General features: G+C 33.1%; 2 protein-coding genes, 2 long non-coding RNA genes and 2 pseudogenes across 8 annotated transcripts; 3 read left to right on the forward strand and 3 right to left on the reverse strand.

Moving 5' to 3' along the window:
• Window positions 1-1183: 1183 nt before the first annotated feature.
• On the reverse strand, window positions 1184-5037 carry LOC146914737 (DNA-directed RNA polymerases II and IV subunit 5A-like). Its single transcript, XM_085717491.1, has 4 exons — window positions 4899-5037; window positions 3044-3474; window positions 2190-2303; window positions 1184-1504 (listed from the first exon to the last, which is right to left on the reverse strand). Exons 2-4 carry the CDS (start codon window positions 3419-3421, stop codon window positions 1379-1381), a joined length of 618 nt encoding a protein of 205 aa, XP_085573617.1. The 5' UTR covers window positions 3422-3474; window positions 4899-5037; the 3' UTR covers window positions 1184-1378.
• A 1923-nt stretch (window positions 5038-6960) lies between these two features.
• On the reverse strand, window positions 6961-32213 carry LOC146914738 (type IV inositol polyphosphate 5-phosphatase 3-like). 3 transcript variants are annotated; one of them, XM_085717492.1, is made up of 14 exons: window positions 32118-32213; window positions 30975-31040; window positions 13012-13043; window positions 12745-12874; window positions 11593-11655; window positions 11424-11496; window positions 11208-11312; window positions 10276-11113; window positions 9890-10074; window positions 9559-9667; window positions 8598-8737; window positions 7935-8162; window positions 7137-7547; window positions 6961-7031 (listed from the first exon to the last, which is right to left on the reverse strand). In XM_085717492.1, the coding sequence occupies exons 2-12, from the start codon at window positions 31012-31014 to the stop codon at window positions 7952-7954; spliced, it is 1926 nt and encodes a 641-aa protein (XP_085573618.1). In that variant the 5' UTR covers window positions 31015-31040; window positions 32118-32213; the 3' UTR covers window positions 6961-7031; window positions 7137-7547; window positions 7935-7951. The 3 variants fall into 3 exon arrangements, with proteins under 3 accessions (XP_085573618.1, XP_085573620.1, XP_085573619.1); XM_085717494.1 differs by lacking the exons at window positions 30975-31040; window positions 32118-32213 and having other exon boundaries at window positions 13012-13235; XM_085717493.1 differs by lacking the exons at window positions 30975-31040; window positions 32118-32213 and having other exon boundaries at window positions 12745-12913; window positions 13012-13235.
• Window positions 32214-35130: 2917 nt separating this feature from the next.
• On the reverse strand, window positions 35131-39156 carry LOC146914739 (uncharacterized). Its single transcript, XR_015014378.1, has 3 exons — window positions 38867-39156; window positions 38644-38732; window positions 35131-35313 (listed from the first exon to the last, which is right to left on the reverse strand). It is a non-coding gene; the product is annotated as an uncharacterized LOC146914739 (long non-coding RNA).
• Window positions 39157-53128: 13972 nt separating this feature from the next.
• On the forward strand, window positions 53129-54641 carry LOC146914740 (AAA-ATPase ASD, mitochondrial pseudogene; annotated as a pseudogene).
• Window positions 54642-58597: 3956 nt separating this feature from the next.
• Window positions 58598-59988, forward strand: LOC146914741 (AAA-ATPase At3g28610 pseudogene; annotated as a pseudogene). Its single transcript, XR_015016588.1, has 3 exons — window positions 58598-58651; window positions 58914-59723; window positions 59814-59988. The product of XR_015016588.1 is annotated as an AAA-ATPase At3g28610 pseudogene (transcript).
• Window positions 59989-63847: 3859 nt separating this feature from the next.
• On the forward strand, window positions 63848-68346 carry LOC146914742 (uncharacterized). 2 transcript variants are annotated; one of them, XR_015013151.1, is made up of 5 exons: window positions 63848-64140; window positions 66411-66497; window positions 66576-66653; window positions 67468-67751; window positions 68099-68346. It is a non-coding gene; the product is annotated as an uncharacterized LOC146914742 (long non-coding RNA). The 2 variants fall into 2 exon arrangements; XR_015013153.1 differs by lacking the exon at window positions 66576-66653 and having other exon boundaries at window positions 63852-64140.
• The last annotated feature ends 3743 nt before the right edge of the window (window positions 68347-72089 follow it).

The raw sequence follows: 72089 nt of genomic DNA on the forward strand, positions 1-72089 counted from the left end.
CCGTTAGGTTGACATCTTCATCCATGTTTAAATTTAAAATCTTGCAATTTGTGTGTGCGTTTTAAATTGTGTTTAACCTTTATCGGTAGACACAAAAAAGTTATGTGTACTATTACTCTTGGAAAGTGTTTTTTCTATTTTTTTAGTTTTCTATCTTGAAAACAATTTTAAAAATTCAAACCACCAAACAGATATTTTTAATTTTTTTTCCCCCTTCAAGATAGTTTTTAGTCATGGGCAAATGTTGTTGATCCCTGGCAGCAGATAACTGTCGTTAGGGTATTTTTGTATTTTCCCTATGTGTACCATTATCAAAGCACCAAAATGAACATAAATGATTAAATATATTACCTTCATCTCCTCTCCTCAAACTTTAATTACCAAAGAGGAAAAAAAACAACTCCAGGAAGATAAAAAAGATGTTATCAACTTGGCAATAGAATTTATAGATCTATAATGTCAAGAAACAAAGTTCAATGTAAATAGCTGACATTACCAACCATAACAACATATGTAATGTTGTAGAGTCATTGATTGTTTATGGTTTGAAGCGAACCAAACTGAATTGTCGCAACAATTCCATAAAACCGAACCGCTCATGGTTCGTTCCAAACTTAACTGATATAAAGATTCAGTGAGACGGTTTTATGGTTTCGAATCGAACATAAATACCTTTACAAAACACCAAACTATAATTTCTTGAACCGGCATGATTCTTTGAGAACCAAGCTCTACATAATTGCTATTATTAACTGTTAATTAGGATTGTTAAAAAAACTACAAACTAAACTAAGTGTGTGTTTGGTATGGCTTTTGGAAGCTAGAAACCACTTCCCAATGCACAATTCACGCTACCCAATGCACAAAAAACGTGAAAAAGCAGAAGCTCCAAATTGGAGCTTTAGCCAAAACGTGGTTTTTTTCATTTTCACCGGTATGGCAAACACACACTAAATTGAATATTAGAACTGCTTAAAAAATCAAAAACAGAACCGGATTGTTAAACCAAACTGCACCAGAAACAACTAAACTGAACCAAACTGCTTAGTTCAATTCATAAACTGTCGGCCACAGTTGGGTTTTTTTGGTGCACTTTGATTCAGTTTGGTTTTTTTAACAGCCATAATTACAGTGACAAAAATAAAAGAGGTTGAGGGTTGAATCTTTACTTCTAGCATAATACTAAACATAATATTGACTGTTTCGAATGAAATTAAACAAAAATAAAGGTTATATAGTCAATGTGCAAGCTCTGCTTAAACACTAGTAGGTTACATATTGCAAAAGTAGCATAGCTTATGAGCTCAAGGAAATCATTATACAACAATGCATAAGTATTAGCAGGTAACATGCTGCAAAAATGGGCTCAAGGAAATCCTTAAACAACAATTCGGTATGTAACATATATGCCTGCTGTCTCACTATGCCGGATTATCCGGACAACTTGTCCACGCTTTAGTCCATAATATTTCGCAACAGGATCCGTCAGCAGCATTCTAGGTAGCTGTGAAGCAGCCCATAAATATTAGATTATAATTGACCGCAGCAGAAGTTTGTCATAGAATATTATAATTGCAAATAGGAGACGATATATGCATACAATACCAAAACATCTATAAGATGAAGAATGAAGAATGAAGAAGTTCACACTAACAATTACAAAGCTAAACTTTCACCATGCTTGAATAATAATGTCCAAACTTGGTAGATACCTTGTTTGTTTAATCTAGAAAATGGATCAGGCTTTTCTGTTAATGATGATATTAACAACTGTAATAGAATGCTGTGTTGTTTTAGAAAGATCACACATGCTGAATTACTCTATCCGTTGTGTTCCATCTAACATGAAGAGATCCAATTCAATTGGATTGCAGAATTTGGCATTTCTTTTGATTAATTTTTTGTGCCATTCAATTTTTTTCCATGTCCTTGCATGCATTGTTCAATCCAAGGTGCATGTAAATAGAATTTCAATGAGTTTAATGTGAGCTGAATTTCTGAATGGAAAGATTTTCTTATTATACAGAGGCTAGTTTCCAATTCAGGTATCAAGGCATTACAATGCGGAATTAGTATCTTAACTAACAAGCATATCAAAAGGTCTCATCTATATATTAGAAGTTCTCGTCAATATGAAAATTAGATGTACACAAAAAATTCGTTAAAATAAAAAAGCATAGAACACTGACCTGAGTTTCTTTGACAGTGTATGTTGCGAGCAAGTCTTTCTTCTCAGCAGCGGTGAGCACTTGATGTTCCGGCACTAGCACATGCTCTGTTACGTTCACCAGAAGTTCATCCTCCTACACCACCAGCGCATACATCAAACCGTTAACGACAACCTACCAACACACAAAGAAATATATTCTATATATTTGTTTATCTATCGTCCATCTATTCTAACAAAAAAATTTCCCCAATTAGTAATGAAATGTGGCAGAAATTCACATCTCTATTTCCTGTTGTTTTCCCTTATACTATGCAATCGCGCACGGGATCTCTAGTAATCCACCTATCCGTAGTTTATCCATTCAAAAAAAGTCTTTCGCTAGTCACAGCACAATTTTACACCTCTATTTCCTGTCATTTTCTATACATTCATATAACTTTGCAGGGGATCTCCATGATTAATATTAAATAATGAAAGAACCACTACAAGTGTTACCTTACCTTATAGTTTAGGTTAAATGAATCACAAGTTTGATCGTTAATATTGCAAGGATCAACAATTTACTCTCCGGTTTTACGAAATTGCAAAAATATCTTTTAAAATTGAAAAATTATTTACACTCTACTTCAAAGGATGATTATTTTTGTGACATGAACTAATTGACTATAAATTTCAATTGAAGGATACTTTTCCTATTTGTTAAATTTAAAAGACTAAATTGCTAGATACTTATAATGTCAATTCATAAATTTAGACGACTAAATAGCTCAATAACAATTTAGCTTCCCTCTCAACAATTCTTGAGTACCCTGTTTTAACAACTATCTAGCTAGGTAGTGATTTAGGGGTTAGAAGAAAGGGATAAATGATTACCAGAAAGTCTTCAATGCGAACTTCAGAGAAAATGTTCAGCTCGGATCGTGCTTTGGATTTGAGTTCATTCTGAACAACAATGATAGCTCTATAGACCCCCTCAGTGACAATTAAATCTTTGATAGCTTTAACAGTGCTGACACCGAGTTTGGCTTCATTACGAAAGAACACATAGATTTTGTTGGAAGGATCGTCTTTATTAGATTTTAGAATAGTGAGGTCTTTTCTCTCCATGTTTTCGCCGAACTTTGCTTTGAACTCTTGTTTCGACATGTTTACCTCAGAGTCTAGGACATGGTAGTTTCTGTCTCTTAACATTTGAAAAACTGTTCTACGGATTCTGTAAAGTTTTGTTACCTCTTCCTCCGAAAGCCCCATCGTTGCGTCCGCTGGCACAGCTTAAATAAAAATCTTCGGGGTGCCAAAATTAACTAGAAAGCATAAATCAATAACATATATCATTTTGTGTCTAAAATTAAAGTTGTAATATAAACACAAAGATGATCACGAAATCAATTCAATATGCACAAAAATCAATTAATTTTGCAACGGAAAAGCATAGGATTCTCTGCAGTCGTCAAAATTCTCATTTCACATAGCACCACATCGGTGACTATCGGATCGAGATCGAACCATGTGGATTTCAAGCTCGGGGTTTTAGTTTTTGAAAAATTAAAACATCTTCTTGAAATCGGCATCGTCCAATATCTATCTAATGGTCATCAACACCGACATGGGGACTTCAGGAATAAGGGATTTTGGCGACTGCGGGGATTCCAGCAATTCATACAATGCATCAAAACTAAGTAAGGTGTGTGATTTTCTCCACTGGCTAGTCTATTTCACCCCAAAAAACAATTCAATCAATACAGTCTCTTAGGTAGAACTCGGTTGGTAGCTGCAGGGACACATCTGATGTGTTGTGGATTGAGGGTTTAGGAGGGCAGGAAGTGGAGGTTTACTTATCTTTTTTAAAGTACGAACACTATAAAAAGTTTAATTTTTTTTTTAAATAACATGATAAATAATCATATAATGATACAATCATTATTAATTTATTTTAATATAACATTTTATATTGTCCGTAATTTAAAAAAAATAAAATAAATAAATAAACCCTCCTATCCCTTCCCATCCTAAACCCACAATCCAAACACACCCTTAGAGTATGTTTGAAAGGTGGTTTTGGAAGGCTAAAACTATATAATAAAATAGGTTTAAATATGATTTTAATCCCTGCAATTTTGAATTTGTAGAGACTGAAGCCAAACAAAAAATAATAATACTGTGACAAAAACCAAAAACCGTTATAACTACAGGGACTAAAAGATTATTTTCACATCTAACAAAAAAAAATTGTAAACCAAAGGTATCCCTCCTACAACAAATGCAACTGCAGATACCTATGAAACACGGACACGGATACGAAACTGACACGCCCAACACCTCTAATAATATGAGAAAATCACATAATTCAGTGTGTAATTGTATGTGCCGGTGTCGTGTCTGCGTGTCCGACACCGAAACACGCCTAATCCGAGGAGTATCCGTAATCTCATCTGAAATCAATTTCATGAGCTAACATCTCCCAATGATCATATAATACTTCAATCACGTTAATTGATTTTAAAAAACATGTTATGATATCATCCAAACGTACCCTTATGGTGTGTGATTCTCTCTACTAGATTATTTGACCAGGAAAAAATCAATTCAATTTCAGTGGAGTAAAAGGGAAAAATAAATCGAACAGAAACCTAATATATTGAACAAATGAATTGAATCGAAGTGAAGAAAAATTGGAGTGGAGAAGAAAGAAAACAAGGTCGCAGATTTGTAGTGGAGAAGAACTTACTGTTGCTTGAGAACACGGAAACGGCGGAGCCGAGAGGGCTGGAGATGTGAGAGCGGCGGGAGAGTTGGTGGTGGGATGTTGTTGGAGGCAGCAGGGGTTTGTAACTGAGGGTTTATGTTCGACGGTTTTTACCAAGAAATTGAAATATTATATTTTTGTTAGTTAATTCAATAAATAAATGGTACCATTTTTTTTTGACAAAAAATAAATGGTACTATGAATCCCAGAATAAATGGTACTAGGTACCATTTTTTTTTTTTTGACAAAAAATAAATGGCATTATGAATCCCAAAATAAATGGTACTATGAATCCCAACAAAAAATGGTACCTATGAAATGTTCAAAATTTCGTTTTTTATCCATACAAAATAAAATCGTACTTTTTAGTTTTTGTAAAAAAAATTATCAGCATTTTAAATCCCCGTAAAAAAAATTGTCAACATTTTTAATCTCTGTAAAAAAAAATTGTCAGCACTTTTGGTCTATAAAAAGTTAAAGGAAAAATTTACAAGGACTAAAAAGTGTGATTTTATATTTTTTAGAGACTAAAAACGAAATTGTCAATATTTATTAGGATTAGTTACTTAGTTAACCCTATATTTTTAGTAAATTATGCAAGAGATCATTTAATTTTAGTTAACCCTATAATAAGTTGGTCTTTGAGTTGTTTTCAACTTTTTCTTAAAAAAAAGTTGTTTTCGACTTTTGAACCACTTACATCTTTTTTAAGTAATTTAAGTGTAACAAGTCAGTCATTTGTATTTTTCGTATCAATTAAGTCATTTAACTTATTTAATTGTAACTTTTATACACTGAATTAACATAACTTTCTAAGATCTAAAATCCTCCAAATTGTTACACTTAAATAATTTAAAGACATAAATGATATGAATAAAACTTAATGGAGCACCTTGTTGCAATTAAATAACTTGAAAGACTTAAGAGTGATGAAAAAAATCATAGTTTATTGTTAATAATGTTTTTTTTATTACAAAAATAAAACGATATTCATTCGTTTAAATTAAAGAGTTCAAATACAATAACATGTTCAACATCGCTCAAAATGTAAAAGGTGAATGTGTTAACAAACTCACAACACCTAAGTTAATAGCATACAATAACAAAATGCCTAAAAACAAATAATATGATAAAATTCAAGTCATCAGAATACACATTATTTCAGATATGCAACGTTGACGTCTAAATCATTAATTGAATCTTTAATTGACTGAAACTGATCGTTCAATAAGAACCAAACAAACACTACAACAAGATCGCACTCAGATGACGAAATCACAAAAAAAAAAATTATATAAAAGAAAAAACTTAGATATATGAGTAAATCACCTATTTGGATTGAAAGAAATAGAAAAGAAGGCAGAGAGATGATTATAGGTTAAAAAATAACCTAAAACCATCCATCATCGATGAACGAAGGAGAATGAGAACTTAGAGAGAAGGTATAGTTTCTCTCACTAAGAAAAACTAATTAATTGATGAATATTTGTTGGATTATGTTTCTAAACAAGACCATGATGAGTTGACCCCTTTTTTTTTGTCAAGAGAGTTGACTCATTCTACTAAACCCAATTAGAGATCATGCCCTCAACCGTTTAACTATTTTAATCGCCTCCCGAATAGACAGTTGGAGAAACTTGCCGCAAGGGTAATAGGATTTGTGAAAATTCCAATTAAATTCAAAGGAGAAGCTTGTCGTGACTATATGCTATTACTTGTATATATGATTTTGTTGTCATGTTAAAATTTCAACAAAACAAAAAAAAAGTTCCAACAAAATTAAAGAAGCATCAAATGAAACATTCAAAGTTAGTAAAGTTGTACTTCTCAATCCATGGTTTTGAGATAAAAAAAGCCAAGTTATAATATATATTTTTCAAGGAATTTTATAATATATAGGACCAGGTCAAACTTACTTTTCACCCAATTAAATTAAAAGGAGTCATTCAGCTTATACATCTCTTATGAAAATGCAAAGAAGGATAAATTAATATAGCAATTAGCAAACAAAAGGAATGTCAAAAGCAGGAAGATCACCTTAGTCAAAGGAAAACAAGCCTTTATTTCTATAAACATGTTGAGCACTCATTTAAACATTTTACATATAATACACACCTCAGTCAGTAAGACCGAACTCAAATGACAAATTCACAATGTTGATATTGTTAGGTTGGACACCTTCACCCAGGTTCGCATCTGAAACCTACATATAATACACACCTCAGTCAGTAAGACCGAACTCAAATGACAAATTCACAATGTTGATATTGTTAGGTTGGACACCTTCACCCAGGTTCGCATCTGAAACCTTGCAGTTGTATGTGTAGGTTTCAGATGTTGCTTGTCACTTCGACTCCGGACCAAAAAAACATGCACACCTTAATCACACAAGTACATACATATATATAGGGCACAGCCATTCAAACATTTGAACCTAAATCCTATTGGAAAGACAAAAAAAAATGAAACTATTTCCACTTTAAAAGAAGTGGAAAATAAAATAAAATAAAATAAAGAAAAAAAGAATCTATATTTAGTGGTTGGCAATCTGTGTGTTAGAAGTTGCAGCAGCTATAACTGATGCTCCTTGATATTGATATTCTGGAAACACTCAATCTCCTTTACAAATCCCTGCACATAAGGTAGAATAGGAGTCTACATTAGGACATATTTTTTTTGTTTTTTTTATAAATGATCAATAAACAAAGTAAAATAAATATGAGAAATGAACTCGAGCTGATTCTGAGAAATCAAAAAAAGTGATTTCAATTTATATAAGCTATTGCTTAAAAAACTCAATTATTTCAAGACAAGACGGTGTTAAAATATGTGAGAATAGTTCACTCAGCCTATGGAAACTTTGGTTTTAACGGTGAAAACTCTTGTCCACGAGAATCTAGAGATCATAGTTTCTATAATATCAGTCATAATGCGTTCGAATGCGAGAAAAAGTAGCCCAACTCATATCAAAACATGTGCTCAAGCATGCAAGGTATGCTTGTATATGGTATAACTCACTTGTTCAAACTAAGCAGCTATTTCCAACTTATTAAACTTGTAATGGCTTCTTCATTTTCAATCTCTGCATTAGTGAATGTTAGGGCTCGCTGTAGCTTCCTAGGTGAGAATGCCTCAACTTCAACGATATATGTCGCAGTCACGGGTCTGTGATCCGATATTTTGAGCTCGGTCCGTCTGTAACTCAGTAATCTCATTCCCTTGCCATATGAAAGTACACGATCACACCTGAAACGAAAATTTTCATCAACACCTCTAACTCTTACACCTTGAAGTTAGATTGAAGCACACAATGAAGTTAAAACATTTTCTATAATCCAAAATGGTAATTAAGATATTCAGACAATATTTTGCATCAACCTAATCATGGAATATAATTGCATGTCCATAAAAGCAAACACCGCATGTCACTTTTAGGGACCAAAGTGAGTACTAAATCTAAAACATCTAATTTTGCTTATAGATTTGTATTTTTTTTTTTTAATAGAAATTATTAGATTTGTACAGGAAGCACATAAAGTGCAGGCCACATGATGATTAACTCAGATATTACCGAGAACTTTTAAAACATGAAATGTGGTTCTTTAGAAACCAGATAAATAAAAATAAAAGCATAGGATGCGAAAACATGGAAGAAGAGTCTGAGGTTAAAAAAAAGCATACCATGCTGGTGTACGCTTTGAAGCCTTGGGATCGGCTCCGTAGTACTTGTCTGAATTAATCTCATATTTATACGTTGGTGGGAAGTTTAACGCCCCTTCTGACCATCCTCCAAATGCACCATTTTTTAATTCTCGCATCAGCTGTAAAATATCAATTTACTAATCAGCTAGATGACCTTAAAACTTGAGTTCATTTTATGAAGTTGGAGCTTTTCACATTTCATAGTTCATGGAACAAAGTTGAATAATTACATGTATTACGGAGCATAGTTATCCAACTTGGTCCAGTTAGGAACCATACGATAAACAAATCTAATATTGACATGGATATAGATACCAACGGTTTTCTAAATTACATTATATGTATGTGCAGCAAGGATATATTGTTAAATATAAAATGAAAATGTTCTGCTTTCGAAAGAAAACGCTTGCTGCAAAATGTGTTGATTCATATTTATGGCAGTATAAAATAATATTATTTTCAATGAAACAAAGTTCCTTAACTCGGAACTATTTTCTAAACAGAAACCACCGACTCGGTTTTCATTTTCCACTCCATACATACCACCTAACTTATCCTCATTTATTCATGTTGGCCTGTCTCAGATTATTATTTCAATCTGGAACAACTCAACAATTCTTCAATCCAATGAGTCTAAGGAATGCATTCCAAAATTATATGCTCAAACCAAATCTGCTCCAGAAGCAATAACTACATATCTCAAATTATAATTCAAGTAATGCACATAATTAGAAGTATTAATAGCTTGTTAGATTAAAAGATATCATTTGAATGAAAGCACATGTTTGAAGAAGTTTATACTAGTTGCTCGATATAAACAAGGGATCGAAAAGTTTTCTATGAAGCTTGAACTCAATCAGGTCGAAAACATGAGTTAACATTATAAGCTGTGCTCTAGATGAATGCTCTTGAACAGTACATGCAATAGTTTCTGCGGTACCTGATCCTTTTCAAGCAATTTTGACCACTGCTTTTTCAAGATAAGAGCCTTTGCTTCCACACATGATAAGTTGATACGGTAATTCAAATCACCCAACCAAATTATTCTTCTGCAAATAAATTAAAATTGATTAAGCAATTGTAAAAACAAACATTTAAAGACACAATTATAGTAACATAACAGAAACAAAAGAATTAAGTTATACGGTGAAGAAACAAAGAACAAGTATTTCAGTGCATGAAGCAAACATTCAGTGTGTAAAAATCTACAACAGTTCTAAAGATGTAAAATAACAAGTCAGTTTGCTATGGTTATTAAGGCGTGCACTCACTCGTGATCGAGGATTCCTTTAGGAAGTCCAATAATAGAAGGGGAATGAAAATGCGTTCTGCGAAGGATCTCATGAACATCAGCATTTCGTTTAAGCTCGTCTCCTTCCTTTTCGCCAGAAGTAAGGTGGGTGCATATAAAACAAAAAAGTGTCTGATATATCGACATGCTGACAGATACTGATCCCTGGAAAATTAAAAAAGTTGTTATGAGCTCGTGCAATGATAATATTGGTATTTCCCCGTTTAAAAACTTTTGCTAAAAATATGATAAATTGAAATATAAAGACGAGACCAACTTTATGAATGATGCCAGGAAAACATGGTACGGTAGATGGAAAAATAAATATCGAGGGGAAAAGTAATGGTCTAAAGAGAGGGAAAATACTTTGTTACCGATGTAGCCCATAATGCCGACGCCTACAGTTGAAACCTTCAAATTATGAATATGTTTACGTAAGCTCCGACGAACCCATACAGTCATGAAAATACCAACCATTTGCTTGCTAACAATCCTTACATACGGAGATCTTCTTTTCCGCTTCATTAAGGCTTCAAGGTCAATTTCAGGAAGCAAACCCATTCCCGGCATGTCATCCATGAATGACTTGAAAGAATTATATGTTTTGAATGATTTTAACGACTTAAAGGATTTGAATGATTTAAAAGAAGTTGGTCTGTCCAATACTCTCTGAGAGAGCAGATGTAGCGGAGGCTCCGGCCAGCTCAAACCGATCCTTTCAGATCCACTAAGCATTCTGGTTAGTGTCTTGGCCTTTTGGGAAATTGATGCATCCATGTTTTCTGGTGGACTTTGCGGCCAATCAAACCTCTTCGGAAAAGAAAACTGTCTTTTATAATCAATCTTAACCGGTTCACTGGTGTTGACACTGGCACTATCAGCAGCGTCGGAAGCCAATAAACTTGTGTTGATGTTGTCGCCTGTAGTACTTTCATCACAAATAATATGTTCTTCATCCAAAGGATGAACTTCTTCGCCAATGTCGCTGTCACTTTCGAATAATATTTCTTCTTCTATATCAGGGTCATCCTCCGATGGCTTAAATTTTGACGGAGATGGAGGATCGCTGAAGCATTTTGTTTTCGTTACTGAAGGTCTGACTCTATTAAGTGCTTCCCGAATAATATTCTCCCATTTTGGAACAGGACGAGTGTCTTCGGAACCAAAAATATTACCAGCGTTTAAGGGTACAATCTCTTGAAGACTGCAAGTGTAAACATCCCTTTCATCAAACAAATCGGAAAGTCTAGATATGCATGATATAAAACTTTGAGAAGTATAACCGGTGAAGAACTTACCCGAGGACATAGATGTCAGCTGGTTCATTGACACCGAGCCATTCATCAATATCTAGGTCATCAGGTGGAAGTCTTCCTCCAACATTCCATGTCCCGACACATACCCTAGGAGTCAGATAAACACCATAATCCAGATATGAGACGCTTCGACTATACAACCATATTAACTGTGTTCTTCGCGCTTGTTATATAAACATGATGAGAGTAGTGTCTCACCTCAGTTCCTTTGTGTTTATGTACTGAGATCTATAAGTTGACGACTTCTGTTTCCTTAACTTTGGAACAAAGTCTGTAATTCAAAAGGAAATTTAAGCAATTATAGAGAAAAAAACATCGGAGAAATTGAACAAATATAAATCAGAGCTTCATGTATTGAAAATGTTACCATTTGATTCAGACGGAGCTTCAAAACCTCTGTTGTCCATAAACCGTGACTTTCTTCCCCACACTGCAAGCATCACACACCAAACTCAAATTGAGACTACAACAACGAATTCCAAATGACAAGAATTATAAACACAGCCTATAATTCACAGGAACAATCTCAACTCTCAGTTCTCGAATCATTTGATAATTGCAAAATACACCCTAATTCTCAATTTTCCAAACTAGTATCCAAGTACGACCCTATTGATAAAAACAACTGATGATCAGACTTTACTTACCTCCTAGCCTAAAACAGAATAGTTTAGGGGAAAGGGTCATTTCCCGTGAGATACTATTGGTGAATTAAAAAAGAGTGAATACCCAGATTTGCCCATAAAATTATAGGACTGTATCAATCTAGTCCTCACATTATCGATATTCTAAAATGATACGTAAAGTGGCAAAATTTTATTACAATTCATCCCTCCGTTAGTAGTTGTAAGAACTATAGTAACATTAAGTGGGTAATATCAAGGACGACTTTGAAACTAAGTGAATAATATCAGAAGCAACACTGCTTGGCCCAGTGGAGTAACCTGCCCTAGGACTTGGGGGATCAACCTGGTGCTCCCAGGCCGATTCTCGTAAAGCTAAAAAATGTGTTTGCCAACCTTTACTTGGTCCCCAGGTGAGCAGAGATTAGTCTTACGTTGTCAGCATGGGGACACTCCGTGTGTAGCCGGCGATGGTCCGAATCAAAAAAAGTGAACAATGTCAAGGATGTACTCCCTCCAATCTTACATATAAAAGTGAATTTGATCGCCAGGTATACTTGTAAACCAAGTATATTAACTATTCATTACTTATATATGAGATCGGAGGGAGTCGTTGATGACAGATCCAGACAAAAGGCCGAACTTGATTAACATTTTGCAATTTCAAGGATCATTTTGAAATATTACAATCTGGAGGCCTAGGTTGATACAGCTCAACAATTTCAACCACCAACTTTGAATATTTACTAAAAAAATAACTTTCCAAATTTAATCAAATTAACAAAATTAACCATAACCCATTTCCAAAATCATCAAAATAGAATCTTTCAACAACTAAAAATTCATAAAAATGGAAAAAAAAAAAATACAGAATCATTAATTGATGAGTCACTAACCTTCATGTTCATCATCATATTCATCATCATTTTCATCAAACTCATCATCATCTTCAGGATCAGCACTATAATCAGATTCATTGCTACCAATATTAAGCCATTTACGCATCACCACTCTTGCCCAGAAAAGCTGTATTGATGAACAACACAACAATTCAGCCCAATTTCTCTGCAATTTTCTTCTCTTTTCCATCATCAACAAACCCAAAAAAAAAAAAAAAAAACAACAAATGTATAAACAAAGAAACATCATAAATAAAAGTGTACCTGTTGGTGGTTCTGTGTCCTTTGCTTCATCACTGTTGAAAATTTGCATGAAAAATTAACAAAGTTTATTTATTAAGAACAATAATAAAAGAAACAGTGATTTGGAACAAAATTTGTGTAAGTGGGACAAAGATTGAGGATTTCAGAGAAAGCAACAACACAATAGAACAATGATAGTTGAAGCTGGAAAAATAAATGTTCTGTTTTTTATTTTTGTAAAGATTGAGGTTTTGACTGGGGAATTTAATTCACTTTTTATAAAGGTTTTGGAAGAATAAAAAATTTGAGTTATTAAAGTATATAACTTTTTATAATTAAGAATTAAGACTGGTTAATTTATTAGTTAAGGAAAATGGGTTGACAAGGAATTTGGGTTAATTTTCTATGATAAATATTATGTGGACTTCAAAATTAATGTGAACGTTTTTTTTATCTTTTACAGAATTGATGTGAACACTTAATTTGTATAAGATGCTATTTTTATATATCAAAATGAAAAATGTTAACAAGTACTTTTTCTTAACTATTTTTATATGGTGTTAAAACATTAAATCAAAATTTTTAATGTTAAAATAAAATTACATTTTTTTGGTGGTATCCTGAGTTCGAACCCTGGATCTTGCATATAATATTTTTAATACTAAAATAAAATTACATTTTTTTGCGGTGTCCAGAGTTCGAACCCTAGAATTATATTTTTTTGTGGTGTCCAGAGTTCGAACTCTAGATCTTGTATATAATATGCATTGTCCTTACCAACTGAGCTACACTCACATGGACAAATAAAATCACATTTTACTAACAAGAACAAAGAATTTTTCGTCACAAGCAAAAATAAAATAAAATAAATACACAATTTTTTCCAAAGGAAAATAAACAATGAATTGATTTAGCTTAGAAAATAATAGTGTGGTCCAGCACAGCTTTTTTAAGTGCTTCATATACGGTTGTGAGTATATTCAACTTTTACTTAATATTTTTTGGACTTTTTTGTGTGTGGAATATTCTAGGTTAAACTCATTAGATTTTTTGATAGATCTACAAAATTCTATGCATGAAGTGAAGTATAATTTTTTTTAGGGAAAGTGGAGTATAACTTGAGGTTTGGATTATGCAAGTGGTTAAATTATTTGGAGTTTTTTTGTTTTTGTTTCAAAAATTATTTGGAGTTTATTTTGGTACATTGTGTGAAATGAAACCCTTAAGAAAGTGTAACCAAAAAAAAAACGTTAAGAAAGTGCGGTTGGTGTAGTACAGAAAACATATCTAGGGAGAGTACTTTTTGGAAGCACATTTCAATGTCTTGTGAAGGGTCCTACATAGTAGACTTTCTTACAAAAATTCTCAAACTCAAGATATTTTTACTTTCCCACTTGGTCCATGAACATGAGATCACTAGAGTCCACGGGTAGTGGCACAGTCGAACACTAAACATGAACATTTCAATTTCGGGTGAAGCTAGCACATTTCAATGTCTTGTGAAAGGTCCTACATAGTAGACTTTCTTACAAGAATTCTCAAACTCAAGATATTTTTACTTTCCCACTTGTTCCATGAACATGAGATCACTAGAGTCCACGGGTAGTGGCACAGTTGAACACTAAATATGAACATTTCAATTTCGGGTAGTGGCACAGTCGAACACTAAATATGAACATTTCAATTTAAAACATGGTAATCACATTATGAGAAATTAACCCATTTAACACTACTAGAAAAAGCAAAATTAGAGAGGGAAATTAGTGACGGAAAAAATAAAATTCCTCACAAATTCTTTGTTCGCAAAATTTAGTGACGAAATTAGAGAGGGATTTCATGTTTTCCCTCTCAAAATTTCCGTCGCTAATTTTTGCTTTTTTAGTAGTGTAACTAGATCCAAACATGATTAGCATTCAAACTTATGAAATTTGATATTTCAGAATCATCTCAAAGGTCCTACATGATTTAGTGGTTCTTAGTTGGATTTCAATTAATTATATAGTGTGTGTTAGACAGCATGTTGCTATTATATGTCTAATTATTATTAATTCGTATTTATTTTATTTGATATGGTTAAATATGTTTTTAGTCCCTATAAAAACATGAGTTTTTAAGTTTAATCTCTATAAAATTTTAATGATAATTTTAGTCCTATATAATATTATAGTTTGTAAGAATAATTCTTATTTTTAAAAAATTTACAAAAAAATAAATATTTTTAGTCCTCCAAAATAGTCCTTATAAAATGCAAATATGGACTAAAAATGAATAAAAATTTGTATGGACTAAACTTAAAAACTTGTAATTTTATAGGGACTAAAACACGATTAACCCTATTTTATATTAAACTAATCTAATAATGTTCAAGCATATAATTTTATTTAATAAAAAAAAATCCCATAAATAATTAAATTTTATAAAATATATATCAAAACTTTAACTGTTTTTATCTTTTTTGTTTTTTCTGGTTTCATACTATATGGTGTGAGCTTTATTATGCTTGAATAGGATGAAAAAGAGTGGTGTGTACGTCCAACCAATCATTGTTGACTAACCCTATCTTATGGGAATATGGGCTATGGTATAGCTTGTCAATTTCAATAATATAAATAAAATATAGTGATATTATATTAAAAGCTAAAAACCAAAAATTTGCCTCTCAAGCTTCAACACAATTATTTGTTTATAGTGAGATTCACTCTAGGTATAACACTTGTGCTTTTAATATAGATGAAAGTTTGCACCTAAGCCAATTGTTTAAGACCTTAATTAGTGGTTGAGATTTACTCTAGGCACCAAACTTACTTTACAATTCATAGCCTACATATTTAAATTCATATTTTTTATTCTCCAACCAAAAAAGGAAATCAACTTTTAGTATATAAGAGGCAAACATATGTTTGATTAACCAACTACTCCAATTAAGATCACTCTTAATGAAAAACAGAGAATATAGTATAATCACATGTTGCACACTTTACCACCAAGATGATATAACAAAGAATAGAAATGGAAAATCGTGTGATCATGTACGTAAGAAGCAACTAAACGCACTATCGTTCCTTTTTTTAAGGATCCATTTATATGCATATTTAACTTCCAACATAACAACCATTGTATAATCAACCAATAAGGTGAGTTAAATCAAAATAAGTGAAAGCACAATGCATACTATAAGTTTATTGGTGTAATGACAAAAGGTTACAATACAATGTTGAAATCTTCTATATTCTCTTCTTGTATAAGTTAATTATATGTAGAATCTGATTGGTTAAAGAAATGTATGTTAAAATTGTTGAATGTGACTTAAAATCTCACGATATGTAAAAGGGAAGATTTTAGAAAAGCTAGGCACATGATCTGTGTTTTTGGAAGAATTTTGATTGTGCCTCATGCGCAAGGCACGTGTCCCGTTGCGAGTTACACCCTCCGGTCACTAATATAAGCAAAAATTCACTTTTTAGATACATTCAATTAATGATGTATGTGGTCTTTATTATATGTCACATACATCATTAATTGAATGTATCTAAAAAGTGGATTTTTGCTTATATTAGTGACCGGAGAGTGTATGTGGTTGGCATGTCCAGTCATGCGCCATGCGAGTGGCACGAGTTTTTGACCTCTATTTAAGCTTTTTCTCACTATGTTTTTGTGTAATTTCGTGGAATTAAAAGAAGAGACTCTTGCGAAATTTTGTTGATGTCTTTGGGGGAGAGATTTTAAGGGTACGAAACTTTTGTTAATTATTGCATTCGAAAATGCCTTGAAAAGATTATCATCGAAAATATTGCCTGGTTTAGTTATGAGCTTAAACGTTTCGCGACACTTCCTAAGGTTATGAATGACAGACTATCAACCGCGTCACCTTAGGATAAAACAGTACAATTTACTACACCTTGTAGAAAATCAATCAAGAATTACACCTTCAAATATGGTTATTATATTGCCACTCAAATACGGTATGTATACCATTCAAAATCGATAGACTCAAAAAATGTTAGGAAAAAAGTAACAGCTCGTTAACAAAAGTCAAAGGGAGTAGAAAAGAAAAAGAATCGAGAAGCCTTTTTCGATGTACCAAATAAACTATATGAACTCTCTATTTATAGAGAGCATTAACAACTAATCCGTGAAAGACTTGTGTAACAAGAACTCTACGAACCAAACCAAATAACAAGAACTCCACTATGTTTTAAACTTTGGGTCATGCTAATTGGTACCCCTAGGATACCGGTTAAGGAAACCAGAATAAGAAAGTATGAAGTTGAAAATGACACCTTTTATGCTTTTAAGAGATTACTATACAACTTCCGATAGAATACTACAATTGATTCCTTACAAAGCACTAATTAGCATTTCACTTAAACTTTTAGTATATGAGAAGAAAAAAAATGTTGGGGATTGGGTCAAGAGGTTGAAACCAATTATTCAATTAAGATCACTCTTAATTGAAAAACAAAGCATATATAACCACATGTTTCACACTTAACCACACCAAGATGATAACTAAACGCATGTACGTAAGGAAGAATATAAATGCAAAATCGTGATCATGTACGTAAGGAGCAACTAAACGCACTATCATTAGCTTCCAACATAACAACCATTGTATAATCCACCAATAAGGTGAGTTAAATCAAAATAAGTGAAAGCACAATTCATAGTATATATAACTCAATTGGTGTAAAGACAAGAGGTTACGATACAATGTTGAAATCTCCTAGAATCTCATTTTGTATAAGCAAATCTTCAGTAGAATCTGATTGTTTAATGAAAAATGTATGCAAAAATTGTTGAGTGTGCCAAAAAATTATTATGTTTTTGTCTTCTATTTAAGCTTTTTCTCAATTTTTTTGTCAAAAAAAAAAAAAGATTTTTCTCAATTTTTTGTGTAATTGCATGAAATCAAAATAAATGACTCGTTGAAAATGGTTGACGCCTTTTGAAGTGAGATTCTAAGGGTAGAAAACAACAGGAGAGTTAAAATTATTGAGTGATTGTAAGAGGGAAACAAGTATATAAATTTAGTGGATATCCTTGATAGTGGATCAAGGAGCTACTCTCTCCCTTAAACGTAGGTTAATTAGGGTCGAACTGGCAAATCAAATATTGTGTCTTTGTTCATCTATTTTCTTTATCTTTTTATTCTTGTTTTGATTGTAGATTTTCTTTACAATAAGTTGCTAGATTAGATCAGTTGTTGTTGTTTGAGATTATTTGGTTAATAGTTGTCATAGATATTTGCTCCACACATCTAAAATTGTTGGGGTGATTTCGGCTCGAATTAAGAAAAAAAACAAATGAAACAACAAAACTAAAATTAAATTAAGGATATGATGTGTTTAGAGAAGAAATACGAGAACTTCATCTCTATTTTACTTACTAGATTTAGTGATAAGAAATTTATTCACAAGTTTCTCATTTTTTATTTCAAAATTTAATAGTTAGCAGTTTACATGACAAGCTTTATTTGGTAACAAAGGAGAAGCAAAAAAACAAAGAGTGTTAGGTTATTGCTCAGACTAATTTGGAGTGTGGCGTAGTACAGACTTGTTTATGTTTGAAGGTTCAAATATTTGAAACAAGAAATTCAAACTCTCCATTACCACATACCATATAGATACTATTTTATTTGTCCTATCAATTAATTCAGTTGATAGGAACATGAAACATGCATAATATATGTTGGACCGAGATTCGAACTCTAAACACTCACTTATTCACCAAAATGTGGATTTTTAACCACTAAGTTATTTGACAAAAAAATATTAGTTATTTTTTAATTACTTATTTCTCCCTTTTATAGTCACATCAATAATTTTAAATGATAAATTTTATATTAGTTATGAAATAATTGTTAGTTTTTGTATGTTCAAATAATATTACTCTATAATATATGATAAAAAAACAACTAATCTTGAAAGTCATTGTTTTTATATTAGTTATTTCTTTGTGATGCTTTTTAGGTAATGCTTTTTTCTTCTTCAAAAAAAATCACATAACACTACCGACGTCTATTTTTTTAGAAGAACACTATTTCTATTATATACTCTAGAAAAATTACAAAGACATTGGTTAAGAAATCCAACAAAAACAATTTAGGTTTATTCAATCACCTGGTCCCTTAACTTAATTGATTGTCTCAATTTGGTCTCCTAATTATAATTTGTATCAATTTAGTCCTCTATGTTTTGCTCTGTTACTAGTTTTAGCCCTTTTTGTTAGTTTCTCTCAAAAAAACATGAACAGAAAGGACTAAAACTAATAACGGAGCAAAACATAGGGGACAGAATTGGTAAATAAGTTAACGTGTTTTTGAGAGACACTACCAGAAAAGACTAAAACTAGTAAAGAAGCAAAACATAGAGGACCAAATTGGTACATATTATAGTTAGGGGACCAAATTGAGACAATTAATTAAGTTAAGGGACCGGATGATTGAATAAGTCATTCAACAATTTATCTCAAAAATAAGAAATGTTGCATTCAAGATCTTAAAACTTATTTTGAAATAAATTTTTTTTTTTGAGGAAATTGAGGAGAAACATCTAAAACTTTAAAAATTAACCTTTTTGCACATAAAATTTATCACTTGTTTCATTTTTTAACTTAACAAGAGCTCTAAAATCAGTCATTAGCATCACTATATAACATTTTCAAAAACATTCAAGAAAAAAAGTATTTCTAAAATTGCGAATATTTTCTACAGCTTGTGGGACCTTGAAAAGCATGTCCAGCAAAAGGATATTTTATACAGTTTTCAAACTGCGGTGCAGACATTTGAAAAAGAAATTTATTCTTGGTGCTTAATGTCAAAGTTTTTAAGTACGTTGCTTCATTTACCGACCAAGATGCATTTAATGCACTTGAGAAACAATTGAAGCAAATAATTAGAAGTGGGGCTCATCCTCACTCATAGAAAGAGATTTGAGGGAAAAATATTGAGAGACTTGAAGAGTTGTTCCAAAAGAAAAATAGTGAGCTAACTTATGAGCAATGGCGGAGCGAGAAAAAAAAAAGTTAGGGTGGCCACTAAAATTAACTGTTGAAAAGTTGTTTAAAGCCTCACAAAACAGACCTATAATTGAATTATTTAGATTTTTCGGGTGGACTACTACACCACTTTGCGGGAATTTGGATCAACCGAAACCTAAAACCGACATAAAATTGTATAAAATCTCGCAAAATAGACCTATAATTGAATTATTTAAGTTTTTTGGGTGGGCCACTATGCCACTTTGCGGGAATTTAGATCAACCAAAACCTAAAACCGACACAAAATTGTATAAAATCTCGCAAAATAGACCTATAATCGTTGGCCCACCCCAGCCCATGAAGGGCTCCGCCACTGCTTATGAGAATTTACATTTTAGTGAGGTTTTAACAAAATGAAACCAATCGATGTTAAAAAAACACAATAATATTTATTAAATTAGAGGAGTTTTAGAACAATTGCCTATAATTTTTGTGACATTTTGTAATATTTTTATTTTGAGTCATGTAATTCTAGATTTTCCAAAACCAAACAAGGTATTTTTGATGTAAGTCAAGGCAAATTCATGCAAATCGGAAAAGCAAAGAATCTTATGAGAATTTGGGATGACAACGAACGAAGACTCAAGAGGCTTCTAAAGACACATTACAAGAAGGAGAAATTCTATCCAAGTCCAAAGACAAAGTTCCATGGAAAGAAAACACCCCAAAAGACGACGAAACGAGTGATTACGCGTAGAAAATAGTGATGTACGCCTCAAGGTGTGATCTAGGCACCCCTGGGTGCGCAAAAATACACTCATACGCCCTTGGGTCATCTGCGCGGACCAGTGTGCTGTTACGAGAAATAACTGATTTTTGCTACTTTTTGGTGGAAAAGCCCAATTTTTCAGCCCAAACCCACTTAGAAACATGCCTATAAATACAACTCCTCTCATTTACAAATTCTCATTCGGAAGGAATCGGTTCAAGAGGAAGACAAGCACTATGAGCTTCATCCTTAGTCTATTGGGGAGGATTTTATGATGAACCTCTATTTTATTTGATAGATCTATTTAATTTAAGTCTTTTTATTCAAATATTTTACGAGTCCTATTTAATTTTTTTATGATAAATATTTAAAGCCTTCACCCGAATTAGGGTATACTTGAGATAACGGTAACAATCACTCGAATTAGGGAGGTGTCATACCTAAGATAACAATGAATACTTACTCAAATTAGGAAGAATCTAAAATAACAATAGATAATCCACCCGAATTAGTGAAATTGAAATTGTTGAAAGCGACTCGAAATTGAAGTTTGGGAAGCTGTCAAAATCGTAGCACGATTTGGAAAATCGTACCACGTTTTTTGGACTAGAATTGGCACTTCCCATTCGGAAAAAATAATAGCCCGATCTGGCAAAATCGTAGTACGATTTTACGCTGATGCAGAAAAACATAAACGTATTTCAGCGTGGATTTGTTCCATTTTTTTAGGGATACTTTTACTATAAATATAAACCTTGTATCAGATGAATATTGAGGAGAAAAAACAGGGTTTAGAAGCCAACAAACAAACTAGGGTTTATCTTGGCAAACAATAGACTTGGGATTGTTTTGATTCACAATGAACAAAACACTGTTAGGATTGAGTTTCTTAGTCATAGGAAGAGATTGGGACTTGGGTAGAATTAGGTTTGAAGACAAATTCTTGTAATCCTCTGTTATCTCTTTGTAAAAGAAACTCATCATTATAGTGGAACAGAGAGCTACTCTCTCCCCCATAGTAGGTCAATATTGGACTGAACTGGGTAAACAAATTCTTTGTGTTCTCCTTCTTCCTTTACCGCTTGCTGTTTATTTATCTTTTTGAATTATATTGTCACCCACTTGATTTGATTGCTTGGTTTTATTTGCTCCACACATCAAGTTTTTATTGGTGCGATTTTTGCAACGAGTTCACAACAATTGGCGCCCACCGTGGGGCAAGGATCAAATCAATAATCAAGTATCATGGGTTCGAAGTTGGATATTGATAAGTTTATCGGTAGTAACGACTTAGCGTTGTGGAAGGTAATGATGAGGGCATTTCTAATTCAACAAAGGTGTGTTGAAGCATTGAAGGAAGAAGCACGGATGCCTGCGCATCTGACACCTGCTAAGAAGACTGAAATGAATGATAAAGCGGTCAGTGTCATCATCTGTGTCTTGGGGATAAGGTGTTGAGAGAGGTAGCAAGGGAGATTACTAATGCGTCTATGTGAAATAAACTTGATTCATTGTACATGACCAAGTCCTTGGCACATAGACAATGTCTGAAACAGCAACTCTACTTTTACTGAATGGAAAAGTCAAAGCCTATAATGGAGCAATTTATGGAGTTCAATAAGATTATTGATGATTTTGCGAACATAGATGTGAATCTGGAATACGAGGATATAGCCTTACACATACTGTGTGCTTTACCTAAGTCCTTTGAGAATTTCAAGGATACAATGCTTTATGGCAAAAAGGGTACTATCACTTCGGAGGAAGTACAATCGACTTTAAGAACCACGAGTTAACCAAATTCAAGGAGTTGAAGGTTGATGATAGTGGAGAAGGCTTGAATGTCTCAAGGGGAGAAGTGAAAACAGAGGAAATTAGAATAGCAAGAAATATAGGTCGAAGGGTGGTGGTGATAAAACAAAATACAAATGTTTTATTTGTCACACTCCAAGTCACTTCAAGAAGGATTGTCCTAAGAGAAAGGGCAATGGAAGTGGAAGTTCATCCGTTCAAATTGCAAGTGAAGAGGAAGGTTGTGAGAGTGCTGGAGCACTGAGTGCGATAAGTTAGGAACCTAAAAAGGGTTGGGACTTGGACTTTGAGTGCTCTTATCACATCTGTCCGAGAAAAGAGTACTTTGAAACATTAGAGCTGAAAGAAGGTGGAGTTGTACGCCTTGATAATAATAAGGCTTGCAAAATTCAAAGTATGGGCACTATCTGTCTCTAAATGCTTGATGATCGTGGTTTCCTTTTGAAAAATGTGAGGTATATTCCCGAATTTAAGAGAAAATTAATATCTATAAGCATGTTTGATGGTCTAGGTTATTGTATTAGAATTAAACGTGCTATGATGAGAATTTCTCATGTGCATTAATAATAGCTATGGGTCAAAAATACAAGGTTTGCATATTTTAGAAGGTTCCACTGTTATAGCTCATGCATCAATTGCTAGTGTAGACACTTTGGACACAACTAAATTGTGGCATTTGAGGTTAGGTCATGTTAGTGAGAAGGGTTTTGTTGAGCTGGCTAAACTAGGTTTTCTAGAGAACGAAAAATTGAACAAACTAGATTTTTGTGATAATTGCACGTTAGGCAAACAACACAAGGTGAAGTTTGGGGTGGGCGTGCATAAATCTAGTTGGCCTTTTGAGGATGTTCATTCGGATCTTTGGGATCCAACATCAGTTAAAACTCACGGGGGAGGTTCGTATTTCATGTCTATTATTGATGATTATTCTTGAATGGTATGGGTTTACATTCTGAAGAATAAAAGTGACGCTTTTGGAAAATTTAATGAATGGCATACACTTGTAGAAAATCAGATTGGAACTAAACTGAAAAGTGTTAAGAACTGACAATGGCCTGAAGTTTGTTTCAAAGCAATTTAATGAGTGTTTGCAGGAAACGAGGTATAAAGAGTCATAATCGTGGCATACACACCTTAATAGAATGGTCTAGCTGAAAGAATGAATAGGACCTTTCTAGAGCGTGTGAGGTGTATGTTGTTGGGAGGTGGATTGTCCAAGAGTTTTTGGGGAGAAGTTGTTAGCACTGCAACATATTTGATTAACAGATGTCCATCAACAGGGATAAATCTCAAGACATCTATGGAGGTTTGGGGTGGGAGATTACTATAATTTGAAAGTCTTCAGAGCTTTAGCATTTGGTCATGTCAAATAGAACAAACTTGATGCTAGAGTTGTGAAGTATGTTTTCATTGGTTATCCTAAAGTTGTAAAAGGTTACAAACTGTGGAATATTGAACCTGGAGGATCAAAATTTATTATAAGCAGGGATGTTACTTTTGATGAGACCCGTATGAGTATGAAGTGCAAAGACCTGGAAACAAGCTCAGAAATGGGGTACAAAAAATTCAGTTTGAGGTGGAGCCTACCACTGATGAAAGGGAAGAGAAGGATCATACTCCAGTACCTGATGAGAGTGAAGACCAAGAAATAATTAATCCTGGCTATTAGCTAGCAATAGATAGGCAAAGGAGAGAAATAAATCCCCCTAATAGATACGGTTATGCTGACCTTATATGTTATGCTTTAAATGCAGCTGAAAAAGTGAAAAGACTCAGAACCAAAGAACTTCAGGGAAGCATTAGAAAGCAAGGACTAGATGAAGGCAATGAATGAGGAAATATTTTCATTGGAAAAGAACCATACTTGGAGACTTGTTTCATTACCTAAGAATCAAAGGGTAGTGGAAAGCAAGTTGGGGTTTAAGAAGAAAGAAGGAATACCAGGGGTCAAAGCACCAAGGTATAAAGCAAGTCTTGTAGCAACGGGTTTTACTCAGGTGGAAGGGATTGATTACAACGAAATCTTTTCACCGATGGTAAATCATTGTTCAATAAGAATACTTATGGCGATTGTTGACATGTATGATCTTGAGTTAGAACAAATGGATGAGAAGACCGCATTTCTACATGGAGAGTTGGAAGAAACTATCTATATACAACAAACAGAAGGTTTCGTAGAAGATAATTCAAAGGTCTGTCTGTTGAAGAAATCTTTGTATGGGTTGAAGCAAAGTCCAATGCAGTGGTATCATTGGTTTGATGAGTTCTTAGTAAAGGCTAGTTTTGTGAGAAACAACTATCATAGTTGTGTGTACATGATGAGAAGGAATGAGAAATTCATTCTCTACCTTCTCCTTTATGTAGATGATATTCTTATGGCAAGTTCTGACAGGCAAAAGATTCAAAAGCTCAAGAAGAAATTAAATGAAGAATTTGAGATGAATGATCTTGGTAATGCAAAGAGGATATTTGGTATGAATATCATGAGGGACCGAAACAAAGGTGAGTTGTTCTTATCTCAGCAGGGTTACTTTAGGAAAGTGGTGGAGCGGCTTAGAATGAAAGATTCTAAGGTCGTTGGCACTCCTCTTGGTCATCATACAAAGTTATCAATAAAGAAGTGTCCTCAATCCGATGAAGAGAAAAGAAAGATGGAGGGTACTCCCTATGCAACTGGGGTTGGAAACATCATGTATGGTATGGTTTGTAGTAGACCGGACTTATCCTATGCAATAAGTGTGATAAGTCGGTTTATGGCAAATCTGGGTCAAGTGCACTGGAAAGCTTTGAAGTGGGTTCTGAGATATTTGAATGGAACTTTGAAAGGTGGTCTGAAGTATACAAGGTCACAACCAGGAAGGGATGCTTTGGAGGGATACGTGGATGCGGACTGTGCAGATAACATAGACACTAGAAAATCCTTGTCAGGATTTGTGTTTACATTGTTCCGTACATCAGTAACTTGGAAGGCATATCAACAATCATCTGTAGCACTTTCAACAACTCAAGTTGGGTATATTGCCCTTGTTGAAGGGGTCAAGGAAGCCATATGGCTGAAAGGTATGATTGGAGAAATGGGGATTAGTCAAGGGTATGTGAAGATACATTGTGATAGCTAGAGTGCAATCCATTTGGCAAATCATCAGGTATATCATGAAAGAACAAAACACATTGACATCCGGTTGCACTTTGTTAGAAACATGATAAAAACAAAGGAGATCATGGTGGAGAAAGTGGCATCAAAAGAAAATCCAGCAGACATGTTCACCAAATCATTGCCAAGATCAAGGTTCAAGCATTGCTTGGACTTGATCAACTTCATTGAAGAGTAGATGAAGGATGGAGAGAGCAGCAAGGTGATGACGGTTATATTGACATCATCACTAATTTAGAGTCAAGGTGGATAAATGTAGAAAGTGACTAAAAATTGAATTTTGGGAAGCTGCCAAAATCGAAGCACGATTTTTGGACCAGAATTGGCACTTCCCATTCGGAAAAAATTGTAGCACGGTATGGCGAAATCGTAGTACGATTTTACGCTGATGCAGAAAAACAGAAACATATTTCAGCGTGGATTCGTTCCATTCTTTGAAGGATACTTTTACTATAAATATAAACCTTGTATCAGATGAATATTGAGGAGAAAAACAGGGTTTAGAAGCCAACAAACAAACTAGGGTTTATAGAAAATTCTCTTGGCAAACACTAGGATTGGGATTGTTTTGATTTACCTTGATCAAAACACTGTTAGGATTGAGTTTCTTGGTCACGGGAAGAGATTGGGACTTGGGTAGAATTAGGTTTGAAGACTAATTCTTGTAACCCTCTGATATCTCTTTGTTAAAGAAACTCATCATTATAGTGAAACGGGGAGCTGCTCTCTCCCCCAGAGTAGGTCAATATTGGACCGAATTGGGTATACAGATTCTTTGTGTTATCCTTCTTCCTTTATCACTTGCTGTTTATTTTTGCTTGAATTATATTGTCACACACCCACTTGATTTGATTGCTTGGTTTTATTTACTCCACAAATCAAGTTTTATTGGTGTGATTTTTGCAATGAATTTACAATAGAAATACATAAGAAAACAAGTAATTTGACCCTTTACATCCTTGATAAATGGTAGAGGAAACAATAACTGACTCGGTTATTAGAACTATCAAGAGAGGGTAAATTGATGAACCTCTAAGATTCATGGATGGGACAACATTTATGATAATGAATGCGCACGAAACCACTCTAGGATTTACGACCCTACAACCGTATAACGCCTTAACCAACCTGTAAGTGTGGTGCAACTCAACAACTAGATGGGATAAAACCACACGAACTCATCAACTCAGATAGGTACCATTTAATTAATCTTTGAATAGATTGATTGTTATTTAATTCCAACAAATAGATTGACTATTGAATATTTATATATTTATAAATTTAGCGGTAGGTGAAGCGTTTCTAGCTTAGAGATGTAAACCATAAGTTTTATGGATTAAATAGATTGGATCTATAATACAAAATGATAGAGAAATATAAGGAGATGTAAACCATCAAATCCAAGCTGGATGATTGAAATGATGGAGTCCCTCAGGTGTTTTTGTCATGCGAAAGTATCGCTTAAGTTGAAGGAAATTTTTTATATATCGTACAACGGTAGGACCGACAATGTTGTATGAATACAATGTTGGATGGTAAAAACCGACACAAACAAAAAGCAATTGTAGTAGAGATGTGAATTTTTGAATTGGATGTGTGGTAAGACTAGACATGATAAACTTAAAACGACAACATTAGAGAGTCAGGGCATCTTCTATAGTAAAAAAAGATGGTAAAAACTAGATTTAGGTGGTTTGAACATTTAAAAAGAAGACCTGTTAATTTTGTAGTAATGAAAGTAGATCAGGTGCAGGTGAAAAAATTAGGAAGAGAAATGTTAACGAGTGCCTATGAGACACTCTTTAAGCATCTTAAATGATAAGTTTTTATGAAAATCTTTATAATCGATGTATTGAAAATTGACACATTTGATTTTTTAAATGAAAAATTTCTTAATTTGGAATCGTTCAAAAGTGTCACAGAAACACTTATTAACAAGACCCTTTATCTAGTAATAATAATATAGTGACTCTTTATTCAAAGAAAATAATATGAATAAGTTTGATGATGTGTATATAAAATAAAATTCTGTCGTACGGTCATGCTTCAATTTGTCTAATGAATGTTTCTCATATAATTTCCAACAAATCACATATACTATATGTATTCACATTCAAACACATGCATAACCACCTATTCAGGTGGCAAGCTGAATTATATTAATTCTGGATCCGATGCATGCATGTGATGTTATTTGTTCCACACAATTTTGTCACGAAAGCATATTTGTCATGATTGATAGATCTATGATTTTCTTTTTCCCCTTAATATGCATAGAGAGGATAATGCTTGTATTGATAAGGTTCATGTATGTCCAATTTCCTCTCTTGTACGCTTCTATTGATAAATTGGTGGTATGTGTTAGACTAACAATTTTGTTTTTGAAAATATTCGTAGAAACTAAAATAATACGTGTTAATGATTTTTTTTTTTTTATCGTCGACCTCGATTTTGAATTGTATATAACAATTATAACGTTTGAAAGGTTTCTTTGTGATGAATTTTCTGAATAATCAAATATCCAATTGTATAATAGATAAATTGTTGAATAAGTATTCAATCATATATATATATATATATATATATATATATATGTAGGGGTTTGCTAGAACACACCCACTAGTTTTTATGTGGGAGTGTTTTAGCAAAGCTACACCTTAGGGTGTAATTAACCACTTTTTAGTTATTTACTTGCTAAAACACTCCCACATAAAAACTAGTGGGTGTGTTCTAGCAAATGCCTATAGGATTTGCTAGAACACACCCACTTGTTTTTGTTAGAAGGTGTGTTATAGCAACATACACCTTAGGGTGTATTTAACCACTTTTTAGTTATTTACTTGCTAAAACACTCCCACATAAAAACTAGTGGGTGTGTTCTAGCAAACCCCATGTATGTATGTATATATACATGTCTACATATACATACATATATATATATATGTCTACACATACATACATACATACATACATACATACATACATATATATATATATATATATATATATAGATAGAGAGAGAGAGAGAGAGAGAGAGAGAGAGAGAGAGAGAGAGAGAGAGAGAGAGATTTGTAAGATAAAGCAATCATAATTATAGATGGTAAAATATTTTTAAATTTTAGGTATAACAATGTTATTTTTTTTTCTACAGAATGTTATTTTTGTATTTTTTTGGTTGCAAAGCGAAACAGTTTTTGTATTGATGCAACTTATTTTAATTTTTTTTTTTATAAAACTTTATATTTTTTAGATTTATCCTTATATACAACCTTAATTTTAAATTTTAAGATGTTATCAAAGTCTATTTAAATATTTGCTCGGCCACCTTTTATAAGAGTACCAGGTCATGTTCTAGATGTGGGTATAGAAAAGACGTGTTTTTATTTATTTAATTTTTTTTACAATAAGATGTGTTAAAAAGTCTCACATTAAATAAGATATATTTCAAATATTTATAAGTGATGGACAATCTTTATCCACTATCATTACTTGAAAGCAATTGTTGATTTAGGTGCCTTACAAGTTCTAAGAGTTTATTTAGACCCCAACCCAAACCGCAAGGTAAGTTGTGGTGTCAATTATTTATTTATTTGTTTATTTAATTATTTATTTTATTTAATCAAAGGTGTTAATCAGTTGGTCTCACAATTTGTATAAAAAAAAATATCATCATAGAAATTGTGATTCCATGAAATAGATAGCTGTACATAACATCCGACATAACATGAAAATATTCTTTACCATAGTTTCGATAGATTGCATGATTTGAGGGAATTAAAATGTACAACGCATTATATGGACCCAATTGTTGCTACCAAACAAGCAAACAACTCATTATAAGCATGATCACACAGTATGCTTCATGTTGAGATGTGAAGCTTTCACATACATTATTTCATGTCATCTCCCATATTTATTTATCCAATTATTTTCCACTTATTAGCTACCTACATGCAATATTTGTTAAGAGTCCTAAATCGCATATGAGATGACCTGTCAATGTGTTTATAAGTGAGGGCAATCCTCACCTCATAAGCCGGTTTTGTGGGGTTGTGTTAAGCCTAACCACGATTTCTAAGATGATATCATAACCTCTTCAAGATCTATTGGGTTACCTGCTATCAGGTTTCCGCTATCGGGCCACTCACCATTTATGTCCACGAACCCAGTCCAATAGTGTTGGTCGTGAGGGAGTGTGTTAATTAAGAATCCCACATCGGGTAGGATGTGAATTGTCAATGTGTTTATAATTAAGTGGGGACAATACTCACCTCACAAACCAGTTTTGTGACGTTATGTTAGACCCGGCCAACACGATTTCTAAGAATATTCATATAATTCCTTTGCCCTATGCTATTAAGGATCTATGAGTACTTTTGATCAGCTTTTTTCTTTTTATATTGTCTCAAAATCCTAATTTAAAAAGTGAACAAAGTGTATAGGTCAGTTAGCTTTTGTGAAGGTAGATGTGGGTTCAAGTGTCATGTTGAAAAGATAGGGAATTTATTATATACTGTAACTAATTTGGTTTGTCATGAATATAGAAGACATCCTCGTTATGGACCAAAATTTGATGTTCAAGTTTTTTGTTTCTCTCTTTTTTTTTTTTTTTTTTTTTTTTTATAAATTTAATATTCAAGTTATATTGTCCTTGTTGGATGTTATGGATAATACTTATCAATAATTTTTTTTTTGTTACAGATAATACTACCAATTTATTATGCGGTGGAATAATTATAAATTTGACGGTGGTTTTAATATATTACCAGTAATATTTATTTTTTTATTAGAAAAAATAGTATTACCACTTTTTCTTGCACATAAAACCTTTTTCAATAAATTAAATTAAGTAATTATTCACGCATAATTGCAAAAATTAATTATTTAAGTATTTTAAAGAGATTAATTAGTTAGAGTTAAGGGGTTCAATAAATGTTTTTTCATATACATCTTTTATGGATATCTCCTCAAACAAATTGTTATATATATACTCGATCTGTTCCAAATTATATGACGTTGTGACTATTTCACACGTATTAAAAAATGCAATTAGTTTTATATGAAAAGGATATATTATGAGTTAGTTTATAAGTAAGAGAAAAATAAATTGAAGAATTAAAAAAATAGAGTAAAAAAGATTGAGAAATTTTTTCTCACCAAAACGGCCTATATTTTGAAATAGAGGGAATATAACATATATCAACACTATGTTGCGATTGAAAACACTTTAATAAATGAAACTCCTCAATAATTAATATTAAATAGACTAACCGTCAATTTTATTTTTGAGTCTTGAACCGACAATTCTCATTGCTCGCACAAATTAAGCCGTAAAGTCTGAAAATGTCAAAACAAACGAATAAATATATAAATAAAGTAATATTATTTTTACTTTTCAATTTCTACTCATTTTTACAAATATACATGTTTTCCCCTCAAAAAAAAAAAAAAACAAATATACTCGTTTTGATAACTAAGTATATATTAATATGGTAGTTTAATATTTAAAAAATGGAGAATTGAGAAATTAAATTTTAACACTAACGACTATTTTATAACCATTTTTTATACTCAAAAAATTCAACTTTGTGCCTTGAAATTACGAAAACATAATCTTACCACTAAATTATACCAAAAGAAGAATAAAATTAAAAAAAATATACTTATTATAACAATATATCAAAAGAAGAAAAAAAGTAGCCAAAGCAAATGACTAGACAACAAAATACAACTCAAATGCAACCGTAATTTAATTAAGAAAATGATAGCCTTGATGAACCAATCTTCTTAATAAACTTCGAAATGCATCTCAAAACAAAGCATTTTCTTAGTGAAAAATACAAAGTACTTAATTGGTTGCTTTTATTAGAAACAATGGTAGAGCCCAGTAAAAGAGATTACTGAAACTTAAAATTGTATTGATAGAATAGAAGAAGTAATTACATCAGAATATAAAATGAGACTTATATACTCTATAAGTATTTCTAAGTAGTTTCCTCAAAAAAAAAAAAAGTATTTCTAAGTAGTTTAATAAATTTCTAACCAACTACTATATATTTTCTTAGAATGAATTAGATTCAATATTTAACATCTAATATGATAATATAGTTTATCGATTGTGACCATCCATCATTTATATACATGCATTAAATCTAATAACGTTGAACATGAGATGATGTATTGAGAAAAATCTAAGTCCGACATAAAAATGATATCATTTTTGATAAAAGATTATAAATAGTGATTTCTCTCACTTTATAAACCGGTTTTATAAGGATAAGGTAAACCTAATATAATAACTTTGAAAATTAAGAATGGAAAAATATTCTGAAAGATGTAAATCAATCAAACATAGAGGATTATGTCAAGGATGATGATGATGATGAAGAATGGAGATAATTAACTAAATCATACCTTTTCTTTAGATTCCAGTAACAAAGAACGTAGTATTGTGTTAATTTCTTTTGTTGGTCTTGTATGCCAAATTTCTTCTTTCATAGAGAACCTGAATTTGTGGGCTCTCTTTTTTCTTGAGCCTCTTCTCTTATACAATTGAAATTGTTAACCTGCCATGGTTATTATTAATTAATACAAAAATACGAAAACAATACATGATACACGTAGATTCAGATCCTTGTCGGTATATACATACGTGTAATGTTACAAGCTAGCTAGTGTCAAAACATTCCCACATTTTAAGGGATACAATTTTATACAATAGTAAATGCTAATTTGTGCCTTCAGTTATATGGTAAGGAATTTAAAGCATAATTTTAAAACTCGGCTCGGTCATCGACTCGGTAGGGGTGCTGGGTCACTGGGTTAATGGTCGAACCACTGAGTCAACGGTTGAACTGCATGACTGAACCGGATCAAACCGAATAACTTAGTTAGATGACTCGGTCTTAAGATTAAATTTTTATACGTATTGAACCAGGTTAGATCGGATTGAATCGACGACTCGGACACTTAAAAACTAAAAAATGACATCTAATATGTATATTAATATATGTTAAAGCTATATTTTTTAAAAAAGGTATATATTTTGTTAGCAGAAAATATATTTTATTTTGCATATCCATTAATATTAATATAATTTGTTGATTTTCTAAAAAAAAAAGATATGCATATTATTTTTTAGTTGAGAGATGATATTATTATTATTATTATTATTATTATTATTATTATTATTATTATTATTATTATTGTGTAAATATTATATTTAAAAAATGATGTGCTCGTTTTGAAAGTAAAATAAAAAACTATGTGTTTTTTGCATAGAAAAAATGAAGATGCAATATGTTTACATATATAATCAATTTCACTAAATATCACTAGTTGCTATAGTGGTTGAGGTTCAATTGAATCATTTTAATGTTTTCGGTTCGAATCTCATAATTTATCGGTTCGAATCTCATAACTTATCTTATAACTTCTAGTTTTTTTCAAATTCTGATTTTTTCTTCATCAAATTCTGATTTTTTCTTCAAATATTAACTTATAACTTCTAGTTTTTTTCAAATTCTGATTTTTTCTTCATCAAATTCTGATTTTTTCTTCAAATATTAAAAGTCAAAGCACGCATTTACTATAGCTAATTGGCGTTAATTGGTATTAATTAGTATTAAACGTGCTTAAATGAATTAATTATGAGGTTTAACTTAAAAGCCTAAATAAAAAAACAAGAAGAACCGGTCTGACCAACTACTCGGCCGAGTCACCGGTTTTGACCGGTTCTCGCCGAGCTAATTAAATGGCCGATCCAAAGGCCTGCTCAAACGGCCTACGGACCAATTCACGGTTCGACCGGTCCAACATGCCGGTTCGAGCCGAGTTTCAAAACTATGATTTAAAGTGAAAATTTTGTTTAAGAAATTGTGTCAATTTATGTAACACCCATACTAGACGTATCTAGAAAGTCTAGCACGTGCGTTATCTTTAGTACTGGATACATTAAAATTTACAACAATAAAAGTTCAAATGAATGTTTATACTACATCATGCGTTCGTACAAGAGATTACATCTTAAACTTTCCTAATACATAATGTATACATCCTTGAAGATCCACATCATCCGGCATCGGGGACAGACCAACACTTGTCGCAGCATCCATTCGGCTACTAGCTTGCAAACCATCCTGATGTCTGAAACAAATAAGGATTGGGATGAGACATAATGTCTCAGTGAGTTCCACCTAACCCTAGGCTATAGGCAACCTCAGGGGAAAACCTATCGTCGCCACGTGTTTACAATACAACCTGACGGTTGATTATACGTGTGTAGTCTTGCTTCCCTAGACGGTAGTGCATGCTAGACCCGTCATAGGCTTATCTTACTTGTTATAAGCTTCTCATCTTACACGTGTCATGGCGGTTAAGGGGAAACTAAAACCGCAATGCCAAGAATACACTCTACGCATCGAGGCCTATGCCTACTATAATCATGATACAATTCTAAACCGGACGATTAGGGGAAACCTAAGATCGTCATCAGTATAACTTTCTCTATTGCTCTAAGCATACGTACGTCGTGTCTAACAACATATTCTATCTTGCTATCATACTAGTTCTTGACGATCTACGCCAAGGCTCTACTAATTCTTGACGATCTATGTCAAGGATCTAAGACATAATATAAACATGTCTAATAAATATGCATAGTCAGGTTCATTAAGTTAGCGTTTAACAAACAAATAATATCTGAGTTCATTTTACGGAAAGCCCCGAGTGGAGTAACCCCGAGCGCAATCCCTATCTATCCGATGTAACCTATCTAAGGAATAACCAACGGTACTCCTGCAGTGACGTGCGGGATCCTTACAGCTAACCCCATTTTCCCCTAGTAGAAACCCCCTGACACAACAACATTTTGGCTATACGGGAACGCCAAAAAACTGTTGTAAAATGCGAAAAAACCGTTGTGTTTGGATACCAGAACGGTTTAACCGCTGTGGCAAACTGAGGCGTTGTGCTTGCCTTTTGCTACGGTTTTCGTCAAAAACGGCCACGGCTGATATATAACCGTAGTCTTATCTCAGCTTTGCAGAACGGTTTTTAAAGTTCTATAAGGCTACGCTTTTGCTTCGTTGCAACTAAAAATCCGTAGTGAAATCTAAATTATGAGAACGGTTTTTACTGGAAATTGCAACGGTTCTGGTACGTGGAGGATTAGAAATCCGTTCTTATATAATTATTTTCATAAGCTACCACAACGGTTTCTCACCGTTTCAATAAAGAAAGGATTTTTTTTAAAAAAAATTGTGGACCAATTATTTTGGTCAAAATAAAAAATGCACGGTGATTCACACTTTTTTTTAAACCTTTTTTTTTAAGGAATTTTTTTAAACCTTGTAATAATTATAATCCAAGTTAAACAATAATATTCATACAATATTTTATATGTAATATGTCGAATTAAACAACTATATAGCAAAATCAAATACTTGTTAAATATATATCAAAATATATTGTTTTGTTAATCTTTAATGAATAGATCAAGATAATCTTTGATTACAATTAATATCTATATATACACACACACACACATCTATATCTCTTCATCTTGTGCTTCCAAATCTTCAAATTGTTCATCGATATCATCATTATTTATCTGCAAAATAAAAGTAAAGTGTTCATTAAATATATATACAAACTTCTAAAATGATAAATGCATCAAATTACACAACCAACAAATACAACCATCAACATTTGCCACCACAATACCGCACTAACTCTATTTCTTTGTCCATCATTATTTTTTCTTCAAATTGTGTTTCATTAATGTATCAGTACTTTATTTGTAATATTGTTCAACACTAACACAAAATTACACAACCAACACACCAAGTCTTAAAAAACATAACACAATTTTCATATAATACATTTAAAACATATTGTATGAAAGAAACAAGAATGTAGATCATAAATTATAGTTCAAACCCAAAATGGATAACCCAAACCCAAAATGACCCTAAAAATAAAAAATATGTCCACTAAAATAAATCTAGCAGCCAATTCAAAGGAAGGACAACAAATCACATAACAGACCCCAAAAAAAACATAACAGCGGACTAAATCCAACCCACTACAGCCACAAAAACTCCCCTGAAATTCAAGCATAACAGCAGCCTATAATTCCAAAACCAATACCTACATTAAAACACAGAACAACTACAACTTGCCAATAAACAAAAGACAACACAGAACGTACATCCACTGAAGAAAACAAAAACTTTACCTAACAAAACAATCTTCGCAAGTCTATTTGGCTTTATTACGAAACTTCATATCTAAAATCATATAAAACCATTCGGGACCAATTCCTTATGTAGTCTAACAATTATACGAAGAAAGAATGAATAAAAAGGATATCACTGAAGTAGAAGAATTTAATATTCATTTGCAACATTATATGCAAGTGACTTTGTGGCATGTTAATGCTTCAAGAGTAGGTCAAATTTGATTGTGTTTTGTTTTTATTAAAAAACAAAATTTATTTAAATTGCAACTTCAATCACTAGACCTACAAAAGTGTGCACAAAGAAAAATACAATAGCTGGATGCAAGCATGCTGCACAAACAGCCCCTGCGACAGACATAAACTAAACCCAGAAAACCAAACACCACAAGCAGCAACGCTACAGGGCAGTAGGAAATCCAAAGCAAAAATCGGCCAAAAAATAATAAAAATAGCCCTTATACAGAATTACAAACTTTGGTACCACATAATGTAAGTGCAGGGCTAATTCAAACTTTAATTGTAATCAATTATCATATAAACTAGATTGTTTACAAAAAAAAAGTAAAGGACACCAAATCCACTTAATATAAACTAGATTGTTTACAAAAAAAAAAAAAAGTAAAGGACACTAAATCCACCTAATCTTGATTCTCAACTATCTAATATCAAATACAATATGTAAATAACACAATATACATTTGAACGTATATTAAACACAATACTAATAGAAATTTGAACTAGTAGGCTACTAATATTAAATCATATATAACAAAAGGGTAGCATTAGCAAACTTGTATAATATCTCATCACCATTAATCACATACAAAAGTAAAAGGTTGTCCTAATGGATATAGATTCTCTTTTAAGCATTTGAGTATGAGTAGCTACCTATGAAGCACGGACTCCAACACGGACACCTGACACAACACTGGCACATCGACACCGCTAATGTAAAAATTATAGGACACCGACACCGCCACATATATATTAATTTATTTATAGAGGGTCTAAAATGAAAATCAAAATACATACATAAGCATATAAATTGAGCAATTTATTTCATTGAAAAAAGTTAGAAAACTAGATACCATAGTACCTAACCTTTATTTATTCATCTACTATGAAAAAAGCTAAAAATGTTGTAATCAACTTTAATTTCTATAAGCCTCTAATTGATCAACATTTCTCAACACATATGTAACTCTTGTATCTACGGTGTTTAAAATCAAAAGAAAGAAAAAAAATATGTTTCAGGCATTTGTCGGACACCGGTCTAGGAGTGTCGAAGTAAAGAAAAAAACAATTTTATTTAGGACACCGATCTTGGTTGTCCGACACGTGTCATACAAGTGTCATAGAAGTGTCGGACACCGACGCGTGTAGAAAATCTTACCCTTTTAACTAAGTCTCATTTCTCAATTTCAATTAAAAAACAAAAATAATGTTTTATAGACACAAAAAGAGTTGGAGGAACTTTGTTTCTATATATGCGCAATAATTTATTTAGATGTTGGAGACAACTACCACCAAACACAATATAGTGAAGTGCCCCCTATAGAAGTATGGACCCCCCTATCATAGTCAAGAATTATCACCTACAAGAATTATTAGTTGTTCATAGTCAGGAAAAAAAAAAAAAGATAAGCATACAAAAAGTCTTAACTCACTGTACATTAAGAGCATTACGTAAATTAACTTCAAATTGGGACAGTTATAGTAATTGTACAATGACAAATAAGCATTAAGTATTCAATACACTCAAATAATTCACCTAGTAGATGAAGAAAGTAGCAAAGCAACACAGGAAACCAAGGACTATGTCAAGGTTATTTAAGTTAGTAGACAAAAACGGAGAACCAAATGCCACCAAATTCAATTTTAAATGAATAAATAATAACAAGGCAACATGACTATTCAGGAATAGAACATACAATGGTTTAGAAACAAAATGGGCATCTTTTACTGGTTATGAATTTTAACGTACATACCCATTAGATTTCCGCACATAAAATCATTCCTTTAAGCCTATTAATGTAAACCCATTTGATTTAAAAAAAAAAAATATATCATCAATGAGCTCAAGATCCTAAATTTCTATTCAGTTAACTAATAATGAAACAAACCCACATGGAATATTTTCTTTTTTAATCAACGATGTTATATTAATGCAGAGCTCGTACAAGACATAAACTAGCAAAATGCAAGACATACAAATAGAGGTGCCACGTATAGACGGAACACCTCAAAAAACAAGATCAACGCCCTATAGAACACCAACAGGTTCAACAGCCCCACCCCCATTTTGACAAGGCTGACCCAAAAACAGAACCAGCCCCACAAACCAAAACAAACAGCTCGTTTCAGCAGAAAAACAACAACTGATAACTTCTACAAAATAGACCTCAAAAGTATCCACAACATTGGTTATCGTCGAACTAAAGCACCTCCAACCTTAATCCCAAACAATCTTAAAAGACAATTACTAAGATCCCAACAACTTACATAGAATTATCATGGATAGTTTTTTAATCTACTCAAACATTGTTTCCAAGATAACACTTTAATTTCTTTCACCATATGGAATATGATGAAATAAATTAGATTATTTGAACTAAATATAATTAAGGTAGCCATTATTTTGGATTTAGCAAGTAAACCATTAACATTAGAATAAAATGAGAATGATGAAAAAGAACTCACGAATTTGTTATGCCTCCAAAAATTTCTCAACTTTAAGGCTATAATCGCCTAAATTTGAACAGGTCTTGAACATATATTTGCACAAATTACTGCATTCAATCCCAAGGAAAAACAAAAATAAGTAAACTTATACAAAACAAACATTCAATTGAAAAAACAAAAATCAAGGATAGCTCACACAACCCATAAAGCCCAAATCTAATGAAATAACAAAAATCTTTACCTCTTCGATTGAGATTTAAGTGAGGTGAGGGTGATTGAACATGAGAGTTTGAGACTGAAGGTTGATTCAGGATTCTGAGAGATTGAGGGTTCGATTGAGATTTCAGTGGGTGAGTTAGAGGGTTCGATTAAGAGTTTCTATAGGTCTGAGAGATTTCAGTGGGTGGGTTGGAGGATTCGATTCAGGATTCTGAGAGATTGAGCGTTCGATTGAGGTTTCTGTGTGGTGAGGTTGAGGTTCTGAGCTATCGACAATTTGAGGATTCGTGAGATTAACGTGAATATTCAATTGTTTTTTTTATTTTCCTTTTTATTGTTTTTATTGATTAATGGAGTTTTTTTTTTTTTAACAAGATTTTCTTAAGAAGAAATTGTTTGTTTTATTGAGGAAATTTATCTTTCACCAAAAATAGTGCTATTTGTTTTTTAGAACGGTATCTTTTTTGTTTTTTGTTATATTAATAGTGCTAGTTATTAATACTTGACAAATAAAAAATAGTGCTAGTTATTTGTTTTTTTAGAACGGTGTGTTTTTTGTTATATTAAGATTTTTTTGTTACAGTTTTTAAGAACGGTATTTAAAGAAGGTGCTATTCGTACTTTTATTAAAAATAAATAAAAATTATACCAGAACAGTTAATACATGTTGACGAAAATAACAAATAAAAATCCGTTCTTGTTTCTTATACCACAACGCTTTTGAGTCGTAACAAAAAAATTGAAAAAAATATCATACCCTACTACAACAAAATCAGAAAATCGTTGTCCATGGGACTCTACAAGGACGGTTTTTTTACCTTCCAAAATTTAGGCGTTGTCGTAGGGCCAAAATGTTGTAGTGTGAGCCAATCTAGTGTGAGCCACAAGGGACACGACCACTACATCTTGTTTAAGCTTTATATGTGAAAAGATAACTAATCGTTTCACAGCTTTATTGAAGTCTTTAGTCTATGAATGCATGAGTATTAAGTCCATATACACTTATCAAGCATACTACTAATTTCTAGCCTTTTATTCTATTTCTTGACAAGCTATGTCAAGGCTCTACTTCATTCCCTTCCCGAAAGCTTATCTTGTTACCCGATTCTTTTGTATTATCTCTCGTTTACCATGCTTTACCCTACTTGCCGAATACTTGTTTCATTTATAAGAAAGTCTCCTTTTTAAACTTTAACAATTAGGATATTGGTTTGAGGGGTTTATTTCTCTTAAAAAGACTGCACAAGAAAAACCGCTCGCGAAACGCCGAAACGACCTGAGGCGAACAAAACAATGGGTTTCCCCACTGTGTTACTCGCCTAGGCGAGTAGAGTTACTGGGGAGGCGAGCAGTAGCTCGCAGCTGCGAGTTGGGGGCGAGCAGGACCCCCTGTTTGGCCCTCAAGCTCGCCTCGCGAGCCATTTGCTCGCCGTGGCGAGCTGTGACAGTCCTGCAACCTCAAAATTGATATTTTTGACTTAAAAACCTCAACCCAAGTATCTCCAAGTGCTATGTGACCCTTAGGATCATTAGAAACCTGTAAAAATAGTCATGGGACAAGTATACACAAGTGTATCAAGCATGGTAAGAAAAGGGGCAACTAACTTATACTTTAAAAACCCTAAAATACATATTATCTTTGCAAGATAAATACACAATCCCAAAGGGTTGGAAACTATCTAAGGAACTCACCTAAAAGATTACACTTGATTCCCAAAAGCTTCCAAGCATCAACTTCACTTCATGCCTCAAAACCCTAGCTTTGGTCCTTATTGCTTTCCTTGATCATACCATTCCATTCTTGTTGTTTTCTTGCTATCCTAAGCTTCTTCATCCTTGCTAGCTCATCTCAAATCCAACCCAAAGCTTCTTTCAACAACCCTAATTCTTGATTGACCAACATCCAAGGCCTTAGCTCACCAATCAATCTTCAAACCATCTTTCTCTTTGTTTCTTAACCATAAAGAATCCATAGCTTGCACAAGATCAAGCTTCAACTTCTAACTTGACCAAAACCCTAACTTCTTAATCCATGTCTTGAGAGAAGAAGTAGAGAAACGAATCTTAACCCAAGCTTCCTCAAGTTCAAAAGACCACAAAGGAACATAGTGTAAAGGCTTGTCATGATAGGATGAGATTTAAGGAATGTTTGGGAAAGAAGAAGAGAGAATGGCGTGAGAAAGAGGAGAGAAGGAGGAGAGAAAGCCTTTTTCCAAGGACAAGAGAGAGAAAGGATAAGGTGGAATGAGATATTTTGGGCCTTTTCCAAAATAAATATCCTTTGAGTGCGCAATTACCAAAATACCCTTGACTTAAGCGTGTTATATACGCCTCTGATACTTAATCCTTAATAGGCTGATATTACGTAATGAATATTCTCCATTAGACTTTCTTTCAAAATAAGTTCTCTGTGACGATCGACTGATACAGTTCAAACACTGACAGGCGGGATATTACATTCTACCCCCTTAAAGAAATTTCGTCCTCGAAATTTAGAGACCACCTACTAATTCTCATAACAGATTCTGACCAAGCCCACTCTAAAGATCTCGAAGTATACTTTCTTCGTTAGAACACGTAACTTAACTTCTTTCTTTATCCGCATTAAAACGAATAAAATCTCTCAATCTTATTATCTTTCTTAAATCACTGAGCTATCTCAAAACATCGCGTTTGAACCACATCTTTACTGCATGCAACTTGGTCATCTTGCATCCACAACTTAGTTACTTGGCATATACCGTTAATTTGAATAACCTTCATTAACTAAAACACTCGGGATCTACCCTGCAGTGCTCCTTTGCATCAAAACATCTTATCATGTACACATCTTACCATGCATACATAACCTTTCTCACTGTACTTTGAGTCTCAAGCCTCTTACTTATGTTACTTACCTTAAAGATGCTACAAATCTCTTGTCTTTTCTCAGAGTCTTAAAGAGAACTTACAATCTCATCGCACCCGAACTCATGGGTAACTCAATAACATTCAATAACTTGCCAAGTCCATTTGCACAGGTACTTGAACACTCTTGGCGAAATTTACGTGCATCCCAAATACTAATGGCCTCACACGAACGTTGCCGTCTCTTCATAAAATCTCATCTCCATTGCATCTGCACGCCTTTTAATACCGCTCTTTGTTAATTAATAACGATACTTGTTCTAGTATTTTGCTTCTAGAATTCTAAACTTTGGTACATAGGTTCTTGGAACGAACAATTACTTGATTGAAAGAAAATCTCATTTTGACACCGAGTCTATACTAGTACCGCAGAACCACAGGACGAGTCTCTATATTTGGAAAATGTTTTTCATCTCGCCCCATACTTGACTATAGCAAGTCGGTCCTGAAGTCTGTATGTCTTAAGTGAGCTTGTTCACTTAGGACGTATCTCCTCGGTCTCAACAATGCGAAATATTTTAATTTTTGAATAAACATCGTTCCCAAGTTCCTTAATACCCATTTCAGCTTTTAAAGCTATGAAATCATGACTTAAAATTTTTCTAGCAAGTATTGTTATCACTTAACAAGTATGGTATAAGATGGTACATTCTCTAAATACATAAATCACATAAGATCATTGACCATAACTCACTTCTTTGCTCTGAGTACACGGAACCTGATTCCTTAGCGAAACATATTTCTCTTAACATAGTACATACTTTTCCTGAACACATTCAAATTTACCAAGTGGACAAACCGATTACTTCACTAGTGATATCTCTACTCTTCCTTATCATATTGAAAACTCCTTGCTCATTTCTAGATACTTCTCACTGAATTTGCATTACTATCTCAAACATTCTTCACAAGATTCTTCTTATCAAATCCGCATTCCATGACTACCAATTGATTCCCGTTGCGCTACTATGATTTCCACTGGTTAGCTTAAACCAATATTCTATTCTGTTGTGACGAGTGAAACACCACAATCCTGTTTACCTCATGATTTCTATCTTTTTGAACTCTTTCAAAATCTCCCATGTTGTAACCTTTCTCTAATCTTTACCACTGGTTTTGGTAAGACCAACTCACGATAAACTTATCGTATACTCTTATACTTTACTTGGGAATAGACCTTATGTTCTTACTGGTTGTTTTTACCTTCCGATATACTCATTATTCTGAAACTTATTTCCGAGCAACCTTGACTTAAAGAGCTTATCTTGATTCTTGGTGTACCTCCTTGCTACTACATACTTGCTATTCTCATGAGTCGTCTTCACGACTTCCCATGGTAGACTCCTCTTGCTCTCGACATATCTTCCTCGAACATCTAACCTTGTATCTTTGTATTCTATATTTTGTTTAATCATTCTTATGCTTGCTCGTTAGTCCTTCTTTTAAAGAAAACTTCATAAACTAGCACACGGGTCATTGACGTTGACAATTTTCCACTAAATAATATTTATACTGAATCTAGGTCCCAGTCGTTACTCAAAAATCATAGAACAAGTCGATAACAATCTGGTACCTACAAAATTTTCTTTTGAATTTCGAAAATGTCAACTTCTATCACCCATATGCATATATCTTTCTAAAATCATATAAACTTTACGCTTTCACATCGTAACGAGCCTTAACAAGTCAATTAAACAAAACGTAGACTTGAGGAATACTGTAAGTTCCACAAAATGAGAACCTTGCGCGTTCATGTAACCCTTCGCCACTTAACTTCTTACTTCATGTCTTCACATCCGTGACGTCCAATCATATTACCGGAACCTCTATATTCTTGGTCTAAGCTCATTCTTGACTTCTGACGCATTAACTTTCAAGGTTACCTCAAGCTGAATCAATTTCATTAATGGTTGCCCCTGCCTTTTTCCTTGGGGATCTTAGGGTGTGATATGCATTTATTACTTGATGTCATAAAAAGATTTTTGTGATACAAAAAGATTATGAAAACAACCCTCCAATAGTCAAAGATACCCTGGAGATGAAATAACGATTTTCGGAAAATATGAAATCTCATTCCAGGTTTGCTATTGGCGAGTTTCTTCAGTTCAATTATCCGAAAGGTAAACTTTACATACAATTATCATTTCTCAAGTAATCCAATGCACATCAGTCACCCCTAACATCATAAAAAAATATATTCTATCATTTATGCATGGCAAGCATCAACCTACTTCGATACAGTTTTTGGCACATTGGAAATCAATGCCTTAGTCTTGATGACATAAAACTCTAGCTTAAATTCTTAACTTATTCCGCTACAAGTAGCTTCCCTCTCTGCATGTTGCTCAATACAATCTTCCAAGCACTAGAACCTTGTCCACTCTGAGCATACAAGTCATTAATTTCCATTACATAACCACTTCTTGAGAGCTTACTAACTCCGTCCACATACGTCGACTTCTCCTTATCTTAAAGCCTTGCGCTTACATCTCAGAATACAATTCCTTTCTACCAACGCCATCAGAACGTTCCTTCTCTTCACTATCTTACATTCCCGGAGGATCCATACTTCTACTACTTAGTTCACCGACCACCTTTTGGCACGATCAACTCTTACTAATGCTCATTCCGAGTTCTCACTTCTGAGTTCACACTTTTCAGTGCATCTTCATCACATACTTCATCCCTCCAGGGTCCTATTCAGCTCTCAGGCATCCGTTCTAATCGTCGAGTGCTATATTGTGTTGATCAAGCTCAACTAACAATAACAACTAGAACATTTACCCGGAACCCAATGGTCCTGCTACCTTTGTTGTAACTTAATGACCCAAGGCACGATCTAAATCGACCTGCTCTGATACCAAATGTAACACCCATACTAGACGTATCTAGAAAGTCTAGCACGTGCGTTATCTTTAGTACTGGATACATTAAAATTTACAACAATAAAAGTTCAAATGAATGTTTATACTACATCATGCGTTGGTACAAGAGATTACATCTTAAACTTTCCTAATACATAATGTATACATCCTTGAAGATCCACATCATCCGGCATCGGATACGGACCAACACTTGTCGCAGCATCCATTCGGCTACTAGCTTGCAAACCATCCTGATGTCTGAAACAAATAAGGATTGGGATGAGACATAATGTCTCAGTGAGTTCCACCTAACCCTAGGCTATAGGCTACCTCAGGGGAAAACCTATCGTCGCCACGTGTCTATAATACAACCCGATGGTTGATTATACATGTGTGGAGTCTTGCTTCCCTAGACGGTAGTGCATGTTAGACCCGTCATAGGCTTATCTTACTTGTTATAAGCTTCTCATCTTACACGTGTCATGGCGGTTAAGGGGAAACTAAAACCGCAATGCCAAGAATACGCTCTACGCATCTAGGCCTATGCCTACTATAATCATGACACAATTCTAAACCGGACGATTAGGGGAAACCTAAGATCGTCATCAGTATAACTTTCTCTATTGCTCTAAGCATACATACGTCGTGTCTAACAACATATTCTATCTTGCTATCATACTAGTTCTTGACGATCTACGCCAAGGCTCTACTAATTCTTGATGATCTATGTCAAGGATCTAAGACATAATATAAACATGTCTAATAAATATGCATAGTCAGGTTCATTAAGTTAGCGTTTAACAAACAAATAATATCTGAGTTCATTTTACAGAAAGCCCCGAGTGGAGTAACCCCGTGCGCAATCCCTATCTATCCGATGGAACCTATCTAAGGAATAACCAACGGCACTCCTGTAGTGACGTGCGGGATCCTTACGGCTAACCCTATTTTCCCCTAGTGGAAACCTCCTGAACCTAGTGTGAGCCACAAGGGACACGACCACTACATCTTGTTTAAGCTTTATATGTGAAAAGATAACTAATCGTTTCACAGCTTTATTAAAGTCTTTAGTCTATGAATGCATGAGCATTAAGTCCATATACACTTATCAAGCATACTACTAATTTCTAGCCTTCTATTCTATTTCTTGACAAGCTATGTCAAGGCTCTACTTCATTCCCTTCCCGAATGCTTATCTTGCTACCCGATTCTTTTGTATTATCTCTCGTTTACCATGCTTTACCCTACTTGCCGAATACTTGTTTCATTTATAAGAAAGTCTCCTTTTTAAACTTTAACAATTAGGATATTGGTTTGAGGGGTTTATTTCTCTTAAAAAGACTGCACAAGAAAAAACGCTCGCGAAACGCCGAAACGACCTGAGGCGAACAAAACAATGGGTTTCCCCACTGTGTTACTCGCCTAGGCGAGTAGAGTTATTGGGGAGGCGAGCAGCAGCTCGCAGCTGCGAGTTGGGGGCGAGCAAGACCCCCTGTTCGGCCCTCTAGCTCGCCTCGCGAGCCATTTGCTCGCCGTGGCGAGCTGTGACAGTCCTGCAACCTCAAAATTGATATTTTTGACTTAAAAACCTTAACCCAAGCATCTCCAAGTGCTATGTGACCCTTAGGATCATTAGAAACCTGTAAAAACAGTCATGGGACAAGTATACACAAGTGTAGCAAGCATGGTAAGAAAAGGGGCAACTAACTTATACTTTAAAAACCCTAAAATACATATTATCTTTGCAAGATAAATACACAATCCCAAAGGGTGGGAAACTATCTAAGGAACTCACCTAAAAGATTACACTTGATTCCCAAAAGCTTCCAAGCATCAACTTCACTTCATGCCTCAAAACCCTAGCTTTGGTCCTTATTGCTTTCTTTGATCATACCATTCCATTCTTGTTGTTTTCTTGCTATCCTAAGCTTCTTCATCCTTGCTAGCTCATCTCAAATCCAACCCAAAGCTTCTTTCAACAACCCTAATTCTTGATTGACCAACATCCAAGGCCTTAGCTCACCAATCAATCTTCAAACCATCTTTCTCTTTGTTTCTTAACCATAAAGAATCCATAGCTTGCACAAGATCAAGCTTCAACTTCTAACTTGACCAAAACCCTAACTTCTTAATCCATGTCTTGAGAGAAGAAGTAGAGAAACGAATCTTAACCCAAGCTTCCTCAAGTTCAAAAGACCACAAAGGAACATAGTGTAAAGGCTTGTCATGATAGGATGAGATTTAAGGAATGTTTGGGAAAGAAGAAGAGAGAATGGCGTGAGAAAGAGGAGAGAAGGAGGAGAGAAAGCCTTTTTCCAAGGACAAGAGAGAGAAAGGATAAGGTGGAATGAGATATTTTGGGCCTTTTCCAAAATAAATATCCTTTGAGTGCGCAATTACCAAAATACCCTTGACTTAAGCGTGTTATATACGCCTCTGATACTTAATCCGTAATAGGCTGATATTACGTAATGAATATTCTCCATTAGACTTTCTTTCAAAATAAGTTCTCTGGGACGATCGACTGATACAGTTCAAACACTGACAGGCGGGATATTACAATTTATTCTTATAAAGATTTTTTTTGAAGGAAATATGCTTATATCATTTCATTAATAATAAGAGATTCAATACAATCGGGTATATGAAAATAAACAACGGGACTAGCTAGTAACGTGACTTCTCTTGCAAGAACATGAGCAACCCCGTTTGCTTGTCGCCTAACAAACTCCACCTTAGAGTTGGTAAACAAAGAACTGAACAGAGACCGACATGATGAGATAATGCACCCAAATTCAGAAGTGTTGTCCCGATTAGCATGAAAGGCATCACAAGTAAGCTTGAAATCCGTTTCAAAATCGACGTTGTCAAATTGCATGTCACTTAGCCACTGCAAGGCGGAATGAAGACCCAACGCTTCACAAACGTCCACAAAATAAAAACATGGGTAACTAACAACCTTAGCCAAGACAAATGTACCTTCGGAATCCCGAACACAAATACCCATGCCAGTATGGTTAAGATGAGAGGAAAACACAACATCAATATTACACTTAAAAGGGCAATTGAAAAATACATGAGCAAGATCTTCATGTCATTTGCCAAACTTGGACAGCAAAAGGGCAATTGAAAAATACATGAGCAAGATCTTCATGATGTGATGGACAACTAACACAGTTTGTAGGACATTGAACGCCTCTGTCAAGAAGATGAACACGAGTCGGAAGGCAGCCCCGACACATACGCCACACTAGATTCTTAACTTTAGGAGGAACCTTGAGCTTCCAGATGCCGGACCACTAGCCCGGGTGTCGGAGATGAGAGGAGTCAACGAGTTCGTCAACACATAACCTGTAAGCACTACACACAGAATACCGACCATGCCTTTCAGCTTTCCAAATGAGCCGATCCTCTTGTACCTGAGCAATAAGCGGCGTGTGAAGAATCTTATTAGCTATATCAACACTGAATACCTGACGAATCACCTCTTCGTTCCAACTCTTGTCATAGAGATTCATCAAACTATTGACGGTAACATTCTAAACATAGTGAACACCTGTAATGCCACCATCAATACACTCCCCATTAGCCATCCATGGTTCATTCAAAATCGAAATAGACGAACCAGGGCCAATACTCCATCGAGCACCACCACGAACGATAAATCTTGCTCGCAGAATACTATGCCACACATAACTAGGATTATGGCCAATTTGGGTCGTGAGATAGTTTCAAGAAGGGAAATACCACACTTTAAATATACGAGAAACAAGGGAGTCAGGTTCCGTAAGGAACTTCCAACCCTGTTTACCTAGCATTGCCAAATTGAAAGCAGAGAGATCCTTAAAACCCATACCACCATGTACCTTGGGTGCAGATAACCTCTCCCAGCTCATCCAATTAATGCCTTGTTGTGTAGTTCTTCCATGACCCCTCCAGAAATAATTCATCATCTTTTCTATTGTATCAATTTAAGTGGTTGGCAGCTGAAAAATAGTCATAACATACGACATAATAGCCTGTAAAACGGATTTAATCATAACCTCACGCCCTTGCTTTAGATAAACACTTGCTACTTCAAGATATTCTTATAAAGATTGAAAATTAATGTTTTGTAATAAATATTTACCAGTAATAGAATACTTAACATGTGTCGTAAGGGCATAAGTTAACATGATTTTTATATAATTAATATATGTTACTAGTTAGTTTATTAGTAAGTATACTAAGTTTAAATTTCATTCAACTTCTTTTTTATGTTAAATTATATATTGGTCTTTTTGGAGAATTGTTGTTTTGGGATTTTCAAACGGTTTCATTTTAGATTTTCAAAATCAATATGGAAAAAGAATTTCAAGCAACCGAAATTATTACTACACTGAGTCAGATCAATCTCTTTAAGAAGTTTATGATAGTACCCATAAATATACAACAATATTATCAACCATGTCGACTCCAGGTTAAAAGAACGTATTTTCAACAATTTCAAGCCCTACTGCACTATAAGATCAGTTCTAGAATTACACTCCAAATATGTTACTAAAATCACACGAACCTAATACTTAAACTACTTAATGATAGTACTACAAACACTCTACTATGATATTGTGACCACTCAAATATGGTGTTACCTTCATTCTAATCACTAACTTCTTCAAAATATAAATATGGTACTGCGACACTTAAATATAGTGCAACCACCATTCTAACCTCTAAAATTTCTAAAATATCGAAGGGAATATACTTTTAAGACCATTCATTATTTAAAAGAGACATTATACCTCAAATGAGATTATTATTTTAAAAATACTCTTTATTATGATGGAACATAAATTCTCTAAAGGACTATGCTCTTAAGACTATTCTTAATTTCGAACGGACATAAAAAGGAGATGAATAGAAGAATAACTTGTTAATACAAGACCAAGGGGGGCAGGAAGAAAACATCTCGATAACTGAAAAGTCTTTTTTGATGTGTGAAATGAACTATGTGAGCTCTCTATTTATATAGAGAATTCACAACTATTCTATGAGTAATTTTGAGAACAAGTAACTCACTTATTAGATTGGGTACCACAATATCTTATATTGAGTACCAAAATATTTCAGATTTAATACCAAAATATTTCAGATCAAAAGTTCAATTTTTTTTTTTGGTGTTGTTTAAAACAACAAGCACTTCATCATGTTTAACAAAAAGATGCATTTATATAGTCATTTTATCCTTGTTGAATTTATAGACAAAGGAACGTGAACCAATAATTTCTTCGGTAGATATGGTAGAAGGAAACATCTTAAAATTGTTGTTGTTTTTTGGATTTTCAAACTGTTATATTTTTTATTTTCTAATCCTATTTTGAAGAAGAATTTTTAGCCACCAAATTTATTACTGGGTTGAGTCACGACCATGTCGCTCTATTTAAGATGTTTCGTGGTACTTCTCAAAATTATACAAGCGGACTATATTCCACGCCACCTCTTGGATAAAATAGAACATTTACAACTGTTTTGGAGCCCTACTGGACTGTAGGATCCGTTCTAGATTTACATATTCAATATGGTACTAAGACCCCTCAAATTTAATATTGAAGCCAATTAATTATGGTACTATGACCACACTATTATGATATTGTGACTACTCATATATGGTTCTACCACCATTCTAACCTCTAACTTCTCCAAAAATGGTACTATGACCATTTTACTATGGTATTTTTACCACTCAAATATGGTGCTACCACCATTCTAATTTCTCCAAAATATCGATTTGGTATTATGACCACTCAAATGCAGTGGTACGTAGTACCATTCTAACCTCTTCTCCAAAATATCAAAGGGAATATACTCTTAAGATCATTTTTAATTCCGAAAGTACATTATACCTCAAAAGGGATTATGATCTTAAAAATACTCATTATTCCTAAGGGAGATAAACTATTGAAGTGACTATGCTCTTAAGACCATTCTTAATTTTGAAGGAACACTATATCTAGAAAGAGACTATGGACTTAACAACACTCTTAAGTCTGAAGGGAAAAAAAGATATGAATAGAAGAACAAATTGTCAACACAAGCAAAAAAAGAAGAAGGGATGTAAAATGATTGATAACTCGGATGCCTTTTTCGGTGTTTGAAATGAACTATGTGAGTTCTTTATTTATAGAGAGAATTCACAACCAACTTGTGATTAACTTTGGAAACAAGTAACTCACCTAATAGATTGAATAACAATATCTAAGATTGAATAATAAAATATCTCATACTACCTCCGTTCCTAATTATAGGGCCCTTTTGAAAAAATAACGGGAATTAAGATAGTGGATATTTGTATTAAATATGTTTGTAATTATTATTGTTTTTACAATTTTATCCTTTAAGAGAGAGAGAGAGTTGGTTTATGTTTTCAACATGTTATTTATTGTTGATTGAAGAAAAAGATGTATAATAAATAGGGGCATGTATCGAAAGAAATAATTAATGTAGTTGGAAATAGTAAACGGGTCTTATAAAAAGGGACAAAAAAAATTCTCAAAAGGGTCTTATAATTAGGTACGGAGGTAGTATTGAGTATCAAAATATTTCAGATCAAAGTACGAAAATATTTCAGATTGTGTATACAAAAATATTTCAAGAAAACTTGGGGATTAAGAAATTATTATCAAAAAATGTTTAAATTAATTATTTTTTTAATTTAACATTTTCATGTAATAAAAATATATAAATATAGTTTTTGTGAGTACACCCCTCACTATATAAACACTACCATTGTGTGAGAGCTATCCAATGTGAGACTTCTACTTTTATCAATTCACACAACATTATTTTCTAATATAACATTTTCAGGTAATAAAAATATATAAATATACTTTTTGTGAGTACACCCCTCACTATATAAAAACTACCATTGTGTGAGAGCTATCTAATGTGCAACTTTCACTTTTATCAATTCACATAACATTAGTTCTACCTGATGTGAGACTTGTGTTTAGTCTTTCAATCTTCCAATTTCAACACTTGCTCCGAAAAGAAGTAAAATGGACCCGTAATACTCTTTTTCTTCCCACTTAATGTGTTAGATATGTATCTCTAGACAATTAGAAATCGATTAAAAAAAATTATCCATGGTCCTCAATTGAATCTAATTACAAAGTTTTGTTAAGATTTTGAACTATTACAGTGACTGTAGTGATGGTAAGTATGATAGTTCATATTGATAAAATTGGTGATCTGTGATAGATATAATGGTGATCAATGATGGTTACATCAATGGTTAGAGTGTTGAAGTGATCATAAGTGGATGAAATGGTGATCGGTGGTGGTTCGTGTGGTGGTCGGCGATAATTGAAGTGGTTGTTGACTATGGTTGTAGTGGTAATTGGATGTGGTAGGAATGGTGACAAAATGTTAATAGAATAGTGATTGACGTAGGTCAGGATGGTGGTCACATTGGTGGTTGGAGGCGGTCAAATTGGTGGGCATAATGGTAGTGAATAAGGTTGGTCATAGTGTTAGTGAATGACGATATTTTGATTTTTTATTTTGATTTTTCTATACAATTTCATCCCATTTTGGTTTAGGGTTTTGAATATATGTTGATTTTTTTTTAAAGAAGTTAAACTAACCCATCCCGATTGATACCGAAGCGAATCGAATTTGAGACTTTAAGAAGGATAACACTCCAAGATCCCAAGCGAACACATATATTGATTTTTTTTATTTAATTAAAAAGAAAAGTATATTTGTTGACTCAACATATTCATCTAATTTATTAAATCCAACATATAAAACTATATTTTGATTTTTGTACCAAAAAAAATTATATTTTGATCACTTCACCTATTCGTTTACTAATCCTTCAAGGAAAAAAAAAAACCTATTCGTTTACTAATCAATTAAATTAAGTCCTTACTCAAAGTCCAACACTATCATTTACCTATTACTAATCAATATTTAAAAATACAAATGCAAACAATTAAAAGAAATCTCCTCACACCATGGAAAATAATTTGTTTATTATTGGTACAAACCAACAAACACTGTCCTTCAGTCAAAATAATTCCCAAGAAACCTTCTCCAAGCTAACAAACACTGTACTTACTTTTTTATTAGTCTTTGTTTTCATCCTTTTTTGCTAAGAAATGAGAGAGTTAACACACCCTATGCATGCAAATAGTACATACACTCGACAGTGGTATCACATGGGTCACATTCACAATAATTTTTGTATGATTTTTGATTTAAAATATATTTTTATATTTATATAAGATATAAGAAACTCTTAAGAAAAGTATGAATTTAAAGAAATCATGAATAGTTAAGAAAAATACCATACAAAAAATGAAAATGAGGCAGGTCAATAAGGTACAAGCCTCAAGTGCATGATTATTTTCTTGTCTCTCACAATCTCTCCATGCCAATTTCTAACCGTATTGTTCTCTAAGAAAATAATAGAACAACCAAACCATATTGTTCTCTAAGAAAATAAACATTTCATTCAATTTCAAAGTAAGGCATGGAGAAAATACGGTCACCACTAGGCTCAAAATCAAATATACTTACCCAAAATTAAAGAAAATATTTCGGTCAATTATGGCTAGCATAAAGTTTCTTTTTGGTATATTTGAGAAATTCTTCTCACATCAACTTCATAGATTTGTTACAAAATACATGCAAAAGTTCATATGTTTCATGTCCCCTTACATCCATATAACCTTCCCCGATTTAATATCGGGAAGGTACCTCAGACGCAACGAAGCTTATACATGCATCCAATCATATCTTAGTGCAAAATTGTCTGAAAGAGCCAAAAGACTTAATGCTGAAGTTGTCGAAAATAGTCAAACCCCGCTTGCCCTCACCATGGGTGACAATGAGGAGATCATTGATAAATTCGATGGAGTAAAAGTATGGTGGGTTGCTAATCACACCTCTCAAAAAGATTTAGATGAGAAAAGTTCCTTAACACTAACCTTCCACAAAAGGTATCGTGGTTTAATCACTACCTCTTACATACAACATGTGTTGGAAGAAGGAAAAGCTATTACAATGAAGAACAGGAAGCTTAAACTATACACCAACAACCCTAGCGACGATTGGAGGATATACAAAAGAAAGTGGAGCTCCATAACATTTGATCACCCTGCAAGGTTTGAAACACTTGCTATGGATCCAGAGAAGAAAGAAGAGATAATAGATGATCTTGTCAAGTTCAAGGCAGGTAAAGAGTACTATGCTAAAGTAGGAAAGGCTTGGAAACGCGGTTATTTACTTTTCGGTCCTCCAGGAACCGGAAAATCTACCATGATATCGGCTATTGCAAATTTCATGAACTACGACGTGTATGATCTTGAATTAACAACTATCAAGGACAATAATGAGTTGAAAAGACTATTGATTGCGACGTCTAGCAAATCAATTATAGTGATCGAGGATATTGATTGTTCTATTGATCTCACTGGCACAAGAAAGGAAAAAAAGGATCATGTACACAAAGGTAAATACTCTAATATAGAGGAAAATAAAGTAACTCTTTCTGGTTTGTTGAATTTTATTGATGGAATTTGGTCGGCGTGTGGAGGAGAAAGGATCATAATTTTCACAACCAACTTTGTGGACAAACTTGATCATGCTCTTATTAGGAGGGGAAGGATGGATATGCATATTGAAATGTCATATTGTAGCTATGAAGCATTCAAAGTGCTTGCAAAGAATTATTGGGATGTTGAGTCTCATGATGGTTTGTTTCCAATTATTGAAAAGTTAATAGGAGAGATTAATATAACACCTGCAGATGTTGCTGAAATTTTGATGCCAAAATCAATTGCTGAAGATTTTGAAACTTGCTTGAAGAATTTGATTCAATCTCTTGAGAATGCAAAGAAAAAGGCACATGAGAAAGCAAAGGAAAATGCAAAAGATGAGGATGAGGAAGCTCAACTGAAGGAAGAAAAGGTGGAGGCTATTGAAAATTCAAAGGAAAATGTGATGAAAAATGGTGTCATACATGAAAAAAGGTGGAGGCTTTGAAACTTATTAATATGACAATAGTTCTTATATTATGTAACTCATAAAATTAGTTTTTCAAACTGGGTTTGAATAGAAAGATTTGCAGTATAAGTTTATGCATGATTAGAGAATTTGAATTGTTTTCATATTCTGGATGACACATCATGGATATAGCCAATTGAGTATTGTTCATTTATTGTTTTTTAGTTGTATTTTGTAACTAGGTAATCTCTGGCTTAAGTCTATGTTGGTTTAAATCAACATATGTGTATTCAATTTTTTAAAAACCAGTACGTGGACTCGTGTCAAGAATGAGTTAGAATCTCAGCTATTATAAATAATTTTTTTTTTGAAGGAAGCAATTATAAATAAATTATTTATATATATATATATATATATATATATATATATTATTTTGAAAACTCGATATCCGATACAAGGACCGACTAATTCGAGGGGACCAATCCCACTGTTCACTTGCGGGGTCTATTTAAAGCCAGAACAAAATATGTATATAACGGACTAATGTCACATACGTTCAACGTTCATTTTGTTAAACTATTCAATATTTATTATTTATAAAAAGTAAAGTAATATTATAAATAAATTATTTTTATATATAATGGACTAATGTCACATACCATCAACATTTATTTTGTTATAAATTACTATGTTTCAAAATACATAATGCACGCATATTAATATACAACTTTGACTATTAATATTTTTAATTACATATAATAAATAATTATAAAAATTTAATATTTCAAAATTATTCATCGAGGCAATCAAATAACATCTTACGTTAATTTTTTTTCAACACAAGGTCTTCTTTCACCTTTGCCAAGTAGCAATGAGTTATTTCATGATCACTTCCTTCATGAGTCATACTAAAAGTCACTTTCTCATTGGTTGAGTGGATGGCTACCTTTCTGAATTCAATATCTATCAGGGTTCTAGTGGTAGGTAGGGGTGTTCAAAACCGAACCAATCCAATAGAAAAACCGTAAACCAAACCAATCCAAACCGAAACCGCAAAGAACCGCATTTGGTTCGGATGTATTCATATCATTTTTTTACTCAACCGCATGGTTTGGTTCGGTTTGAGGTTTTGAATTTACCAACCGAACCAAACCAAACCAAGCCGCAATATAAGAAAAACACTAATTAAATATATATCACAGAAACCAATATTCATAGAAATTCAATGGAAACTTTAATAAAATGACATATTTTTTCACTTGTTAAGTTTCTTATTTTCTTTTTCTTTCGAAAATGTATTTATGTGCTACTTGAACTCTTAGAGAATGATAAAATTTTAGTCTTTTGTATTTCTTACAAAATTGGGTTACTTTTTGTCAATGTTTTAATTTGGTCTACGTAGTTGAGAACAATGTTATATGATAATAAAATTGTAATGTTAGATGAAATTTAAAACATTACTGAAAATATGTTGTGTTTTACCTTTTTAATTTGATTTTAATGTTGGAAACAAAAAAATTTATTGTCTAAAAAAAACCGCACCAACCGATCCAATCCAAACCGCATTGGTGTGGTTTGGTTCAGATTTTATTTTAAAAGTCAATCGAACTAAACCAAACTGCATACTTTTTTGTCTTGCGGTTCGGATGACTTTTACTCTCAAAACCGAACCGCACCGCGAACACCCGTAGTAGCTAGAAAAGGTCTAAAAAAATCAAAGAGAAATCGTGGGTTTTTTTCCTCTATATCCAAAAGTAAAAAAAATAAAAATAAATATTGAGTACCAATTTGTCAAACTATACTAAAACATTTTCAACCTTTCCATCAAGAAGCCTGTGCAATCCATTTGTATATCGGAAAAAATTGCAAGTCTTCCTGATATTGGGATAATATCTTCATTAGTTTTTAAAATTTTTCTTCCTAGAATACTTCCACTTCCCATCCCATTTTAATAATGTTACATGTCTCGTTCTTTAAATTATCACAAGTATTGCCACCAAAAGCTCCACTAGATTATTTCAAAAAAAAAAAAAAAAAGCTCCACCATATGTTCTCGTCCATTGTGACAACTGGACCAATTTATGTCTCAATGTTTTTAGTGGAAAACTTTTTTTTTTTTTAAGAAGGTAAACTAACTCCCTCAAATTAGCACCAGAGAGAAGCACACTCCCACTCCCAGGTGGAAACCTTTTTCAATAAAGCTAAATATCGCGACACACATATCACACGAGTATTTCACGAATATACTAAACTCATATTTTATGACAGTAGAATTGTAACAATTTCATTTATGCTTTTGAATCTATAACTAACTGGATTAAACTAATAATATATGACCACATGCTTGCAATATAGTGAGCTAATGAGGTGGTTTATAAGGTGACTAGTAACAGTATGTAGCAAAGTGAGAAGCGGTGGCATTATCTCTTTTTGAGCACATGTGGTCTCTTTTTCTTTTCCCTTTTCTATTTATTAGTAATGCACGAAAGAAACAAAGATATGTAACCTATCTAAAAGAGAAAAAAAAAATAATGAAAGATAGCAACAAAATGCATTCGTGAATTCTCGTGAGAAAAATCTTTCGCAGCAATGCTCAACCTTTTTTAGTGGAAACCTTTTTTTTTTTTTTTTTTTAAGAAGCTAAACCTCAGATCTTAAGGAGGAGCATACTCTCAGGTTCCAAGCCAATACACTAGGCCAACCCAAGTGGGTTAATCTCATTTTTTTTTTGAGATGTTTCTTGACTTACTTTCATCCGCGACTGCGAGCTGTTAGTTTGGGTGGTCTTCGTGAAATGAGTTAAAGTTTCTTCAACTTGAGAAGTTCTTTTGTTGTTGATTGTGAATAGGCCCTTGAGTTGGATTAAGTTTAAACTTTTTGCTCCATTTGAGTAGGGTCAGCCTAATAATTTTTAAAAATAAACGGGATCTAAAACAAGATTGAATGTATGAGACCTTTTTTATTAAAATATGAGGCTTTTTTTTCTTGTAAAATCTAATAAAAAATATTTTTTTTATTGGGAGGCCTAAAGTTAGGGCTTTGGTGGCCTTACCCTTAGACAGGCCCAGCATTTGAGGTTGGGGTGTTCCTTCCATGCATTGTTGTATCTGTTAGAGAAGGTATTTCCCTTCTTGAGCTGCCCATGTAACTTACTTCTTAAGTCTCCTTCCAGGAGACACTCACAATTTGCTTGATTTATGGGTAAATGAATGCTTTTTTTTTTTTCATGATTTAAGTTTTTGAATTATTTAGGAAAAACATTGTGTTTCGCTGAAATTTTTTCTTTAATATGATCTAGGTGAGGATCGGATCCTAAGATCAAAACGGTTTGTAAGGTTCGAGCATTCAAAAAATGAATAATTCGAACATAAACCCCTATCCTCTAGACAACAATGAATGAGAGCTACAATTTGAGGTTACGAACCTAGGGGGCATTTTGGGGTTTCTAAGGGGTTTATGAGCAATTGAAAGGGCCTAAAGAGAAATTTTCATTAAGAATATATTGTTGAATTTGGTTTGCTAGGCCCAAATCTAAACTTTCTAACCCTAAAGTCATGATATTCTTTTGTTACTCAATCTATTTAAAAAAAAAATTTCATCTCATTTTCCCAGATCCTTCTCAAAGTTTAATCATCACTACTTTGTTCTTCTTTTTTGTTCTTTATTTTTTATTGTTATTTCTTCTTGATATTGTTTGATTTTCTGTTTCTTGTTTTCTCGAGTATTTTCAAATTTTTAATCATTTTTAAAACATAAAATTTTAACTGTACTTCAGTTCATTAGCAGCTTCATAAGAAACTCAGTTTTCAATTTAAATTTATTTAAACTATTTTACGTTAGGTTTCATGATGTCTACATTGACTTGTAGATATTCTCGATCTGATAAGTTGACAAAAGTAATTATATGTTATGTTTCTAGGCTAACCAATTTCTCATTCTTTCAGGGCCGATATTTATATCACTAGATGGAGATGTAAGTGAGCACAAAGTTGAAGATGATCTCACAAAAATCATCACTATTCTCACAATGTGAATCGATAAAGTATCAGGTATGTCATCAATACCATATCCTCAACCTTATTTTTATAGGAGAATGTTAACCAGTGCCCCCGGGGCATTGGTTAAGTACCAAAAGAAGTAAGTTTTTATTAAAAAAGTAATGTAATTATTACTTGATAAAAAGTGACAGTTTATATTTTCAAGACAGAACTTCTATTTATAGATTCCTTAACCAGTGCCCCGGGGGCACCGGTTAACAAGACCCTAATATTAATTTTTTGTTATATGTATTGATGTTCATATTGTAAATAGAAGTTTGATCACCCTAGCGACGATTGGAGGATATACAAAAGAAAGTGGAGCAGCATAACATTTGATCACCCTGCAAGGTTTGAAACACTTGCTATGGATCCAAAGAAGAAAGAAGAGATAATAGAAGATCTTGTTAAGTTCAAGGCAGGTAAAGAGTACTATGCTAAAATAGGAAAGGCTTGGAAACGCGGTTATTTACTTTACGGTCCTCCAGGAACCGGAAAATCTACCATGATATCGGCTATTGCAAATTTCATGAACTACGATGTGTATGATCTTGAATTAACAACTATCAAGGATAACAATGAGTTGAAAAGACTATTGATTGCGACATCTAGCAAATCAATTATAGTGATTGAGGATATTGATTGTTCTATTGATCTCACTGGCACAAGAAAGGAAAAAAAGGGTAATGTACACAAAGGTAAATACTCTAATATAGAGGAAAATAAAGTAACTCTTTCTGGTTTGTTGAATTTTATTGAAATGTCATATTGTAGCTATGAAGCATTCAAAGTGCTTGCAAAGAATTATTGGGATGTTGAGTCTCATGATGGTTTGTTTCCAATTATTGAAAAGTTAATAGGAGAGACTAATATAACACCTGCAGATGTTGCTGAAAATTTGATGCCAAAATCAATTGCTGAAGATTTTGAAACTTGCTTGAAGAATTTGATTCAATCTCTTGAGAATGCAAAGAAAAAGGCACATGAGAAAGAGAAAGCAAAGGAAAATGCAAAAGATGAGGATGAGGAAGCTCAACTGAAGGAAGAGGAAGATAAACAAGAATTTGCTCAAAAGGAAGAAAAGGTACATGAGATTGCAAAGAAAAAGGCACATGAGAAAGCAAAGGAAAATGCAAAAGATGAGGATGAGGAAGCTCAACTGAAGGAAGAAAAGGTGGAGGCTATTGAAAATTCAAAGGAAAATGTGAAGAAGAATGGCGTCATACATGAATTTGGATTAGTATAATTTCAGTATTATCAATTACACTTTGAAACTTATTAATATGACAATAGTTCTTATATTATGTAACTCATAAAATTAGTTTTTCAAACTGGGTTTGAATAGAAAGATTTGCAGTATAAGTTTATGCATGATTAGAGAATTTGAATTGTTTTCATATTCTGGATGACACATCATGGATATAGCCAATTGAGTATTGTTCATTTATTGTTTTTTAGTTGTATTTTGTAACTAGGTAATCTCTGGCTTAAGTCTATGTTGGTTTAAATCAACATATGTGTATTCAATTTTTTAAAAACCAGTACGTGGACTCGGGTCAAGAATGAGTTAGAATCTCAGCTATTATAAATAATATTTTTTTGAAGGAAGCAATTATAAATAAATTATTTCTATATATATATATATATATATATATATATATATATATATATATATATTATTTTGAAAACTCGATATCCGATACAAGGACCGACTAATTCGAGGGGACCAATCCCACTGTTCACTTGCGGGGTCTATTTAAAACCAGAACAAAATATGTATATAACGGACTAATGTCACATACGTTCAACATTCATTTTGTTAAACTATTCAATATTTATTATTTATAAAAAGTAAAGTAATATTATAAATAAATTATTTTTATATATATGGACTAATGTCACATACCATCAACATTTATTTTGTTATAAACTCCTCTGTTTCAAAATACATAATGCAAGCATATTAATATACAACTTTGACTATTAATATTTTTAATTACATATAATAAATAATTATAAAAATTTAATATTTCAAAATTATTCATCGAGGCAATCAAATAACATCTTACGTTAATTTTTTTTCAACACATGGTCTTCTTTCACCTTTGCCAAGTAGCAATGAGTTATTTCATGATCACTTCCTTCATGAGTCATACTAAAAGTCACTTTCTCATTGCTTGAGTGGATGGCTGCTTGAGTGGATGGCTACCTTTCTGAATTCAATATCTATCATGGTTCTAGTGGTAGGTAGGGGTGTTCAAAATCGAACCAATCTAATAGAAAAACCGTAAACCGAACCAATCCAAACCAAAATCGCAAAGAACTGCATTTGGTTCGGATGTATAAAGATCATTTTTTTACTCAACCGCATGGTTTGGTTCGGTTTGAGGTTTTGAATTTACCAACCGAACCAAACCAAACCAAACCAAACCGCAATATAAGAAAAATACTAATTAAATATATATCACAGAAACCAATATTCATAGAAATTCAATGGAAACTTTAATAAAATGACATATTTTTTCTCTTGTTAAGTTTCTTATTTTCTTTTTCTTTCGAAAATGTATTTATGTGCTACTTGAACTCTTAGAGAATGATAAAATCTTAGTCTTTTGTATTTCTTACAAAATTGGGTTACTTTTTGTCAATGTTTTAATTTGGTCTACGTAGTTGAGAACAATGTTATATGATAATAAAATTGTAATGTTAGATGAAATTTAAAACATTACTGAAAATATGTTGTGTTTTACCTTTTTAATTTGATTTTAATGTTGGAAACAAAAAAATTTATTGTCTAAAAAAACCGCACCAACCGATCCAATCCAAACCACATTGGTTTGGTTTGGTTTGGATTTTATTTTAAAAGTCAATCAAACTAAACCAAACCGCATACTTTTTTGTCTTGCGGTTCGGGTGACTTTTACTCTCAAAACTGAACCCCAACGCGAACACCCGTAGTAGCTAGAAAAGGTCTAAAAAAATCCAAGAGAAATCGTGGTTTTTTTTCCCTCTATATCCAAAAGTAAAAAAAAATAAAAAAAAATATTGAGTACCAATTTGTCAAACTATACTAAAACATTTTCAACCTTTCCATCAAGAAGCCTGTGCAATCCATTTGTATATCGGAAAAAATTGCAAGTCTTCCTGATATTGGGATAATATCTTCATTAGTTTTTAAAATTTTTCTTCCTAGAATACTTCCACTTCCCATCCCATTTTAATAATGTTACATGTCTCGTTCTTTAAATTATCACAAGTATTGCCACCAGAAGCTCCACTAGATTATTTCAAAAAAAAAAAAAAATCTCCACTATATGTTCTCGCCATCCATTGTGACAACTGGACCAATTTATGTCTCAATGTTTTTAGCGGAAAACTTTTTTTTTTTTTTTTAAGAAGGTAAACTTACTCCCTCAAATTAGCACCAGAGAGAAGCACACTCCCAGGTGGAAACCTTTTTCAATAATGCTAAATATCGCGCAAATAAGACTGATTTTTTACTTTTTTTTTTAATGCCCTCTTGAGGTCGAAACTTATTTGATACTCTCTTCGGTATATGTCAAATAGCTCCTGGGGAAAATAGTGATCAGCCCTGGGGAAAACGACATCAAGATGCCCTTTTCCCGATCGGACCGACCACTACTTCCCCTAGAAGCCACTGGTATATACCTAAAGCGGTATAACCACCCTAGAAACTAATAAGAAACAAAGAAGAAGAGCAAGAAGAAGAGAAAGAGTGGGATGAGAAAATGTGAGGAAAAGAGGAAGTATGTGAGGGTTTTTATAGGGGGTATTAGGTATATAACAATTAATGAGTCAAAAAACGTGGTCAAATGTGAAGGAAAACATGCAAAAACCATTGAAGACCATTGACTACCGTCCAAAAAACGTTTGTGCTTCAGTTTTTAGAACCGGCCAACTTACGCAGGTTAACTTGCGCAGAGATTATAACGTGCGTGACTTAAGTCACACACAGCTTATATGGTGTGTTAGTTAAGTCACGCACAGCTTATATGGTGCGTTAGTTAAGTCACGCAGTGTGACTTAATAAACGCAATATATTTTTTATAATAAAGTCAATAAAATTGCGATAGCGTGAATTCAATAAAATAAATTAGAAGAATAAAGTCAATAAAATAAATTTGAATAAAATTCGAACAAATAAATTTGAATAAGTACACAACATTAATTCAAATAAAAATGGCGTTGGCGTTTTGAATAAATAAATTCGATAAGTACACAACATTAATTCTTAGACAATTTTATTTAGATATAATTTCATCTACGTTACATTACATTGTGGTATCATTACATTACATTACGTAAAAGACATGTACGTCAACTATCATTACATTACATTCGGAAATGTACCTTCCAACTACAACAATTATCTTACCACTGAATGGGGTCAATTCAAACTAGCTAAAAAGCAGGACTCCAGCATTCGTCCAGAAGTGCTTTTGTTCCATTCCAAATGTTAAATTCTTGTTGGTCTTGGTTTAAAATGATAGTATCTAAGTGCCAACGGAATGAGGTCCAGACCTTGACACTTCGATACCATCATTTAAACGAAGCCAACAAGAAATTAACATTTAGAATGGAACAAAAACACTCCCAGGCGAATGCCGGTGTCCTGCCATTTAACTAGTTTGAATTACCCCATCCAGTACTACAACATTTTAGCCCTACGACAACGCCTAAATTTTGGAAGGTAAAAAAATTGTTCTGGTAGAGTCTCATGGACAACGATTTTCTAATTCTGTTTTAGTAAGGTATGATACTTTTTTTTAATTTATTTGTAACAACTCAAAAGCGTTGTGGTATAACCAACACACGTTGGCTCAGTTGGTAAGGAACGGGCCACTTCCTTGCAGAAGGTTGTGTGTTCGATTCCCTCTGCCGATGTGAGGGCAGTGTTGGTGGGTGATCTGTAAGTACCTCTATAAGTGCCCTTTGGGCCCGGAGGCGTGCCCTGACCCTGGTGGTGACCGGAGCCGAACCCACCTAAACTTTTTGTAACAAAAAAAAAAAGCGTTGTGGTATAAGAAACGAGAACGGATTTTTATTTGTTATTTTTTTCAACATGTATGAACTGTTCTGGTATAATTTTTAATTATCTTTAATAAAAGTACGAGTAACAACTTTGTTTTTTTTTGAAGGAAGTAACAACTTTGTTAAATACCGTTCTTAAAAATTGAAAAAAAAAAATCTTACTATAACAAAAAATTCCGTTCTAAAAAACAAATACCCAATAGCCCTTTGGAAAGAAAAAAAAAATAAACAATTTGCTCTTGAAAAAAAAAACAAACTCCATTATTTAATAAAAACTAATAACAAGAATAAAAAGAAAATTTATGATCGAACCTCAGAAGCTAACTTCAGAACCCGTTCGAACCTCAACATTCTCAAACCCTCAACCCATTCGAAAATCTCAAAAGCTTCAACCACGCTGAACCCGTTCGAAAATCTGGTGCTTACGTTTACTTCCCAATCTCACCACCGTAAGTCTTCTTCCCAATCACTCAATTCAATTTGGTTTGTTTTTGTGGTCTTTTTATTGCTTAAATTTCAATTTTGTTAGTGCTGAGCTATTAGGATTATGTATTTGATCATCAATTTTACCAATTTTGATATAAGAGTTAGTGGGATGTGATATAAGAGTTAGAATTGTATTAGATGAAAGACATTTTCAAGTAATTTGTAACGGGTGGGTTTAGGTGCTGTCAGGAGGGCGTGTAGGGGACTGTTTCTGGATTTTTTGGGCTGCTGGTTGTGGACTTGGCCTGGTTTTAGTCTGTGAGTGCAGTTGATGTGGTGACAGTGTAAGCTGGCTTATTAGTAGCATGTCTACTTCTGTAGGTGCTGCTGTGTTCCTTTTCTTTGGGGCTGATTTTGGGTGCCAATTAGGTGCTTTTAGTTTCATATGATAGATGTTTCTTTGTGTCTGTCTGTTTGTTCTTTTGGGGCTGCTTTAGTTTTATTGTGTACAACAACACCCTTTATCTATGTATTGCTCGCTTTCGCTTCGGTCACGTCTTGTGTGGTTGTCGATTAATAAATTTGTTGTTAAAAAAAAAGTAGATATTGAAAACAAGAAAATAAATAATGATCATTATTACTAGTTTGTGGTGTTGAATTTATACCTTGAAGCCACATTATGTTATAGATAGTTGCCACATAATATAATGGTTAATCCAATGAGGGGGGGAAAAGATTAGGAATCTAATCCATGTATCAAACGTTTTGCGATACTTTATAGTAAGCTACTTTTTGTCAATCCATAATCTTCCAACCATGTTTTTTATTTCTTCAATTTGAAGTGGTCCAAGATGTAAAACTTGTCCAATCCATGCCAATTTGAATATTCCATTTTACCAAATTGAAATTTTCGACCTTTAGAGTATAAGATGGGGAAAAGGTCAAATGAATAATGTGGATAGAGGGGAGAAAAAGTATATGAAATGCCTGTTATACTATCTTTATTTAATATATTTTTTTGAATGTTAGAAGCTGAAACATTCATTATTTTAATAAAAATATGATATCATTTCCAACCATTATTGTAATCTTGTTTTTGCTATGGTTGTATAAGCATATAATGTCATGATCCAATCCCTTTTAATCTAAGTCTTTTGATAACAACCAAAATAATAAAAAAAAAAACCTCATTTTTATACCTTCAAATATCTTTTTATCTTTTTTAGAAATAGGACTTTGGTTCTGAAGTCATCGAGTTCTCTTTTATTCATTCTTTCTTTGTATAATTGTTAGACTACAAAAGAACTTGGTCACAAATGGTTTTATATGATTTTAGATATGAAGTTTCGTAATAAAGCCAAATAAACTTTCGAAGATTGTTTTGTTCGGTAATGTTTTTGTTTCATTCCTCCTGCGTTGTCTTTTGTTTATTGGCAAGTTGCAGCTGTTATGCGTTTTAATGTAGGTATTGGTTTTGGAAGTATAGGTTGTTGTTATGCTTGAATTTTGGGGGATGTTTTTCTGGCTGTAGTGGGTTGGATTTAGTCTGCTGTTCTGTTTTTTGGGGTCTGCTCTGTCATTTGTTTTCCTGCCTTTGTATTGGCTGCCCTTGACCTACGCCTTTTCTTGTTTTTATTCTTATAAATGGTTTTTTTTATAGAAAATAATTATGCTAGTTTCAAACTTTTTTGTGGTTTCCGTTCTAGAGAATGGTGCTTGTGTAGTTGGAATATTTAGAATACTTTTTCTCTTGTTGGTGGTAAAAAATTTAGTAGTTAGAGTGGTGCTTGTGGAGATTTTTTTGTGGTCTGGTGGCTGTTTCTTTTTTTAATTTTGGAGTTGCAGTTTTGTGTTGTTTATGTTTTTTGATGTATATGTATGGTGTTGGCTTCTAACAGGTTTGGGTTCAGTTTTATTCGTTCTAGATCAATTTTAGTGTTTTGTTTTTGGGTTGTGTTTTAACTCCTCTTTTATTATGTTTTTTTCTAGCTCTGTCGTGGCAGTTTTTTTTGTACTTTCTTGCATGTATTTGGATACTCCTTGCTGCTATAATTATATTAAAGTTAGTGCTGAAATGATGAGTTTTTCTCTCGCCATAAAGGTTCAACTATTAGCGTTATCTTAATAATAAAGTGCTCATAGTCCTTAAAAATTTGAGTTAAGTTTGTTTAAAGAGAAGTTGTTGGTGTGATGATTTTCATGAATGAATCCGTGAGAAGTTTTTTTCTTAAGTTGTGAATGATTCTCCTTGATTAATTTAAATAAAATTTCCACTTAACTCTTTTATTTACAGGTTTTCATCGTTTCTGTGTCGCTAGACTCCCTTGAAAAAGAAAGAGCCACATAGTGTAGCTGTGTTGGAAAAAAATAAAATTGAAAGGTATCTTTAAGTCCCATGTTTTGTCTATGGTTGTGTACCGCAGTTATTTGAACTTTAATGTAATTTTTCTTGTCTTAGTCTTGTAGGTGATAATCCTTGCCTATGGTATGGGGTACATACTTTTATTGGGGGCACTTCCTGTTTGTGCTAGCAGTGGTTCGTACTTGGTTTTCATTATCTGTTATTATATTGTATCAAACTCTTCACTATAGTTTGTTAATTTGGTAGTACTTGTGTTCGACATCTGAATAAATTCTTGTGCATATAGAAACAAAGTTCCTGAAACTCTTTTAGTGTCTTCCCACATTATTTTTGTTTTTTTAATTGCAATTGAGAAATGAGATTTAGTTAAAAGGGTAAGATTTTCTACAATTCAGAATATTGTAATATGTCGATAGAAGATTGTATGTTGGATAATATAGAAGATAATAGAGAAAAATGATCTTATTTTTATAAGGGAATCTATAGCCACTCATACTTAAATGCATATAGATTTCTCAATGTTATAGTTTATATGCCATTAAGGGAATATATATATCAGTTAGGAACAACCTTTTACTTCTGTTGTAATCAATGGTGATGAGATATTATATACAAGCATATGCTAATTGCTACCTTTAGGTATATATGATGAATATTTGTAGCCTACTAGTATTGTGTTTAATATACATTCAAATCTATATTGTGATATTTATATATTGTATTTGACATTTGTGATATTTATATATTGTATTTGACATTAGGTAGTTGAAAATCAAAATTAAGTGGATCTGGTGTCCTTTACATTTTTGTTAACAATAGTTTATAGGCTAATTGATTACAATTGAGGTTTGAATTAGTGTTGCACTTTCATTTTGTGCTGGCTTAGTTTGTAATTTTGTACAAGGTCTTTTGTTGTTATTTTTTGGCTGATTTTTGCTTTGGGTTTCCTACCGACCCGTAGCATTGTTGGTTGTGTTGTTTGTCACAGGGGTTGTTTGTGCAGCCTGCTACATCCCGTTATTTTATCTTTCTAAGTGCTCGCTCTTGTTCATCTTGTGCTTGAAGATGCAATTTTAATAAATCTCTATGTTTCAAATAAAGAAAACACAATGAAATTTGGCCTACTCTTGCTGCATGAAGGCCATGTTGAGTTAAAACACCACTCATTGGATTGATTGAGAGGCTCTGACAACTTTGATAACAACTCATGCGGCTGATGCTAAAAGTGATTTGCGTTATTCTACATCAACACATGCTTTAAATGATATTGAAGTAAGATTAAACTATATTTTATGATTTATAGTCTTATTTTTTTCGTGCAATGTTTTTAATGTATTTTACGAATGTTATGTGATGTTTTTGATGACTTGATGTATTGGTTTTATAACTGCGTTAGTATTTATTGACCAATATTAAAAAATACTAGTAGGTTGAATCACAATTTGAAGAAAAAATAATTAGGGAATAAGAAATAGAGTTAGTTTCTTCAAAAAAAATAAAGTTAGTGCGGTGTCTGATGTGGTCAGGTTATTTGATGCATTTCCTATTTTGAAAGTTGTTTTTTTACAAGGGGATGTTTGTATATATTATTTATTGAACAGTTTACTTTTATTTTGTAGATGAATATTGATGATTTCGATGAAGAATTTGAAGATTTGGAAGAACAAGATGAAGATATCCATTTTTTGTTTGTTCAAAAAAAAAAGATGAAGATATCCATGTGAAGTTTTTATTTTAAAGATGTTGATGGTTCTTAGGAAGATGTTATTTTGATTGTGATAAAAAAATGATGTTAAGTTATACATTAAAGATCCAAACATTTTATTTTGAACAATGTAATTTTGATATATATATATATATATATATATATATATATATATATATATATATTTTTGAGATATATATATATATATATTTGACAAGTATTTAATTTTGTTATATAATTGTTTAATTTAAGTATTACTTATAAAATACTGCATGAAGATTATTTTTCTGTTAAGTCAAATTATAATGATTAAAAGGTTTAAAAAAAATGCTTCACGCCACATGTTTAATAAGAACTGAAAAAGCGTTGTGGTAGCTTATGAAGTTAGCTTATAAAAGTACGTCTATAAGAACGGTTTTATTAACCTCCAAGGTCTGCAGCTGTTCTGATAGCCCAGAAATAACTGTTCTTCAATTGTGAGATTTAACTACGGTTTTGTGTGCAACAACCGAAAACTGTTTGCATAATAAAAGTTTTAAAACCGTTCTGCAATTATTCTTTATCCTACGGTTTTCTTTTGGCCGTTGCCGTTAGTGACAAAAACCGTACCGAAAAGCAAGCACAACGCCTCGGTTTGCCACGCCAACAAAAGCGTTCTGGTACCCAACCACAACGGTTTTTTAGCATTCCAGCACATTTTTTTGGCGTAGTTATAGGACCAAAATGTTGTAGAAGACAATTGTTGTAGTTGGAATGTGCATTCCAACTACAAAAACTGTCTTACCTCTGAAATGGGGTAAATTCAAACTTGTCAAACAATAGGACTCAAGCATTTCGCTCGACATTCATGCTTTCCTTTGAAAAGAATAAATTTTTGTCAGGCTTGATTTAGATGATGGTATTCAAGTGCCAACGAAATGAGGTCCATTCCTTGACACTTAATACCATCATCTAAGCAAGCCTAACAAAAATTTAATCTTTTCAAAGGAAAAACATGAATGTCGAGCGAAATGCTTGAGTCCTCGCCGTTTGGCAAGTTTGAATCACCCCATTTCAGAGGTAAGACAAATGTTGTAGTTGAAATGCACCTTACCCTAACTAATGACGATCTTCTGGTGGAATCAAGCTATTGATGATATGTTCAGTTGATCTCAGCAACGTCACCCGCATATCGATCCACTGGAACTTGGTGTGCTCCTAAAACATACTCGTCACGTTTTCGTCGTTTTTTAACTCCACCCAAGTGAATGATACACTCCCCTCGTCGAGCTTTGGACGTTTATACCGAACATTTTGCACCCTCCTTGTGTCTCTTGGGTTGACTCCTTGGTTGAATTCATTCAGTTGATCCTTGAGATCTCTTAACGATACATCAAGGCACCGAACCTTCAACCTCTGAGGTTCTCCGCCGTTGAATGTTGCATGAACGTCGATCCACCCGGCCATTGTTTCAAATCTACACACATAGAAATTAAAAATAATCAATGAAAAACTCATTCAAACATTTAATCAAACACTTGGTGTGCATATTATACATAAACCCTAAAAATGATAACTACAACATAAACATGCAAACATCTAAATAATTAAGCAATATTACTCATTTGCATGTATATTACTCATTTGCATGTAACATTGTATCATATCTTGCAAAAAAAATAAAAATTTAAACAAACCCTAATTCTAAAAATATTTCTAAAAACATAAACATGCAAACATCTAAACATTTTAAGCAACACAAGTCATTTACATCCTAACATTGTATGATTTTCTTCCAAAAACACCAAAATTTAAACAAACTCTAAATCTAAAAAATTTCTAATTTAAGAGGAAAAATCTAACATGCAAACATAAAAGGTTAACGGTGTTTGATCATGAGAACTTACTTGTTATTGGAGTGTTGTTTGATTTGAACTTGAAGGAATTTTGGAGTTGGGTGATTTGAGAGAGATTTTTGAGATTTTTTGAGATTTTAGATGAGAAATGAGGAAATGAGGTGCTCTGCCTTGCTTAAGAAAGCACGCAGCGTGAGTTAACTAACGCTGCGCATGTTAACTTACGTAGCGTTAGTTAACTTGCGCAACAATTAACACTTGCGCAAGTTAACTTGCGCAAGGGTATTTTTGGTAGGCTTGCAGGGTGCGACCAAAACGTGCTGGGTGGAGAGCAAAATTTTTGTTGTATCTGTTGGAGAAGGTATTTCCCTTCTTGAGCTGCCCATGTAACTTACTTCTTAAGTCTCCTTCCAGGAGACACTCGCAATTTGCTTTATTTATGGGTAAATGAATGCTTTTTTTTTTTTTTTTTCGTGATTTAAGTTTTTGAATTATTTAGGAAAAAACATTGTGTTTCGCTGAAATTTTTTCTTTAGTATGATCTAGGTGAGGATCGGATCCTAAGATCAAAACGGTTTGTAAGGTTCGAGTATTCAAAAAATGAATAATTCGAACATAAACCCCTATCCTCTAGACAACAATGAATGAGAGCTACAATTTGATAGGTTCGGAGGTTACGAACCGAGGGGGCATTTTGGGGTTTCTAAGGAGTTTATGAGCAATTGAAGGGGTCTAAAGAGAAATTTTCATGAAGAATATATTGTTGAATTTGGTTTGCTAGGCCCAAATCTAAACTTTCTAACCCTAAAGTCATGATATTCTTTTGTTACCCAATCTATTAAAAAAAAATTGTATCTCATTTTCCCCATTCCTTCTCAAAGTTTAATCATCACTACTTTGTTCTCCTTTCTTGTTCTTTATTTTTTTTTGTTATTTCTTCTTGATATTGTTTGATTTTCTGTTTCTTGTTTTCTTGAGTATTTTCAGATTTTTAAGCATTTTTAAAACATAAAATTTCAACTGTGCTTCAGTTCATTAGCATCTTCATAAGAAACTCAGTTTTCAATTTAAATTTATTTAATCTATTTTACATTAGGTTTCATGATGTCTACATTGACCTGTATATATTCTCGACCTGATAAGTTGACAAAAGTAATTATATCAGGCTAACCAATTTCTCATTCTTTCAGGGCTGATATTTATATCACTAGATGGAGATGTAAGTGAGCACAAAGTTGAAGATGATCTCACAAAAATCATCACTATTCTCACAACGTGAATCGATAAAGTATCAGGTATGTCATCAATACCAAATCCTCAACCTTATTTATATTAATTTTTCGTTATATGTATTGATGTTCATATCGTAGTTGTTATTCAAGAGAATATCACAATTGCTTGACGAATCCCTCTAAGGTGCTTTGGTTCCCTTTGAAATGAAGAAATTTTTCGATTTGTTTGGATCTCATACCTGTGGTAAATGGTAATCCAAAGGAGATAAATTCATCAGATACATATGATTCAAAGTCATGGTGGTCGAGCACACCAGGAAGGTTTCATCATCAATTTCTTAAAACCATTTTTTTGTTAGATCATATGGATTTCAAAGAACGGATTTTTTCAAATTCATTACATTATGGAATGGTTACCACAAACAAATTTCATTGTTAAAAAACTATCTTTAAAATTATTAGAGTCTGGTAATGAAAATGATTGCGAGATTGTGGTAACTTGTGTTTCTTTTTCTACCCAACACGGTGTTAAATATTTGGCGATAGATTTTTATGATCCTTATAGGAGTGATGAGGATTTGGATTACCAACAAAGGTTAGTGAACATAAAACCCTAAAATCAGCCAAGTTTTTTCTTGTAATTTTCTTGAATATGAGTTGATATTGTAGCCTGCATTCAAAGAGGTTTACTTTGGTTGATGAAATTGAAAAATTTTGTTATCCAATTGCAAGATGATTGAGAGTTTAAGGATTAAAAAAAGTTAGGCGGGCGATAAATTTGATTGTGGTGTAAGTGATGTGTTGAGTTTGAAAAAGGCTTGTTGTAGATAGTTGCAAT

The sequence above is a fragment of the Medicago sativa genome, chromosome 6 (assembly GCF_051527215.1).
Source record: "Medicago sativa cultivar Bolivia chromosome 6, Bolivia_mono, whole genome shotgun sequence".
Taxonomy (NCBI): Eukaryota; Viridiplantae; Streptophyta; class Magnoliopsida; order Fabales; family Fabaceae; genus Medicago; species Medicago sativa.

Bases quoted from the DNA above. Each gene is read 5' to 3' on its own strand.
- LOC146914738 (XM_085717492.1), bottom strand. From the start codon at position 31,014: ATGAGAATTGTCGGTTCAAGACTCAAAAATAAAATTGACG. The intron at 10,075-10,275 runs GTATTTTCCCTC...TTAATTTTCCAG, and splicing joins TGGGCTACATCGGTAACAAA to GGATCAGTATCTGTCAGCAT. The intron at 9,668-9,889 runs GTGAGTGCACGC...ATTTATTTGCAG, and splicing joins AAAGGAATCCTCGATCACGA to AAGAATAATTTGGTTGGGTG.
- LOC146914737 (XM_085717491.1), bottom strand. From the start codon at position 3,421: ATGGGGCTTTCGGAGGAAGAGGTAACAAAACTTTACAGAATCCGTAGA. The intron at 2,304-3,043 runs GTAATCATTTAT...CTGGTGGTGTAG, and splicing joins TTCGCATTGAAGACTTTCTG to GAGGATGAACTTCTGGTGAA. The intron at 1,505-2,189 runs GTCAGTGTTCTA...GCTGCTTCACAG, and splicing joins ACACTGTCAAAGAAACTCAG to CTACCTAGAATGCTGCTGAC.